General features: G+C 41.4%; 1 protein-coding gene across 2 annotated transcripts; it reads right to left on the bottom strand.

Moving 5' to 3' along the window:
- Nucleotides 1-24120: 24120 nt before the first annotated feature.
- LOC131243659 (large ribosomal subunit protein bL9c) lies at nt 24121-70262 on the bottom strand. 2 transcript variants are annotated; one of them, XR_009170162.1, is made up of 8 exons: nt 70153-70177; nt 66027-66217; nt 54947-55074; nt 36769-36814; nt 28394-28491; nt 28263-28310; nt 25103-25287; nt 24121-24370 (listed from the first exon to the last, which is right to left on the bottom strand). XR_009170162.1 is itself a non-coding variant. In XM_058243162.1 (7 exons), the coding sequence occupies exons 2-7, from the start codon at nt 66192-66194 to the stop codon at nt 25167-25169; spliced, it is 609 nt and encodes a 202-aa protein (XP_058099145.1). In that variant the 5' UTR covers nt 66195-66217; nt 70153-70262; the 3' UTR covers nt 25102-25166. The 2 variants fall into 2 exon arrangements, 1 of the variants encoding a protein (XP_058099145.1); XM_058243162.1 differs by lacking the exon at nt 24121-24370 and having other exon boundaries at nt 25102-25287; nt 70153-70262.
- Nucleotides 70263-72089: the final 1827 nt, after the last annotated feature.

Genomic DNA, 72089 nt, shown 5'->3' with positions numbered 1-72089 from the left:
TCGTATATTACATTACATCCTCGGCATATGATATTTGGCTCTTTATGACTCCTCATTTGAATAGTTGATCTGTATTGCGTACTCTGATATTGTTTGACTCATGGACTTGTCAGTATTTTCGCTTGCTCTGATATCATATGATTCATGATCTTACCAGTATTTTCGATATTATATGATTATGACATTATATTGAATACTTAGCACTTACCTTATGCACACATTTACACTACCCTCTAATTCTATAAGTTTATGCATGATAGATGCATGCAGGTGACGTTAGGTTGCAGCAGCGTGGAGCTTGGAGCATGTAGCTGAGTTCTGGAGTTTTGATTTTGACATATGTATTTTCTTTTCAGCATTGTATTCAAATGTTTATATTATTGGATATATGATAATGATGTTGCCTTTGTGATTTGGGTAAACTTGTGGTTATACTTCTTACGAGATAAATGTACATTGGAAAATCCTCCTTGTAGGATCCCAGGATCGGAACTTGGCATATGGGCGCTGGGAGCCGAGAATGGGGCACTATGGAGGCTGTCGGCACCAAATTCGGCAATCGGGATTCTTATGAATTCGATTTCTGGGTTTGGGGCGTGACAGAAGATGGTATCAGAGTATAACTTGAGAATACTTAAAGATAACATCACATATCTTCTGATAGCTATCCTGCACTCTATGATTGTTGAGAACCTAGAATGGTTAGATCCCCAAGCTTGAATAACTTAGAGATTTTCTGACATAGCTCCTTAATGTTGAGATTATGAGGCTACATAGTATTTCAGTTTCGATCATTTTTTATCCTGGATCCGAAGCTCCGTAGGATCATCGTAGTGTTGATGAGGTGTCCTGAGAGTGGGAGGCTGTGATTCGCGAGCGTTATTCTCATCTCTTCGATGTTTGATTATGCCTAGTATTGTATTTCGGATGCCATGTTTCCTCATTTTTTTTGAGTTCTGCATATAGTACAAATTTTGAGGATAAAATTTTTATTAGGTGGGGAGAGTTGTAAGGCCCGTATCCTAGACCGTACCGTTCCGTAGGCTTCCGCGGTCCTCCCAGTCAAATTCTGGCAACCCTCAACCTGCATTCGACATTCGCGCGTAATCCTAAGCTGTGTCCTGCATATCGAAGTCGACTTGACTTGAAACTTGTACCCTAGCGACCGCGCCATAGCCGCCGTTCTAACGCTGCGACTTGCACATCGATCCAATACCCAGGCCAGGAGATGTGGGCCCGTGTTCATTCTGAAGAAACGCCGTGCGTTGCAATTTCTAAGAGAATCTATCAAATCAATCATATTAATCAAGTCAAGTATAATAGGTACAACACCTATGCCTCTCTTACCAACAAGGCATGACACCCCTCTCTCTCCCATCCCCAAAGTCAACATTCCTTACACACCCATCCCTCTCTCCTTACATCACCCCTCTCTCTCATTTCTCTCTCATTTTCAAGCAACTCCCATGGGAGCAATCATCCAAGCTTCTCATGAGAGAGCCAAGAGTGTGGCCCACCTTCCTATCCGAAGATCTCTCATCCCCACCATCAAAACTTCATCATCCTCCATCAATATCAAAGCCTAGGAGCCTGGGAGTCTAGGGAGCTAAAAAAGAAGGCCAATAGGTGGGTAATCCACCGTTGATTTTATGATTTGAGGACCCACATTCAATAGGATCCATTTAATGTAGGCATTATAAGAAAGAGAGGGACTCATAGTGGCGGGGTTCCTCCGCTACTCCGTTCTCTCTCTCTTGCTCTCTATCTTTCCCTCTCTCTCTCATTTTTTTTTTTCCTATTGCGGTCCACCTTGAAGGATGGATTAAATCCATACCATGGACAGTGGAAACCCCACCATGATGTATTATCCACACCGTCCATCCATTTTTTTTGCCAGATCACGGCCTCACCTTGTGCTCGGTCATCTAGACTGTCCAGCCTTGGACGTCTGCTGGACCATATAAAAAGGAGAAACAATATCATCTTGATGTTCTGGTGGGTCCCACATGTGTGGACCCACCTCATGTGTGCGTTGAACCCGAGCCATCCATCAGTTAGACGTTCGTCTAGATGTTTGGACGGTGGAGCACTATGATGTATTCAGAAGTCCACCCGTGCATGTGGACCCCACCTATAGGAAGCCGATTGGCTAATGACTGACGTTAGCAAGTTGGGGGGGGACCTCCGTGATGTATTTTTTTTAGCCGCATGTCTTGCTTGGATGGTGGAAGCCACCGTTGATGTATGTATTAAATCCAATCCGTCCATCACGTGGGACCCACCATGCAGATTGACATCAGCAAGTTCTAGGGTCCCACATGATGTACGTTTTAGCAGCACATCCACACTGTCCGAGGCTTGGATGTGGAGCCCAGGTGATAATATGTGTCGTGTTGTTGGAGGGAAATTACAATGCCTGATTGATTTTAAATCTGGTGGGCCACCACATGGACTCCCTTGATGTTTGTGTTATGATCACTGTCCATCTAAGGGACCCACCAAATGTATGAATTTAATCCATGCCGCCTAGTGATTCTGTGGACCCCACTTTGATTTATGCATTTTATCTGGACCATTTACACATCTAGCGATTTAGACTGTTCAGACCGTCCTAATGGTGCTGACCCATCTGGTGCATGCATTTTATCTGCACCGTCTATTCATGGGTCCACCATGGCATGCGTTTCATCCTCCACCGTCTAGATGTTTGGGACAGTAGGCCTGCTGTGACGCATGTGCCGTCCACACCGTCCAAGTGGCTGGACGGTGGGACTCACCTTTGATGAATATGTTATATATCCACACTGTCTACCAGGTGGGACCCACCTTGTTGCTTGTATTATGTATCCACAACCGTCCACTTGTGGACAGTGCTATATGGGCCGCACCATGATGTATGGGTATATCCCCACCGTCTGTCCATTTTGATGGACGTATAGCCCACCTTGATGCATGTATTTTAGCCACACCGTCCATCTGTTTCATCTTGCTGTACCTAGCCTCGTGGGACACCATGATATATGTGTTGTACATCCCCGTTGTTCATTTGGTGGGCCCATTTGGAAGGTGCAAGCCCACCTGCTAGCCGTGCAGGGCCCACCCCATATGATATAATTAGGCTCATGAGATGTGGCCCACTTGATGTAATGAGGGCCCGTTGATATATATATTTGAGGGTCATGTGCAGGGCCATTTGTTGTGTATTGTAGGCCCACGTGATGTGGCCCATTGTGATGTATTTGCGACCCATTCGTTAAGGCCCAATATGATGTATTTGGGACCCATGGGTTGAGGCCCATTGTGATATATTTAAGGCCCATGTGATGTGGCCCATTGTGATTTATGAGACCCTTCTGTAAAGCCCATTATGATTGTATGAGGCCCATCGTGATGTATATTAGGCCTTTGTGTGAGGCCATGGGCCCACATTATGTATGGCTCTATGTGAGTCATTTCTTGGGTGCAATGTTGGTTGAATGTCTACATTAATGGGCAATGATGGTTGGAGTCCACATTGTGACCTTCCCTTAGGCCTTGTTAGGCCCATTCTCACCGATTTTGATTGTTGAGGCCGATTCCGATTCCGATTGTCGAGGCCCAATGTAATGTATATGCGGCCCGTATTTGAGGCCCATTGTGATATGTATTCGGCCCATGTTTGAGGCCCAATGTGATGTATATGCGGTCCGTATTTGAGGCCCGTTATGATGTGTATTTAGCCCGTGTTTAAGGCCCAATGTGATGTATATGAGATGAGGCCCATTGTGATGCATTTGAGGGCCAGGTGATGGAGCCCATTGTGATGTATGTTAGGCCCCATGTGAAGGCCCATCATGATGTGTATTAAACTCTTGAATGAGGCTCATGGTGTTGTATATTTAGCCCTTGTGTAAGGTTATGGATCCATTATATGTTAGGCTCTATGTGGGACATTCCTTGGGGGTAATGTTGGTTAAATGTCCACATTGTCGAGGTCGATTGTTAATGCCGGTTATTGATATCGATTATGAGTATGTGACTGCATGGCATTATGATACATGCTCATACGCATCATCTGCATGTTTGTTATGAGATGTGGTTGATCATTGCATATGTCATTAGGCAGGTTGTTATGAGACTCCCTGATAGGTGGAGGTTATCTCACATGAGTGCAAGGTATGCATAGGATTGATGCATGGCTAGATTGTATAACTCATGCATCTTGCATTGTGTATTGTGATTACTGTACGTCCTAGCGATATCAGGGCCGTAGCCTCCACAGGCATGTTGTGGATGGCCAAATGGGACACCGGAATCTGTTATTAGCATCGGGCTACTATATTGGCCATGGGTGAAAATTCATAAACCTCCGAGGCCAGGAGACGCCCCAACGTCCAAACCGAGTGGATACATGAGCGTCCGAGTGCCGAATACCAGGAGGCCGCGTCTCTCACTATGTCATGGTCAGTTGGGAGGGGGTGTGGCCTTACCTATCCGAGCGGAGGGGGCATAGCTAGGTTGAGTTTGACCAGCTCATGAATGGGTTCGCTATTGACGTGCTAGGTAGATATTGGCTGACTACTGGTCAGGCGGATAGTGAGGTCTCTTCCACTTATATGGTCGCGCATCAGTGGCAAGTAATTTGCATATACAGTGTACTGGACCCCGGTGATGATTCCAAAGATGAACAGTACTAATATGTGGACTTACTGAGCAGGAGTTGCATACTCATTCATTTATTCATTCACAATCCATTCGGGCTAGTGGTACGTAGCTATTTATTACGTGTACCTTCGCAATGACTAGGATTTCGGTTGGGACACGCGACTAACCTGAGATCAGGAGTTTACAACATGGAGTCTGACTATCCAAATTAGGTATGAGACTGGTTTGGATAGAAGTCCCTTTTGATGAACCTCATAGCCTGCGATATTACGTACTATCATCCTGACTTCACACTCCAGCATGATCATTCCATTCGCATTGCATATTGCATTATATCAGCGGCATATGACATCTTGGGTTACTGTGTTTCTGCATTTATATGGTCGAGATATGGCTAACGGTATTCGTATATTGCATTGCATCATCAGCATCTGATATTTGACTCTTTATGACTCCTCATTTACATAGCTGATCTGTATTGCGTACTCTGATATTGTTTGACTAATGGACTTGTCAGTATTTTCGTTTTCTCTGATATCGTATGATTAATGATCTTACTAGTATTTCCGATATTATATGATTATGGCATTATACTGAATACTTGGTACTTACCTTATGCACACACTTACACCACCCTCTAAGCTTTCTATAAGCTTATGCACAATAGATGCGTGCAGGTGATGTTAGGTTGCAGCAGCGTGGAGCTTGGAGCATGTAGCTGAGTTCTGGAGTTTTGATTTTGATATATGTATTTCCCTTTCAGCATTGTATTCAAATGTTTATATTAGTGGATATATGATGATGATGATGTTGCCTTTGTGATTTGGGTAAACATGTGGTTATGCTTCTTATGAGATAAATATACATTGAAAAGTCCTCCTTGTAAGATCCCAGGATCAGAACCTAGCATATAGGCATTGGGAGCTGAGAATGGGACACAACGGAGGCTGTCGGCACCAGATTCGGCAATTGGAATTCCTGTAAATTCGATTTTCAGGTTTGGAGCGTGACATAAACTCCCTAAACTAGCACTTCCTCACCAAAGAACATGCAATGCGGTGCATGATCGTGTTAGCTAAGTTATTTATTAAGCTTATTCATATAGTAGATTTAGAAAATTTCACCCAGGGATATCTATAGCACCCCATATAGAATAGATTTCTAGTGTTCCATCTGGTCATCCACGATATACCTGTGGAGGCTACGACCTTGATGTCGCTAGAGCGTATGGTAGTCATATCACACAAATGCGAGATGCATGAGTCACACAGTCCAATCATGCATCAATCCTGCGCATACCGTGCGCTCATGTGGGGCAACTCTGCCTATCAGGGAGCCCCATAAATAACCTGCCCTATGGCATATGCAATGGCCAATCACATCTCATAACAAACATGCAGATGATGCGTATAGGCATGTATCATGATGTTATGTTGATATATACTCATAATCGGTATCGGATGATATACTCGTAATCGGTATCAATAACCGGCACCGATAATCGGCCTCGACAATCGGCCCTAACAATCGTCCTCGATAATCGGCCTCGATGTTCAGCCTTGACATTCGGCCTCGGCAATCGGAATCGGCCTCGATAATCGGACTCGACAATTGGAATCGGCCTCGGCAATCGGAATTGGCCTCAATAATTGGCCTAGGCAATCAGAATCAGCCTCGATGAGAATGGGCCGAACAAGGCTTAAGGAAAGATCACAATGTGGACATTCAACCATCATTGCCCATCAATGTGGCCATTTAACCAACATTGCTCCCAAGGAGTGGCTCTCATGGGGCCAAACATATAGTGGGCCCATGGCCTCAAACAATGGCCCAATGTACATCACCATGGGCCTCTCTCAAGGGCCTAATATACATCATGATGGGCCTCACTTATGGACTACATATGCATCACATTGGGCCTCTCTCATGGACCCCAAATACATCTCAATGGGCCTCAACCCATGGGCCCCAAATACATCTCAATGGGCCTTAACCCATAGGCCTCCTATACATCTCAATGGGCCTCAACCCATGGGCCCCAAATACAACAAGTGGGTTGCACTACTAAGGCCTTACCAAACAGGCCGAAAATACATCGCAATGGACCTTACCAAATGAGGTGCAGGCAGACCTAGCACATGCAGCAAGTGGACCCTATGCCATCAAAATGGGTAGACATCGCGAATATGAAATACATACATTGGGGTGAGCCCCACCATCCAGTGAGCTAGATGGTGCGGATATACAATACATTCATGATGGTAGGGCCACGTCAATCATGTGATGACGGTGTGAATATTTAATACGTCTTCAAAGTGGGTCCCACCCAACAAATGGACAGTAGGCATGGATGAAATGCATACATCATGGATTGGCTCATGTAGCACTGTCCAGATGCACGGTGCGCATATACAACACATATATCGAGTGCCCCACCCAGCAAAATGTTTAAATGGACGGCTAGGTGGAATACAAACATCAGATGACCCATGGAACTTGAGAACGTCACTACAGGTGGGACCCACCGTCTGGATGGTATGGATGAAATACATATATTAAAGGTGGGTCCACATGTGTGGGACCCACCGTTCTCTCCATCAAACAGTTGCTGCTGGACGTCCTAAGATTGGACGGTCTGGATCTAACACCTGCCCACAGTGGGGCCCATAGAACTTGGTGACGTCATAGAATTGCTAGGTACGGTGGTCCCCAACAGATGAACAGTTTGGATATCTCATGATCAGACCTACAGTACTTGCTAACGTCAGTATAACAGTTATAGAGTTGTGTAAAGACACCAGCCAATCCACCAGCAAGGTGGGTCCCACGTGGAGCCCACCATATAATATAATGAATTATTATTACTATTATTAAATTGCAGGAGTCCAGCGTCCAGCGTCCTAAACGGACGTCCTAGATGCAAGGTGGGTCACACCACATACAATGTGATGGGCCATAGATCTTGCTAACATTAATACATCAGCTAATCCACTTCCAGGTGGGTCCACAAGTGCGGGGCCCACCAGGATAAAGCTGATATTTGGGATTTCTCTTCGTCCAGGCGAACAGCCAGTGGCCTGTCCGTTGGATGCCAGCGAGGTGGGCCCCAAGGATGAGACAGCGTGGATCATACATCACAGTGGGGTCCACAACGTATGAGAAAGAGAGAGAAAGAGGGAGAGAGAGAGAGAGAGAGAGAGAGATATGAGAAGAAGAGGGACCCTGCCACTATGGGCCCTCCCTATACGATGCATACATCAAGATGGGTCCCACCATATGTGGGCCCTCAAATCACAATAAAAACAACGATGGAAGTCATGAAACCACCCACCTCAAATTCCTTCCTTCCTCCTTCCGCTTATAGGCTTTAGAGCTCCAAGGGGGTTGATCTAATGGTTGAGATCGTCTTTGAAGGGTTGGATTGGGTGGTAGGGAGTGGGCCACACAAAGCTTCTCCCATGGAGCTAGCTTGGACATTGGGAGATCTCATGGGGTTGCTTGGGAGTAATGAGAGAGAGAGATGAGAGAGAGAGAGAGAGGTGTAAGAGAGAGAGGGATGGGGCTCACAAAATTCCCGATCGCCGAATCCGGCGCCGACAGCCTCCGTAGAACCCCATTCTCGGCTCCCAGCGCCCATTCGCCAGGTTCCGATCCTGGGATGCTACAAGGAGGATTTTCAACATCAGTTTGATTCGTAATAAGCATAACCAAAGGCATAACCCACAAACAATAACCAAAAACTCCATCACATTTTCACTATGATAAAAAACTTTACAAGTACAATAAGCATAAAGGGAAATACAATGAAGATGAACAAAAACTCCAAAATGATCTGCCACGCGTCCAAGCCTCAGCGCTGCTGCGATCCAACGTCACCTGCACGCAACGGTCGTGCATAAGCTTATAGAAAGCTTAGAGGGTAGTGAAAGTATATGCTCAAGGTGGTAATGTAGTTATGCAGTATCAGAGTAATGCGGAACATGCTGATGAATGCCAAGAATCCCATTAGCCGTACCAAGGCCATGCGGTGCAAAGAATGATGTCGGCCATACCAAGGCCATGCAATGCGAAATGTAACTCAAGCATACAAATCCTCATCTAAGTCCACATATCAATACAACTCAAAATCTGAAATATCACCGGGGTCTAGTACACTCCAAGCCAGATTGCCGCCCCATCGCGCGCAATAAGGTGAGTGGAAAAGACCTCACTATCTGCCTGCCAATATCGGGCTCGGCTCGTCAATAGCGGACCCATTCCTCGAGCTGGTCAGACTCAGCCTAGCATTGCCCCCTACTCTCGGGCGGGTAAGGCCGCACCCCCTTCCAACCGACCACGACATAGTGGAAAGCGCAACCGTCTGGTAATCGGCACTCGGCGCTCATGCACCCACTCGGTCTAGACGTTGGAGCAACCTCTTGGTACCATAAGGGTTTAGGGACTTTCACCCAGGGATATCTATCGCACCCCATGTAGAACAGTATTTTCGGTATCCAATCCTGCCAACCACGATACGTCTGTGGAGGCTACGACCCTGATGTCGCTAGGGCGTACAGTAACCATATCACACAATGCGAATGCATGAATCACACTATCCAATCATACAGCAATCCTGCAGGTATCGTGCGCTCATGTAGGGCAACACCCCCTATACGGGAGCCCCTAAACAATCTGCCCAAAGGCATATGCTATGATCAGTCATTTCTCATATCAAGCATACGTATGATGCATATGATCATGAATCATGGAACTAAACATGTTATATGGGATGGATGATGTTCATAACGAAGATGGGCCTAGACGGCCTACACATAACACGTACGAGCCTAACAATGGGCCCTAGGGAAAGTCATAATGCGGACATTTAACCACACTATACTTGCAATGTGGACGTCAAACCACCATTGCTCCCAAGGCATAGCCCGACGTAAACATCATTACATAACCCATGTTGGGATTGTACATTGCAATGGACCTTAGGTACATCCCATTGGGCCTTAAATACATCAAATGGCCATATCATATGGGCCTTATATTCATCAAGTAGGCCACATCAATGGGCCGCACCAATGGGCCTTATGTGCATTGCAATGGACCATGACCCGTGGGCCTTAGAATGCATCAAATGGGCCTAATCTTATGGGCCTTATGTGTAACAAATGGGCCACCCCAATGGGACCCCAAATGTACATCAAATGGGCCTCAACCCATAGGCCCCAAAACATTTTTAATGGGCCATAACCCATGGGCCCCTAATACATCAATGGGCCTCGACCCATGGGCCTTACATGCATATCAAAGTGGGCCTCAATCATGGGCCACAAGTAACTGAGGTGGGCCTTACATATATATCAAAGTGGGCCTCAACTATGGGCCACAAGTAAACTGAGGTGGGCCTCCCACCACCATTAAAATATATATAATATAATATATAATTTATATATATACTATATACAATATTATATATAATATAATATATAATATTATATATATATATATATATATATATATACACACACACACACACGTACACACCCACACACGCACGCACCTAAACACACAAACAACACAGTGGGCTCCACCGCTCAAATGTCAGAGTGGGCTCCACCGTCCGCTGGATGGTGGAGGCAAATCACATATCTCATTGTGGGCTCCATGTGGGGCCCACCATAACATTCATTTTCCATCCAGACCGTTGATAAGGTCGCTTGGACCTAGGTGAAGGGCAAAAACAAATTTCATGCTGATCCTAAACTTCTGTGGGCCCAAAAAGGGATTTCAATGATAGAGGTTCAATCCCACTATTTCCTACGGTGTTAGATAAAGGTGATTTTTGGAGTGGGCCCTTGTCAGGGGGTGGCCCACCCGATGAACGGGTCAGATGAGAGATAAACATCAAGGTGGGGCCCACGGCTACAGCCGTGGGTGACTGCCCGACCGCCAGTCCGTCCCCTGGACGCTGTGCGCAGGCGCTGCCTGCTGCCGTCTGACACAGCAGCCGCTGCTGCTGTGTTGGTTTTAATTTTTTTTTTTTTTTCAGGTTTTGTGTGGTTTTCACCGGTGGGGTCCATATTTTGACAATCTACTCCGTCCAATGGCCAACCATGGCTCAACAGGAGCAAAACAAGTCCAATATTGGACATATTTTGACGTATAATAATTTTAGGGAAGGCTTCAATGGTAAAAACCATCATTTGATATGGTGTGGCCCACTAGAACCTCGGATTGACTCTATATTTCGGTTCAACACCTGAAATGAGTTAGTATATAGGATGGACGGCGTGGATTGAAGACATACATCAAGGTGGGGCCTACATGAGTGGGCCACCCCAAAGCTTGGGAAGAAGCTGATATTTACATTTTTCCTTTTGTCCAGCGTCCAGAGACGTTGGACGGTTTGGGTCTGGCACCAACAGTGAGGTGGGCCCTGCTCAGGTGGGCCACCACATGCTTGAGTGGTGTGGGTACCATACATAAAAGGTGGGCTCCACTTGAACATGGTTTGGATGGAATACATACCTTGTGGTGGGGTCCATTCAAGTGGGCCACACAACTTCATTATCATCACACATAAAAAAAGAAAAATAGAGGGAGAGAGAGGGATAGAGAGTGGGACCCACGTGATGGAGGGACTCCGGCACTATGGGCCCTCCCTAGCACTAAATCATACATCAAGTGGGTCCCATTACATGTGGGCCCATTAAAATTAAATCCAACGGTGGAGATCCCTTCTCCACTAAAATAGACGGTCTAGATGACCCTAAGCATGCAAGGAAATAAACATCATGATGGGGTCCATGGAGAATGGCCCCATCATGGAATGATCATGATGATCCAAGTGGGCCATCGGCCACATCTTAGGGTCCAAAGTGAGATCCAAACCATTGATCGGTTGGCCTCACTTGGCCCATCTTAAAAACATCAAAAACTACCCTATCAAAGCACCCACCGCTTGATCTTCTTGCTCCCTTGGCTTCCTTAGCTCCTTGTGCTTCTCTTTGATGGAGGAAGATGAGAAATGGATGGTTGAGATGAGAGATGAAGGGGTAGGAAAGGTGGGCCTCACAAATGCATTTTTCTCTCCATGGGAGGGCTCATACGTATGGATTTTTTGCTTATGGGAGAGTTTGAAATTGAGAGAGGCTTGTAAGGGAGAGAGAGAGAGAGAGAGAGAGAGAGAGAGAGAGAGTGATGGGTGATGGAGTGATGGATGGGAGAGAGAGGGATGGGTGGTGTAAGAACTTTTCGACTTTTTTGGCAAAAGTTGTAAGAGAGGGTATGGGTGGTGTAAGAACTTTTTGACTTTGGGGTTTGCTTGGGAAAGGATGAAAGGTGATGTGTACTTGACATGATGGGATTAATGGGATTGATTGATTGATGTGACACCTTGTAGAGATTCTCTCTGGATTTCACGCGCGGCTTTTCCTCGCACCGAACGCTGGCCACATCTAACCACGGTATCGCCTCAACGCGCGAGTCACGGCATTGGAACCGCGGCGACAACACGGTCGCTAAGGTATAAGTCTGGGTTGAGTCAACTTGGGTTGGATTGAGTGGTAGGGAGTGGGCCACACAAAGCTTCTCTCATGGAGCTAGCTTGGACATTGAGAGTTCTCATGAAGTTGCTTAGGAGTAATGAGAGAGAGAGAGAGGTCGTAAGACAGAGAGAGAGAGATGGGTGAGTGATGGGGTGATGGGTGAGTGAGTGATGAGTGTACTTTGAATAGGGATGGATTGCTTTGACTTTGGGGTTGCTTGGGGATGAGGCATGTACTTGACATGTAAGGTGATGTGTACTTGATTGAGGTGATTGATGTGATGTTCTCTTAGGTTTGCAACGCGCAACATTTTTCTCCAACTGAATACAGGTCCACATTTCCTTGCCCGGGTATCGCCTTGGCGCGCGAGATGCGGCAACGACGCTGTCACTAAGGTACAAGTCTCGGGTCGAGCCGACTCTGGAATGCGGGATATAACTCAGGATTACGCGCAAATGTCGGTAATAGTTTGCGAGTCGTCGAAATTCATCCAGGAGGCCGCAGAAGCCAACAGAATGATACGAGCTAGGATACGGGTCTTACATGTTAGCTTTGGCTTCGTCCATCTTGGCGGGAGCCGATTTGAGCTCATGGAATGTTATCCCATTGTCTGCCACTATATCCTCCTCAGTGAGACACCCGGTTATGTGAATATGGAAGCCATCTTGATTGTCTGTAGTAGCAAGATATTCCTCGAGCCTGTGTGGATTATGGTTGTGATTTTAGCCCTTCTTTTTTATTTGTTATTGTGCTTTGTTAAGGAACCTCTTTGAAAAAATATTAAAGTTATTGTCGATGTGGAGTAATTGCATTCGACACCTTAGAGATTTCAAGGGATTCCTCGAATGCTACAATGGTTGGTTATGTTACATCCCTCTAATATAATTATGATTGGAGAATGGAGCCACTTTTAAATTGGTGTCAGAATCAGTCTGAGTAAAATATCCTTCAGTGTGGTAGTCATGTTGCTTACGTGGTTGTCTAATTCAGCTTCGGTTTTGGACGATTTAGCCTTTGTAGCCAAAGAATCCCATTAAAGGGTGAGACTAGTTGTGATGTGAGCATTTAATTTCTCTGTGGGTTTTATAATGGTCATCATTCCTACTGGTTAACCTTCTTATCTTGCCCGATGAGGCATAATGGGCTGACCCTTTTGTTATAAAACTTTACTTCAGCTAAATTTGAATCAACATTAAATGGCCGTTTATCACCCAAATAATTTTCGCTTTTGGCCCTCCCCACGGGATTAGGAATTGATGAAACAATGATGGGACACATTGATTGGAATGAGCCTAGTCCCTTCTAAGGAGGGCATTATAGTTAGTGGATGGCTTTATAATGAAGAATGTTGCCATGAATTTGTTAGCTCAAACCTATATCTCAATACTGAGTATCGCTTTGGTGTTTATGATGGCCCTTGCAATTTTTGACACTGTGATTTCAGTTGGTAACAAGTCATTATTTATTTTATTAAGTTTCATGACCATGGCCATTGACATGATATTCACAGTGGTGCCACTATCTATCATAACCCGAGATATAGGATATCCATCTATATGTGTGGAAACGTATAGAGGCTTGAGTTGTTTTGATAGTCTATCTAGGGTCTAGTAAAAACCACTCTTTCCACGACGTCAACTTCCTTAATGTAGATAGAGCCTTGGGCCATATGGTTTTAGCTCATCATTGAAATCTCGGATCTCGTAGGGGTGACATCTGATCCCTTTTCATTCTCCTCATCCGCAATGGAGGATTAGTCACTGCATTCTCTAGCTCGGGTGAGTGCATAGGCTTCCACATCGAATATTGCCAATGCTTCACGTGTTTCTTTTAATCTCTCTTAATATGATCTGGTTGTCTTGCCCATGCTTGGAATTCCATGGGGAGAATAAACACCACATTGCACTTAAAGGTGTTAGGGGGTGTGGTCTTGAATGTTACTATTGTTCTAAGATCGTTCTGTTTCAGAGTAGTGGTGACCCCTGGATCAACTTCTTGTAAGAAATTCTCGAGTTTTGGGGAGCCTTGGAACAACTGCGACTGTTTTATGTCTTCTTTGTTGCGTGGTCTTTATTTGTGAGAATATATTGTGGGACTTTTTATGGACTTGGTTGCGGCCCGAGTCTTTATCTGACTGGCTGCAAATTTTTGTGTTTTAGTTAGGTGGCAATGGTGAATGCTTTGACAACCGCCCTTCACCTCTGTAATCGCTTTCTTTGGGTGTGGGATAGGACTTGTGGTATCTGAGGGATTTTTTAGAGATAGCAATGGTCCATTGGTTGATAAATGCCTTGGTTGGTTGGATCATCCCTGTTTTGCTGGGCTCGTGGTAGCTCAGTTGTATCTTTACCCACATTGATGGTGCATCCTGTGGATATCCTGAGATCCTGGTATCGTAGTTGGTGTATAGGCGATCATGTCTTATCCTTTGCGAGTTGCTTCAAAATTTATTGGTTTAAACCGGCTGCTTGACTCCTTGGGTTCGTTGCCCGCATTATGCCTTGGATTGGTTTTAGCGTTTATTTGGCCAGAAACTCATGGCACCCTTCTGTCCCTAGACCTTGGGCTTCATCACTGTCCAGGCCTCCCTGACTACACCGTGAGTGGTTGACGGGGGGTGGCCTGATTGCTTGGCACCAAGTGTTGCGTATCCTTTCTATCTTTTTGTAGAGAGACATGACCGGTTGGTTTGACTGATGGTGCTTTTGTGGCCAGTGAAATATTCCCGGGCTTGTCATGGGTCGAAACTTTCCATAGTTTGTGTGAAGTTGAAAGCATTCTTGTCTTGGTTGCAATAGAGTTGACCGTGTTAGTGTTGATCAGAGTTGTCGATGGGAATGGATCTCGATTGATGCCCATTGCTTCCTTTTCAGGGAACTACAACAAACCCTTATTGATGTTCTCCTGGGCTAAGTTCCTGAACATGATGCAATTCTTAATAGAATATGTTTTAGTCCCGTGCCACTTAGAATATATTCCCTTTTTTTGCTCTTCGACTAAAGGAATCTTTTGGTGTTTAGGAATTTTGATAGAGTTACATTTGAGTAACGTATCAAATATATCTCAGCATTTGAGATATCGAAGGTATATTAGGTTGATGACTCGATTATGCCTCTCATTATGCTCATTGTGGTCGAGGCTCTATACTTAGCCTTTTTTAAGGTTGGACATTCGCATGGTCGTGTTCCGACTATATTGACCATGACCACCTCCAAAGAGGTGTTGTAGTCCTCGCCTAACCGTGCATGTATAATGTTTGTCATGGTCAATTCATAATTTGGGTGACGATAAAACATGTCTTTAGACACGCTCATCCGTTGTTGCTCCTCTTGGAGAATTCATTCGTACCTAATAGCTTTGGTCGATAACGGAACAGGTCACCAAAGTACACGTCTTTGAACGTCTTGCGAAGCTTGAAACCCATGCCTTTTATAGCCAATCTAGGAAATTCAGCCTTGGGAAGGATCACCGCACTAGATAACGGCTTCTTTTGCCTTTGAATCGGGCAATGAATTGTATGGCCGACTCCTTTGGGAGTTGCCTCAACCTAGAGAGGTCGGCCATAGATACTTCCGGCTCAAGGTGGTGTAACTATATATGGAACTTTTCTTCCAATTCGGCCCAAGTCTAGACCGAATCGAGCAATAGGTTGATGTACCAGGTAAAAGTAGTTCTTGTCAACGAATTCCCAAAAAGCTTGAGATTGAGGAATTGTTATGGGATGCTTCACTGCATTACATGGTGAAATGGCCAATGCCTCCGTAGTACCCCATTCTCGGCTCCTAACGTCCATACGCCAGATTCCGATCTTGGGATCCTACAAGGAGGATTTTTTTTTTTTCATTTAACTCATAATAAGCATAACCACAAGATTACCCAATTCACAAAGGCAACATCATCATCACATATCCACTAATATAATCATTTGAGTACAATCTTGATAAGGGAAATACATATATCGAAATCAAAGCTCCGTAAGACAACCACGCTCCAGCTCAACGCTTCAGCACTTAATAACACGTCACGCATCTCGATGCATAAGCTTTGCTAAAGCTTTACGAGGGTGGCGAAAGTGTGTGCACAAGGTAAGTGTCAGTATACGATACAATGGAATCAATAAAAATACGACCCTTATCGATATCGAGTAGCGAATTGGATCTTGGTACTGCCCATGAGTCATACGATATCAGAGTACGAGATCAGACATATAAATGAGGAGTCAAAGAGAGCCAAATATCAGGATACCAAGGGTACAATGCAAGACGTAAATCCTGCTAAGTCTTCAGGCCATATAAATGCAGAAATATAGTAATCCAAAATGCTAAGTTCTGCAATGTAATATACGGCTGCGAATGTAATGACCAGCCTTGGAGTGTGAAGTCGGTGATGATAGTACATAGGGTCGCAGGCTATGGGGTCACCACAAAGGACTCTTATCCAAACTAGTCCCATACCTAAATTTGGATAGTCGGCTCAAGTGTGGTAAACTCCTGAATCTCAGGGTTAGTGCCGCAACCGAAATCCCATGCGAAGCGTACACGTAACAAGTAGTCCTACGCACCACCCGAGTGGATAGGGAATGAATGAATGAATGAATATGCAATTCGCTCAATAAGTTCACATTCACCGGTTATCTCTGGGATCATCAGGTCTATTACACTCAAAGCATTGTCAGCCCGATGCGCGCAATAAGGTGAGTGGAAGAGACCTCACTATCCGCCCAATATCGGGCTCGAGCTCGTCGATAGCGGATCCATTCCTCGAGTTCGATCGACATAGCATTGCCCTAACCTCGCGGGTAAGGCGCATCCCCTTCAACCGACCACGACACGGGGGGAGACGCGACCTACTAGTATACCATTCATGCGATCACATCTTATGTGGCGAAATAACCTCAGCCACCTATGTTACATCGTAGTCCCAAACACATCCAATTATAATAGGTATTCGTATGAAATAGTCAAAGCAGTAACAAACACATAATTCCAATCTTACAACCATTTGAGCATATTATGATATAAAACATACACAGGAATTCACACATGCGCATTTCATAAGTAAAAAAGGCAGTATAATATAAGTTGCATGGAGAAAATCATACACATAGTCAATGTAGTTGAGAATCTTATCTCAACACTCATATAAAGTACCTGATGCCAAGTACTTACTCATTCAGACATTTCTACAAACACTTAGATTACATATTCCAACATACATGACGTATGTTAGTGATAGCACGAATTAGGGCAAATCCTTTCACCAAGGAGTTGTTACACATACAACTAGTATAAACACACGACAATTAATCATGGCAAACATGCTTTCAAATTCCATATGTATACGATCTTTTCTACAAATACATGGTATATACTAAACTCCATATAGTTCATATACATCTGAAACATGAAACAAACACCGCATTTAGCATGTGAAATAGCACCCACATTAGTAATAAACCATTAACTAACATTGAAAGCCTTGAAAACCATAACCTAAATATTTATAGTACGCACCTCTCGCCGGTGGACTCGTAACGAATTCAATTTTAAAAGTTAAGTCTTGTCTACGGCACCACAATAACCTATATCAGGGAATAAGCCAGCTATTTCATCTATTACAATAGTTGAAAATCCTAAAACAGGTTAGGGTTAGGATTCCTTACCTAAGTATGGAGTCGAAATCGCCTGTATAGCGATACATGAATGACAGTTGAGTGCGTGGAGTAGTGGGATCGAATCCCAGTAAGAATCTCCAACTCTCACTCTCACTTTCTCTCTTTTCCCTTCTCTTTTCTCTCCTCTCTCTCTCCTAGGGTTTCTCAAATTCGTATGGGGTGAGAGAGAGAGGGTTTAAGGTCCTTGTATAGGCCCAGGTTTAATGGAAATGGCCCCAGGGCCAAGGTATAATTAGGTTATATCCAAAGGGCATCTGTTTTAGCCCAATAGAGCATTTCTGGTGGCCCCTTTTCTGCGTGCAGTCAGACTTAAGCTCCCTGATCATGGATCTAGGTTAGGCTGAGTTTTCGTTCCGATCGGGTTTGCAGATCGACCGTGGCGGACCAGTTTCAGTTCAATAGTCACGGACACTCGATCAGGGCCACAAGTACATCGACATATGTGGGACATTTCTCCTGATCTGAGGGTGTATTTGGGTCGAATTCTGATGGTCTGAATCCTTATATTTGACCCACAAGCGACACGACTCAGATTACTTAAATTCAGATTTTATTTCTAAATATTTTCACGTTTCTCACACACTTCGGTCCGGGCTCAAGTTGTGCATTTTTAGACACAATTAAGACTTGATTTCTGAAGGGGTTGTCAAGACCAGTAATGCAGTCATAACTGTCTAGTTTTGCGGTTATCGAATTTTCGATGTATGGTTCAGGTCCGATATGAAGTTTCGGTGTGCTCCCGAGAGCAACCAGGTTTAGGGATGGATTCTAGATTTTATGGTAATGTAGCGTCAATGATTCTGCATGTTTTGAATCTTGCAGATCATATTTAAAGTGATTAGTGCTAATTTCACAAGTACTCTAGTTTAACACCTGCTAATATTAACCTAATTTCTAAATGTTTTGGTCCTGGGTGATTTCTGCCTGAGGTGGTACTCGGGTCCTTGTGCGAATTTTTCCGAGACGTTACAGGATGCTTCACCGCATTACATGGTGAAATGGTCAATATGTTCTATAGTTGAGGTCTCATGGTCCCCAAAAAATAAGGTGAACTTTGTGAACTTGAAACCTCTAGGGAATTTATAATTCTGGTTGATTCACTTACGGTTTTCTATATGCCGGCCGTACAATATGTTGACCGTTCGACTGTATACCATACTCCTGAATGAGATCAATAATATCATCTCGACCGAGTGGCCTTTGGGGGCCTAGTGGATCTTCTTGGCTGGGACGTTTGTGTGGACGTTCCATATTCATATTTATAGCCGCATTTGCGATGATTGTTGGATAAAATGAGGTCGGGAGTTGCCCCCTGGGCATCTCTACCCTTTGGTAACAGTTATGGGTGAGAGGCACAGTCGAAGGTTACCCCTCGAATGCTTTTGTCTTGGGTTATCCTTGGTATGGCAGCGTCATTATCAAAGGTTGCCCTTGAGTGGCTCGGCCCTTTAATAGCTGTTAAGATAGGGATGCGTTATCAAAGGTTGCCCTCTAGGTGCATTCATCATTTGATATGAGGTCGATGCCGTTTGGAGTTGCCCCTTCTAGTAATCGACCATTTGGGTTGTATAGTAATTGGATGGATCTCTTTGAAGTTGGAACCTAAATGGCTCGGCCGCGTTACCATATGATGACAACTAGGTAGCCGGTTTCCCCCTTGAGTTACTTGGGCCAACCAGGTATTGACTCCTGGAAGGATAATAACTTTGGTGGTCAAAGTAATCCAGTTGACAAAATAAGCAACCATCTCGGTCGTTCCTAATCACCACTCGAGGCGGTGATGACCTTGCTGTTCAATCTGATTGGCTCTGATTGGAAGCACGATCGGTTGCTCTTCCTCATGTCCAACGGGATGGAGTAGAGGAGAACGTCTATCCATGGCTTCAAGTCTCGCAATGAGACTCTAGGCCAATCTCTCACTTATCTCAAGCTATGATCTACACATATTGGTAACCTATTGTATACATCCTACGAATTGCTCGAAGAATGTAGTGAAGTCACTAGAAATCTGTTGGGGGGATGACCCTGCTTCAACTTCGATTATGGGCTCATGTGGCTTCACATCAAGTTTTTCTTCTACAACATTGACTATATAACTAGCCTTTTTCGATTCGAGATGCATCTTATTATTATTGAAAAATGTAATGAACTTTGTTAGGTCCCATCGGGTGTGCTAAACATAGTATTGCACTCAATTCAATCAAACTGGACCACTCATGTGACCGAGGGTTTAGATTTTGTCTACGTGTGTGTGAGTAGGATGCATGGGCGTGTAAGAGTCTACTTAACTCAAGGATTGATTGAATTATTGGTGTCCCCTTCTCTGAGATAGACAGATTGGATACTGAGATCAAAGATCCATGGTCCTCTTGGCCACTAATATTATGCTCCATTCAAGCGATTAGTGAAAGGAAATGAGGCTAATCCTTCCGAATGAGTTCTTTTTGCCTTATGACAATAGAGGTAAGTCTACGAACTTAAGGACTTGTTCTTTCACCAAAACTTTAAGTTCAAAACACTTCTCAAATGAAGAAAGATACACATTCAAATTAAATAAGGTAAAATGTTATCAATTTCATTAAATATTATGAAATTATGTTTATTGCAGTCGACAACTTGCGTACGACCAAATGAATAAACAAAATGAAAAGGGATGAATACCTGATGCGTCTATCAAAATAGACAAATCAATATAGGTGTGATCAACCAAATTGGAACTTAGATGACTAGGATCCACAATTTAAGGCTGTAGAAGGACCATCTTTACTCCTAAGATACTATGGCGGGAGCCATTAAGTAGTAGCCATAAACTAACCTAAGTTATGCTAGGAAAAAATAAAGGAAAAATAAATAAAAGATAAATTGATGTGCTTGGCATAAGGCCTTGAGCTTTTCTTCAATTGCTCCTTTTATAGATCGTTAAGGCGGTAAAACTCTTGTTAGGGTTTCTTTGTTGCTTTTGGATCCTTCAGGCTCACGTCGAGGGCTTGGATATGGAAATCCTTGTCTGAACAGAAACTGTCAGCTTGTATTGGAAATGAGGACTTTGATTAGATTCATACTCATTGGCTTCTCAAATCTTCATCCATTGCAGGGTCTCCATGGTCTATTAGGGACCGGGCCAAGATATGATGAAATCCCTCTAATTAAAATTACTCGATCTGGGGCCGGATCCAAATCAATCTTGACTGCTATGCATCTTTGATAACATTCTATTGAATGGATTTGACCAGAGGTCACCAAAGGGTGTTGGATAGTCTAGATCAGGCCTCTTCTAGAATTTTCACAATTCATTGCAGGTTGGTTTTAGATGCTGGAAACGATGGATGGAAAGGATCCATCCTATCCTGACCACCCGGGTTCTTGATCGAGATGTGACTTTAGGGGGCATATGGGTACTTTCTATCTCTTTTTATCTCCAAATTGTCAGGGGACTGAATCTTGCCTTCTCATCCAGCTCTCTCATTGCCTTTGTCCGAATCACTTGACGACTTGGGATTATCCAATGAGAATCTATCCTAGAACTTAGGTTCGGACCCAAACTGGGTTGGTTTGGACAAGAGTTTGATGTTCCGATGTTTGGAAACTAATCAACCGTTACTGCTTCTCCAAACGTCTTTGGGAAGACTCATTTTGGAAGGATGGTGAGAAACGGCCTTGCCGAGAGAATCATTGCTAGATTCGTGATAGATTCGTTCTTTGGTGGGTCTTTTATAAGCGTCCCCAATACGTTTCCTCATAAATGGGCACATTGATCATGGCCGCATGGCATATGAAATTCACTCTTTCAAAGGCATAAGGGTTTACGCCATCGCATTAATAGCAGAATATGTAACGCTGAAGGGAAATCAACCGACAATTTCTTCGGTTGTAAGTATGCTTCCAATGTGCGCTAAACACGTAATGGCATCATGTGACAATTTCATACTGGGCCAAGTCAGGGCGCTGAAAATGGGTGTGAACAGATGGTGACACGTGAGACATTAACATATGTGGGGCACGAGAAGATGATGGTGACTCATTTGACACATTGGGGCATGGCACGGTGATGCTGGTGGGGCTTGACAAAAGATTGATAATGATTCATTTGGCACATATGACACATGTGAGATGATTGAAGATGTATAGTATCACATTTGAATTTAACCATTGAAAAACCCATTTTCCTTTTTAATACATGCGAAATGCATTTCTTGAAGGTTGAGGTGGGAAAACGAATTTATTTACTTTCGAACAAAAGAGTGCGGGAGTTATATTTCCCACAAAAGGAGCTTATAAACAAGAAAAAGTTAATTTCGTGGGAAACGTTTCCTTTCCATGAATCAAAACACTCCCTTGGCATGAGCATGGCTAGAGTGAGACAGTTATGGCATCCGTACGCACACGTAGGTAATGGGCCTTATTACTACATTACACGTGGCAGGGTTATGTTTCAATTAGGATTGTCCATTTAGTGGGACCCACAATAGATTGAAATTGATTCAATATATGCATAGGTCAGATGGTCCTAGCCATCTAAACAGTAGCTCTCAAATCAGAGGTGAGAAAGAAACACAGTTGATGGTCAACATCAAGTGCTAGAAAGCAAAAATAAGTGCTGGCTATGGTCTTCTCATAAGTATTTTTGAAATATCATCCATCGATCATGAGGCCCACTAGTTGGTTAGTTAAGATTGATTGATACCTGGACATTGTCTAAAATAGATGACTCTACCATATCATGGTTCTTCGGTCTCTCCCGAATCATGTCCCATGATAGATAATAAGTTTTATATAGTGTGTTAGAGAGGGGTAGAGCAGAAGAATTGGAAGATTGGAATCATTCCAGAGGAAACGTGGTTGGTTGATTATCAATTAGGGATGTTTTTCTTGTTGGGATTAGCGGATGATAAATGATCTTGAACATTCATGGACTGGTCCTATGATCTATCTGAGTTATAAAACCCACCGAACCCCAACTTCGGTTCATGTTGGTCTGAGGTTTGGGTGGCCTTGGCTTGGGTTGAAAATTGTCCACACAATCTCCTCCTCGACCCAACCAGGTTGGGTTGGGTTTGGGTTTGGGTTTGGGTTTGAGTTTGGGTCCTGACCTTATATACAGTAACACATTATGACTAACATACATGACCTAGATAGAAAAATAAGATTCATGCAGCTCAACATTGTAATACCATGCAGTCAAGGTCAATATAGAAAACGAGGTTCATTCAAGTTTGACCTGCATGATCAACGGGCCACTATTATTTTGATCCATAGCTTCTTCACATTGGGCACTAATTTATGAATTTTGGTCCATGGCATGTTCACATCGGGCAATAATTGATGAATTTTGGACCATAGCATGTCCACATTGGGCACTACTTGATGAATTTTGGTCGATAGCATGTCCACATTGGGCAGACCATAGCACGTCCACATTGGGGCACTTCTTGATGAATTTTGGTCCATAGCATGTCCACATTGGGGCATTACTTGATGAATTTGGACCATACCCTGTCCACATTGGGCACTACTTGATGAATTTTGGTCCATAGCATGTCCACATTGGCCACCACTTGATGAATGGCATGGATCTCTGACCCGCATGTCATCTGTCAGGAAACCTCATATGTATTCCACATCCTCACATGAAGGGTTCTTCGTCTACATGAGTTGTAGTTGGTGTTTCTATTAGAAGAGTTCTTTTTGTCTCTATCACAACCCAGGATCCAAGATGTGTGGCGGCCCACTAGGGCCCACATTCTGAGTGCTGTGTGCTCCGATGATTAAAGTTAGACCCCTCCATGTTGTGTGGACTTTTATGCTATATGGGCTACTGTAAGAAAGAACAATGAATGGACGATTGTAACCATCGCTATCAGCAGATGAATTTAGAATGATTAAGAGAAAATTTTGATGGCTCTGCATTCAATCTAAAAATTGAAGGTTAAAGACTATAGGCTTTACTTCGATAGTTAAAGACTGGTACCCCACTGTAGACAGTTCGTGCGGAAAAATCTCACTCATTAGAGGTACCATCATCCATAAGACTTAAAATACAAAGCAGTTCTGAACTCTCAATAGCATGAACTGTGATGATTTCTAATCAATGAGATTCTTTTCATGTTGAATGGTCTGGAATATCACTACAAGGTGGGGCAGAAAGGAAGTTAAGCACATTGCCCAAGAACCTCGATGACAAATCCTTTCAATGGAAGCAATATGCTGGTGCTGCAATTTTTTATATACACCCCATCAAGTCCCATATGTAAAATAACATCGACAAACAAACACTCTAGTGCAAATTGAATTTTCTGATACTGTAATAAAGAAAAATTGCTTAAAATAGGAAACAAAAACAGCACATGATTAGAACCATGAAAACAACAATGAATAAACATAGCCGATGAGAATTCTTTGTTATTCGACATGCCATCACCAAGAAAAAAAAAAAAGAAGAAAAAAAAAAAAAGTCTCCTCATCCTTCTGCAGGTATGTCCCCATGCATGATTCATACTGACCATCAGCTTTTCTCCTAGCATACATAATAATCCGGTCAGAAACAGTTCCCCTCAAATTAGGACACATTATACACTCACGAGAGAACTGTGTATGTCTACTATTCAGAGTAGCATCTCACAGCTTTGTGAGATCTGCACCATCCACCAGGTGGGTCTCCCCACAAACATGACACGGATAAAAAATCAGGCTGATCTGATCAACAGGCGATGGGACGTGTACAATAAAATGGACAGAAAAAGCTGACCAACAGCCTCATTTCATGAAGTGTATAAATGGAAGGCTGAGGTGATGCACGCTCAGATCTCACATATGCATACCATATTAACATGTGGAGTGAGAATCCTAGTGTCTCACAAATAGCCTTGGCAGGGCTCCCACCCATTAATGTGGTCATAAAATATCATGAGTAGAGGCAAGCTGGTGCATCCAAACTGCAGTTACCAAGAATTTGTGGTCTCATGGGAAAAGATGATGTGCACCAGTATGTAAGTGTTCACTAAGAGTCAATGCACTCAATATCTTCCACCATTCATAAACGGAGGGTGGGAATCTTAATACACATTTCAAAATTGACTTTTAAAATTTTGAACATGATGCTAGAGATTCCTGCCAACTATTTTTAGACAGTGAAATAATGGGTGCATTGAAGTCATGCCCTTAACTCATTTGTTTTATTTACATCTTTTCATGAGACAATTATCCTCAAATAAGTAAAGGGAGATTGCAAAGTAGCATCTGTACATACCTGCACAAGCAGCATGGCTGATTTTCCATCACTAAGTGGGCGGCTTTCCAAGCAATGGGTTGTCCTAGTTAGCATACACAGTTACCCTCACCCGGGCAGTAACTTCAGGGTGAAGCTTCAGCTCTGCAATGTATTCCCCGGTTTCACGGATTTCGGGAAGAGAAACAATCCGCTTGTCCACATCCCTAATACAAAATAAATAACATTTATGCACCAACGACCCCAAGCAGTGATATGAACATCCTGTTCCCTCCCTCCCATGCACTTGTGCGTGTGGAAAGATCACATGCATCCCATTTATGTGGAAGTTCACATGCAAGAAATGTGAACCATGCAAAAGGTGGGGCACACCACGAAGGTCACCTGGTATGGAAACGACGTGGGTTCCACTTCCACTCACAGGCCCGAATGACAAAATATTGGCCACTGATGATTGGATTCAGTGTACAGGTGTTGCCCACCTAATGAGTATATTGGCCTGATTTTTATGCTATGCAGCCTTCCTGGTGTGGGCTACCTTTTGCACAGCTCAGATGCGCAACACATGACACAGTAGCCATGAACATGGATTGCATGCAGAATTTTTGCATACATGGACCTGTGTGTGTGTTTGTGAGTGTTCGCGTGCGCAAGTGTGTGAGAAGAATGGTCACCAGGAGTTGGAATCCACCAGGGTTGTGGCAGAGTCGAGAAAAAGTGGGGCCCACATGGTGCATGTATACCATCCATCTGTCAATCAGGTGAGGCCCCAAAAGATGTGGGGGAAGTCTAGCTGCACAGGGTACTTAGTGCTCCAAGATGCAGGGTGTGCTTGTGACTGAATTAGCCATTTCCATGCGTTCTGTTTTACAAGTTTTCTAATGGCTTATTTCCGAATGAAAAAGCAGGAGTATCTTGGGAGTAGTGATCTTTCAAAATCTGGACAGCCCTGATGTCGTGTTGGGCAAAGGATTCTTTCCGTTGTAATCCTTTGCTATAAGATGAAGTAACAACTGTAGTACCAAAAAGTAGATCTCAAAGGATATCCTTTAAGGGCTCATTACTTGCTCATGAGCGAGTGGAGTTGCGCTCCACTCTCTACTCGATGCCTACGCCGTACATCACCACTGGGTTGATATTCCCTTTAACTGATCCCTATGAAATGACTTAAGCTCAACATCTATCTGAAATAGAAGGTTGAGTTCATTTGAAGGGTCAACTGGGACACTTGGGCAGTCTAGTGGATCAATTCAGACTGTCCATCAGGTATTCAGGTTCAACATACACTTCATGGGCTATGGCATGAAAATCACACTGATTGAATGATCAAATCCATCCATAAGCCAGCTTCACTTTTATAGCCACTCATTTTCCAAGCCATGGATGGGATGGTTAGGATTATCTGAAAAATGTGATTTTTTGGAATCATAAACAATTCATGATTACTCCAAAAGAATAGATGCTCAAATTGTTGGTTAGGGCTATTTTTTCCATAAATGATCTTAGTTGTCCATTGTATAGGCTGTTGATCAGATGGTTAATCATTTGATTGGTGTAACTTATACATGCTAGCCCATGAAATGTGTGCCGGACCTATTGACTGCCCAGATTGGTTGATTAGACAGTCCAAGTGTCCTGATGCAACTAGAAGCATCACAACTTACTGTGCTGTGAAGCACCGGATCATTTCTAATGTGTATGTGTGGGTGGGGTAGTGAACCGATGGTGTCATTCCCACCACAATTGTTGTGGGAATGAGTTCCTTGGGACACTCGGACAATCAGTTCCAGCATATATTTCGTGGGCTACCACGAAAAAATAATAATGATGGATATGCCTGGTTTAAAATTTTTTCCAGTACAACTCAGTTTCATTTGACTCATACCATTTTAGGTCCACAATGAAATTAATCACCAGAGTGAATGGACCACAAATGGATAGAGATTGACTGATATCTAGCTGACCAGACAATTGAAACTTCATTCTTTTCTATTTCCAAGCCGTGGATGGGATGGTTAGAATGACCTAACAAAAGTGATAATTTTAGAACCATAAGTGATACATCATGGGGCCCATCAGGTGAGGGTTCGATTCCTCTTGATAGACGTGGTTGTGGGTGATTGCGTGTATCCGCAGGGATTAGTCTCACTTCAAAAAAGAGGTGGGGACACCCTGTGTCTTCAAAAAAAATTAAAAAATCATGGGGCCCATTGATGTGAGTTTTCCATGGTAGCCCATGAAATATTTGATGGACCTAATGGATAGTCTCGATCTTGTAACTGGAGTGTCCAAGTGTCCTGATGGACTCGTTCCCACCAAAACTGTAGGGGTGAGGATCATTTTCATGTCTGTGTGTGATCATTTCCATGACTCTGTGTGGGCATGTGTATGTATGTATCTATTTATCCACACACACACATACGCGTGCAAGCACACACACACACACGCGGGGGGGGGGGGGGGGGGGGACGAATACGAGCATGCGCAGATATAGCTGGCAATGGCTGGACCTTGGCCAACCAACTCAAAATTTTGAACAAAGCCTGCCCAAAGGCCCTACCCAATCAGCTCAAATGCAGGCTGGAGATGATGCAAGGCCCAGCCTGTTGACAGAACTACCCGTTGTTTTCTGTGTGCATGCATGGTGTGTGCACACGGAAATGCTAATGTCACCTTCATGGGGACATTAGCAACATTCATGAAGCTCTTAAATGAGATGTCGGACACCCCAGTCATCAATCCCAACTGCCAATTCATTATGTACCACCATTAGCAGGCCATGATAATAATAATGATTAAAAAAAATCATACAGATCGGATAATCCTAACCCTTTGAATGTTGGCCATTTAGATAAAACCACCTGTATTTTAACAAGCCATAGTTCAGATGGTTAGCATGATCAGAAAAAAGTGCTTCTTTGGAATCAATAGCAACCTTCTCTGGGCAATTCAGAATAGTTGTTTCAAGATGATTATTTGGATGCTTAGGATCATCCGATCAGTGTGATTTCTGCATCATGGCTTGCCAACAGTGGAATGGAATGAATGGACGGTCCAAATGGTTAACTGGCCGGTCCACAAATCATTTAAAAGCTTAAGGGACATTGCTAATGTATCCCATAAAGGTTGGGATGCAAACGGTCCCCAGATGCATGTATATGAATGGATTCAGATAACATACCTCTGAAGTTGTGCCTTAATAATGTCAACAAGATCTTGTGCTGTGACACTGAAAAGAGAAGCTAACATGTCTCAGGGTAGCATTTAAATTCTTTATGAAGCAAGAGTTCTATTTGTGTTCATTCCACTCACGATCCAAAAATTTGTTTTCCTTTTCCGCCTTTGCGCTTCATCTTGAAGGCTCCAACAGTTTCAAAAATCAAAGCTAGTTGTTGTGCCTCTTCTTTTACCTGTAGGAGACCAAGAGATTATAATAAATAAATAAATGCATAACTATACATTTGAGACTGATAAAGTGGACTGAATTATAGCTGTACTCAGTCTGAGTCAATGTTGATGAAATATCAAAAGTACCAGCAAAAAGGTCACGCTAGAATAATAGCATCAAACTAGTACAGCTTAACATTGATAAGGGGGCACAGTGTGCACCTTTTAGTTCAATTGAACTGAAGTTCAATCCATTCAATTCAGTACAGTAGGCAGTCTTTTTCTTTTTCTTTTTAACTAAATGCCAATGAGAGAGATTTATTTGCACCAAACAAAAAGGACTTACAAGAAAGAGGTGGAAGAGGGATGATGACACATCCTGCTGCATCAATCAAGGAGGAAAGCAACCCCTGAAAGCACAAAATATCTTCCTATTTGCAACCCCCTATGAAAGAAATTTTTAAAAATAAGAAGGGGGAGTTCTAACATCGTTACACCGTTCATACTTGTTTCAGATCTTCCAAAAATCTTAATGATGTATAACTATTGGAGATACATACTCGAATAAACTTCTTCCTTAAAAAAATTTTAAAAAAAATTAAAAAATTAAAAAAAAAAATCTTTTTTAAAAAAAAAAAAAAAATTTGTGAAAAGTGTGGGTATTCTCCAAAGCCCAAAAGAACTCCCTTTTGTCCTCGGGAAGCTACTTCTGCACCCTCCAATCATCATCATCATCATCATCTAAGCTTTATCCCAATTAATTGGAGCCAGCTACATGAATTGTGTTCCACCATTCCACTATCAACGGCCATACCTTTAGTTAGGCCATAGGTCATCAAGTCTTTCCTTCCTACCTCCATCCACATCTTTTGGGCCTTCCCCTTGCCCCTTTAGAGGCTTAAACTTGAATCAACTGACTCTAAAGTGGCATAGTCCTTGGTCTCCGTTGCACATGACCAAACAATCAAAGTCTATTTTCCTACATCTTATTACCTATTGGTGCTGCTCCTAAGTTCCCTTGAATGCGTTCATTTCTAATTCTATCCTTCCTTGTTTGCCACTCATCCATCTCAACATCCTCATTTCAGTGACACACTCATCCTATGAACATGTTGTTCCTTAACTACCCAACATTTTGTCCAATAAAGCATGGCTGGTCTTATAGCTATCCTATAAAGTTTCTCTTGCAGTTTGAGGTACATGGCGCTCACATAAAACTTCGCATGCACATCTCCATTTTGTCCAACCAACTTGAAGGCAACATCCTTCTCAATCTCTCCATTCTCACGAATTATTGACACGATATCGAAAGTTTAGAAAACTTCTGCAGCAGCAATCTTATCTAATTCCTAGTTTTCACTCCTATTGTTACTAAAATTGCACTCCATATACTGTTTTAGTCTGCCTAATTTTTAATTCTTCGGATTCTAAAGCATCCCTCCATAAATCTAGCTTTGTGTCTCCGCCCTCCCTCATCTTGTCAATCAAAACTATGTAATCTGCGGACATACACCATGGGATCGCTTCTGTAAATGCCTCGTTAACTCATCCATAACCAATGAGAAAAGAAACGGGCTCAATGCCAACCTTTGATGCAAGCCTATAGTAATTGGGAACTCACTTGTTTCTCCACCAGCGGTCCTCACATTTATTCCCGCCTCCTCATACATGTCCTTATTCATGTCAATGAATCCTCTCTCTGCTTTTTTTAAATTCCACTACCTTGTTTTTGGGCAAACAAACACTCCTACAACCTTGCAATCCATACAATCCTTATATATTGATCCTTTGCCTTCGTAAGTAAAACGGAATCTATTTGGCATGTATATGATCTTTTGAAAGTTATTAAACATTCATCTCTCTTTTCGAAGCATACATTTGCTAGAACTAGATTGCATGTCATACGAAATCAAGGATAGCATCCCCCATCTCATTACTTCTTCCAAAACCATATCCTCCATGTATGCTCACATATCCTCTATTTTCTTTTCCGACATGACCATTAATTCACCTCCTACAAATACCGTTTCTCCGTTCAGAGTTCCTTGCATTCTGCACTCTCCGACCTATTACTAAAATTTCAATTGTTATGTTGTCTCAAGAATGACCATAGATCAAACGGCAGGAATGGATGCCATAAGATTTTCTTTCCTAGAATCCCCTATTTCCATGATTGAATGACTGCTTCAATTGATCCTAGCATCACCACTACATTTCAACACGCACGCACGCACACGCATTTCCCGGAAAGTAACTTGGTTTTGTGATTTACAATAAACAATCTCCAATGTCTACTAACTAATAAATTCTTTTGAGTATTCTATATAGAACTAAATATTCGAATGAAATTTTATATAATTGTTACATATAATGAAAGAACCACCATTTAGACCTGCCCTAATTGATAAATACATCCACTTTTTCTTCGTTTAGTAATATACTAGCTGAAATTTGTACTATTGTCTTACGATCTTTGGAATACTTCTTTGGTCATCAATCTTAACTAATTCCTCATTTGCACTCCATATACTTTGTATTAGTCCAACTAAATTTAGATCCTATAGATTCTAAATCATCCCACCATGAATCTACTTTATATTTACACCCTCCCTCGTCTTGTCAATCAAAACTATTTCATTTGCAAACAACATGCACCATGGGATCTCTTCCTATAAATGCCTCACTAACTTGTTTGTAACCAATGCAAAAAGGTACAAGCCCAATGTCGACCCCTAGTGCAAGCCTACAATAATTGGGAACTCACTTGTCTCTCTACTAGTGGTCCTAACATTTGTTACCACTCCTTGTACATACCCTTAATAATGTCAATGTATCCTCTTGAATTCCTTTCTTTCTCAACACCAAGGTGTGTTGTACTGGTAACGGTGGGCGTAAAGGTCCCCACCATTACCATTACCAAAAAAAAAATCCACAAGAAACCCAAAAAAATCATAAGATTTAGAGGATTCCGAATATGTATTCTTTAGTGATTTTGAACATGTTTATGATAGTGTTATGGTCCGCTCTTTGGTAAGAATTCTGTCTCAGCCTGTCTGATGATTTTATTAACCTAACAGCCTTATATTGATCTCAAATTGGTCCATAACGCATACAAGTTATAGCACTCATCCTACTAATGCACATCAAGCACTTGACACCATTTCCCCTAAGAAATTTTAACAAAAAATTAACATTAAATTTGGATTAACAATCTCACCAATTTAGAAGGCCACTCAAATGCTCCCAAATAGTCTCGAAATTCATGTAATGTATGGCATTCATCCCACTAATGCATATCCCCAAGCATTTGACATCACTCCCCCCAAGTAATTATAAGAAAAATTGAAATTAAATGTGGATGAATAGCGTTGCCAATTTGGGTGGCTGCTCAAATTGGTCACAAATTCATGCAAGCTATGGCAACATCCCACTAATGCACATCCCTAATTATTTGACATCATTTTTCTATAATAAATTTTATGAAAATTTTGAAATTAAATTCAAATGAGTAGTCTCCCCAATTTGGGGCCAATTTGGGGGACCACTCGATGCCCCAAATTAGCCTCAAATTCATGCAATCTATTGGCACTCATCCCACTAATATAATTGGCTACACCGATTTCATCATCCGACTATCGGATCGGTGGGCATTTATTGGACAGTGAAAACTGAAAAATATCCACTGGTTCTATTTAAAAAAACAAGTGTCCGCAAAACAACAGTTAGATACATGGGCCATTGGCTCACACGATATTAAATTAATTTATTGTGGGGGAGGGCTTTAGCGGTAGACCTCGCATAAAACCAACCACTTTCTAATACATTCTTCTCATGCCTTAAACTTTACTCAATCACTCTCTTCCAAAATTTCATAGTATGGCTAATAAGTTTAATCTCAGGACAGTGGAGTGTGTGTGTGTGTGGTGTTAATTGGGTACCCATAGGGTACCTAATACCCATCTTGATAGGACCTGATTTCTTAAAGGGTATAACGTAGTGGACCCAAACCCAACCCGGTTTTTAAAACAGGTCTCAAAATCAAACCAAGGATTTTTTACACCAGGTCAAGCTCCTTGGTACCTATTGAAAGCCCTAGAACAAACATATGAGTAGAAAGTTTTGCCCTTTGGATGCTGATCATTTAGGTCATATTTGGATACATGCATTCCAAGGGAAAGGAAAAGAAAAGGTAAATGATTAGGCAATAATTATTAACATGAACACTACTGAAACATGGATTCCATCGTGAAAATCTCATATTTGTGAGACAACAATCACCTAATTTCTTGTGTAGAGAATCCAAACTATGGAAATGTGCAATTACTTCTTTGTGCAATCCTCCCTTTGTTATCCAAGCATCTCAAATTGTCACATCACTAGAAAACCTTTTCCATTTCTAATGATTTCCATGAAATTAGTGATATCCAAACATGCCCTTAAGCTTATGTAATATTGAAGATCTAGACCTTTTTTCCCCTAGATTTAGACCATCGCGACTTCCATTTGTGCTTGATTTTGACCTTCAAACAATATTTCCACTCCAATACTTCGACCATGATTTTTGAGACCTAAACCTTTTGGTTGCATTTGAGTGTGTTCCCAAATTCATTAGTCGCAACAACAATAAGGCCGTTTACTTGTCACTATGCAAGTGCTCCTTCCCTGTAAACTAACAAACCATCCACAAGGACAATTCACACATGAAATGCCACATTTGTTGATATTAAGGATGTTAGTAGTAAGAGAATATTAGTTTACCTAACCTCACATATTATTCTTTCGTTTCATATTTCTATGTGCTCATTCTTACTTTCTTTTTCTTTTTCATAATATAGGTATAAAAACATCCCATTCTGTCCAATATCTTGTTTTCTTATTTATGTTTACTGGTAAGCTAGGGTTCAATTGTATCTAACATCGCCTAAGGTAAGACATTTTGGTCACTTAGTTTTTGGGCCGCTAAGGGAAAAATGATGTCCAAATGGCATCAAATTGGTACCATTGGATAGCTTACAAATTATCTTTCCAATGGGTCTAGGATTATAAAATTTAGACAAGTACTTAAGAAATTAGGACTGATGGGTACCAATAGGGAATAACAAAAATTAGAGTTTTGCTAATGCATCATAAGCCATATTGGCCAGTCCATGATTTAGAAAAGGGTTCTTCCATGGGCCCTAGAGTTTGAAATTAACCATGATTTGGATAAGTTGTTGGTTTGGTCCAAGTTTGGTTCTAAATTAACTTAGTTAGTCAGTTACCTTAATTAGAGTCCTTATTAATTTTAGAGCTTTTTTTCGTACGGCTACTTATATTTTTGGCTATTGTAAAAAAATCCGCCTCCTTTTAAACTCCTTCCATGGACCCGCTCAACGTTTCCACCATTAGTCATTTAGGCACATAATGTCTGCCCTTGTTAAGCATCATATACTATATTTTCTAAATGTCCAAAATACCCATTTCATCTCACGGCATCTCTCCTCATTCTCTCTCAAAACATCTCACAGCCCCTCTCTCCCCCGCAAAGGAGAACCAAACGGCATCTCACACAAAACCCTCACTCTCTTTCACTCGACCAAAAGCTCCCCAATCCCTCTCTTGGCTGATGGAAGTTGGGTTGCCGGAAACCATCACCCAAAATTTTGATGGATGAAAATAGGGGCGCAGATTGGGTACTACCCCCATCAGGACCTAGCTAGAGATAGACGGTCTTGTCAGGGGCTCCGTGGGGCCCACATTGATTTATATGTTTTTTCCATGCCGTTCATCCATTTTGGAAGATCATTTTAGATTACAAGCCCCAAAAGGAGGCAGATTGAAGGCTCAAGTAGACCACACCACAAGAAGCAATGGATTGAAACCTTACCATTGAAAACTTCTTGGGAGGCATAGAAGTTTTGGATCAAGCTGATATTTATGTTTTCCCTTAATACGGGTCTATGTGACCTTATGAACAGGTTGGATGGAAAATAAACATCTCAGCAAGCCCTGGGAAGTTTTCAACAATATGAATTTAATCCCCACTACTTGGTGTAGTGTGGTCCACTTGAACCTTCAATCTGCCTCCTTTCTGGGATCATGCCTTAAAATGATCCTTCAAAATGGATGAATGGCGTGGATAAAATATATACATCATGGTGGGCCCCACAAATCCCTTGACAGGACCTTCCATCTCCAGCTGTGGGGGTAGTACCCAATCCACGCCGCAAAAAAAGGGGAGCAGATTAGGTGAGAACCCAGACTCACCTAAGACGGTGTGACCCTTACAATGGGGTCCACCTTAATGTATGTATTTTGTATTCACACCATCTATCCATTTTTCCATATCACTTTAGGACATTATCCCAAAAATAAAGCCGATCTAATTATTAGGCGGACCATACCATAGGAAACAATGGTGATTGACCATTAATGGGCCAAAAAGTTTTGGATCAAGCTGATATTTGTTTTTCCATTCATCTACGATTATTTGACCTTATTTGGATGACAAATACACACTACAGAAACATTAAGGTGTGACCCAAGAAATTTTTAATGGTAGGACGTTGAATCACCACTGTTTCTATAGTATAGTCCGCTTGATAATCGGATTTACTTCTTCTTTTTTTTTTTGGAATAATGCCTTAAAATGGTACGAAAAAACAGATGGACAGCGTGGATATAGAATACATACATCAAGGTGGGCCCCACAGTAAGTGTTGTACCGTCTAGGGTGAGGCCGGGGTTTCACCTAATTCTCTCCTAGAAAAAGTATGCTGATTTTGATCCTCTGTCAAGCTGTTGCTATCCTGAGGCGGTTGCAAATTCAATGGGCCCCATCATGATGTATATGTTTTATCTATGTCGTCTGTCCATTTTGGATCATTATTTTAGGGCATGATCCCAAACATGAGGCATATCCAAATCTCAGATGGAACACATTACAGGAAACATTGGTGATTGAATGACATTGTTAAAAACCTAATAGGTTCACCATAGTGATTATTTTCGACCAGATCGTTTTGGATCAAGCCGATGTTTGTGATTTCCCTTCATCTAGGTCTGCATGACATAATCAAGAGGTTGGATGGCAAATAAAAATTACGGTAGGCCAAATGTAGTTTTTAATGGTAGGCATTCAATTGCCACTGTTTTCTGTTGTGGGGTCCACCTGATTTTTAGAAGTTCCTCATTTTTTGGCTTTTGCCCTGAAATTTTTATCCACAAAGGATGGATGGCGTGGATGAAAAAAAGACTTCATTGTGAGGCCCACAGCATGGTCCATGTGTACATTAGATTCCGCACCGCCATCCCACATAATGTGGATTCTGCAACAGTTCATTTCATTCAAAAGAAAGGGTAAAGTCATCTTTTTATAGATTAACGGCATAATTCATAAGTGCTTTGTTAGTCAAAGTCAAGTCAACCAGGAATTCGACCACATTTCTAAGGGTTGATCGGGTCCTTAGAAAAAGTTTAGAAGGAGGCGGGTTTTTGACAATAGCTGAAAATACAAGCGGCCGTATGACAAAAGCTCTTAATTTTATTGTCAACGATTGTCTTTATTTATTTCCAATTTGGATGTGCTTGATTTTAGGAAAGGTTTTAGTTGTGAGCAAGGTTTACACCAATCTAACCATATTTTTGGCAGTAATAGGTTTTAGAAAGTCCCCATATAAACTGAGTTACGAGTACTTTAGACTAGGCTGGTTGCGTTTTGGAGTTGTTAAGGCGGGTTATAAATATGGCCCTAAGAGAGTTTTTGAAGTCTAACATGATTGTTTGATTGGATAAAGCTTTCCTGAGGTTTCCTTTCAGCTCCTAGTTTTAAAAGAGTGGTTCTTCTTTGTTATCTTTTCTAGAAGCAATACCAGAAGGCTGTCAGAATTCATCCACAGTCCATACCCATTATATTTGGAGATTCTCATCATCTTGTGTGGCTCATTGGTGATCAAGTTCCAAATCTGGTACTTACAATCTAGAGTTGTTTTTTCTTCAAAATGACATAAATTCCCACTTTAGATTGCGCCATCATCATTGTACAGAATCTACAAAGGCTTGGCACAATAGTGTCTAATATCATTATTCATTAGTTTTGTACATGCCATCAAAATATGTAAGATATATGAGATATGGGTATAAAAGAATCATTGTATCCAATGCATGTTTATTAATTTTTTAGTTGGTAAGTTGGGTTTGAATTGTATTCAATATTGGCATCATATGAAGTCTGCAGAGATTGTTTGTCTAATATTATCTAATATCTAATGTTTCAAGCATGAAAACTGCATCAACTACAATTCTCAAACTAGTTTGCATACCCGCTTCTTTTCGGCCTCAATTCTCTCCTCTTCTAATCGCATTTCCCTATAAACAAAATTAGAATACTATCAACATGGCATATCCAGTACCAACTGCATGATACTAAGAACATTTGTATACAAGAGACTCACATGCATTTTTCATAATTCATCTGAAAATTTCATCAACCATAGCACTCGTTCAGTTTTATGGGCGTAGATTTAGTTACTTTGATCTAATCTCTTTCAGATGAATTATGAAAAATGCATGTGGATCTCTTCTAGTCGCATTTCCCTAGAAACAAAATTAGAATATACTTAACATGGCATATCTAGTCCCAACTGCATGATACTAAGAACATTTGTATACAAGAGACCCACATGCACATTTTTCATAATTTATCTGAAAATTTCATAAGCCATAGCACTCATTCGGTTCTATGGTTGTAGATTTAGGTACTTTGATCTTACTATCTAATGATATTAAAAATGAGGAATTGTGAGATTTTCAACCTGAGGCTTTGCAGAGGATACTCAGATTTTCGATTCCAACAAGTGTGGGGCCCATGGTTCAGTACGCAAGAGCATTGGTCTGTTTGTGTACCCACCGTGGATGGACTATAACCCAGAATCTCCTTGGCAAAATTCTTCAATTTATGGGCTACAAATAGTCGGTTAATAGAGAAATACAGCAACAGTCCACAGTCAACTAGGTCCAAGGGGCATAGGATCTTCCGGTCTGAGATAGTTTGGGGATGTGGTTCATCCACAGTGTTATGCAACAGATACATAGGCTTTGCAAGCTTGCACATTCATCCAAAATGTTATCCTCGACGAAAGGCTTTGCAAACTCCCTCACACCGGGAGATCCAAAATGTTATCCAGGCCTGAGGTTGGTTTAGGCAAGGATTTTGAACTGGCTGAGCCAGTCCTGTTCCAAATTTTTATTTTTCTTGGCCTGTTGCTGGCCGGTTGGTAAACCTAGCTGCCTGCCAGTGAATTTGCTTCTTAATGATTTGTGAGATTTAGCACAGAGAAAACTGGAAGGGATATCTTAATATTTACTTTGGTTTTGGAGAAAATAAAAACTGTTATCAGTGTTCTCGTATTATGTCACATTTGGGGAGATATTTCCAATCTATTCATTCTCTTATTTGAGTTCACCCTCAGCTTAGTAGATGACCAGTGACACTAGTCTATTCCTTTCCCTTCTCCTTTTTCCTAATCTTTTTTGTTCCTTGAATTAGATTGAGAAGGAGAAAGAGAGAGGGCATGAGAAGAAGCAAGAGAAAAGAGAATAAGGCTTAAAGGGTGGTTACACCCAGTGTTTTAAATATCGACAATATCGGCCGATATATCCCACAATATATCTTGTATCCCACCCGTGCAATACGAAACACACAAGTAGTGTGATATATCCCGCATGTTCGATCCAATGAGCATTTTTTTTTTTTTTTTGGTAAATCATGTTAAATCAGTGTCAAATTGTTACAAATCCATGGGGAGCTTCGATTTCGAGATTTGGAGAAGGACCGAGTTGCGGAAAATTGAAAAAAAAAATCAAAATCAAACAATTATATAATCTAATCTAGTGATTCTTCAATTGCTTTTGAATGTATTGCTTGTGTTTCCTCATGTCTTCTTACATTTATAAAGTATATGAATAGACTTTGAATATACTTGCATTAATTCAGTTAGACAATGCGTAGATTAGGACCCCATACAAAGAAAACCTATTATGTGCACCTATTTTTTTAGTAAATTTTTTTATTTGTAAGTGTGTATTAATGTCTTTTTTAACAATCACTGAAATTTCATTGAAAAATTCGACCAATTTCCACTGTTTCCCCATGTTTCCAATAACAGCGATACATTATGTGATACAACCGATATATCCCATGCAATAACCGATACGTATTCGTATCCCAAGGGTGTGATACTGATATTTCGAACACTGGTTACACCCCTAGCCTCTCCTCTTATTATCGTTAGGGCTTTCATAATATATATGAAAGTACAAAAATACCCCTATTCTTGAGTTATTCTATTACCAAAGCCCATATGCTAAACTCTACACTATCGCATGATGCAGGATGTGTGATTTAACTACTTGGATGTGGGAGATTGTTAATATATTAATCACAATAAATCAAATATAATAACATGTTGTTCACCAATGATCTAAAGAGTACCAAAAAGGCAATAAAATTCAGATTTATGATAAAATCACAATCCCACACAAGTATGAATCATATAAACATGAAAACCCAAGGCCCAATGAGGGGTTGGAACCCCCACGTTAGCATAGGCAAGGTTCTAAATCAATGGGCAGATTTGGCGCACTTCTGGGGTAGGAAATTTGGAGATATAAGAATTCGGGTTGGGAAATTTGGAGATTTGGGAATTAGGATCAGGAAATCAGGGGATTTGGGAATTAGGGTTTGTAGGGAAATAGGGTTTTGAGGGTTATAGTTTAGCGTAAGGTTTTAAGCTTAGGGTTAGGGTTTTAAAGGGGAAAAGAAATATGAATCAAGAGGGAAAGAGAGAAAGGAGGGGAGGGCTGTACGGATGTACGGTCTTGGGTTGATCCATACGATTGTACGGCTTGAATGGGGTTGGGCTTAGGTGGGTTTAAGATGTGATGGGAATGGGTTTTGGGTGAAAGCAAAAAGGGAAAAAGAAGAGATGAAGAGAAATAAAGAGGGGTTGAGAGATATAGAGAAAGAGAAAGTGAAGAAGATACCTTGGTTGTAGAGAATGAAGGAGGAGAAGAAGACAATGGGCTTTACACCCTTGGATTCACACCAAAATCGTCTCTTTTCACAAGAGATTTCCACACATTGCACATGGGAAGAGCTTTTTCTTGTTTTCCTTCTTTTTTTCAAAACTTCATGCATAGAAAAAAATAAATAATAAAAATAAATCCCCATAAGGGCTGGATGTCCAAGTCTAAATAGGCTTTGGACTACCAAATTACAAAAATGCCCTTTCATTTTATTTTTTTCCCATCATGTCCCAAACCTCATAAACATCAAATAAATGTTCCAAATATGAAATAAATTGGAAAAACACCTAATCTAAGCTTTAAAAAAAATACTAAAGTAAATAAAGTTTGATGATGTTTGGTGGCGACAATAGTCCATAATCAATGGTTCGATTAAAGTGTCTATGCGATCCAATGGTCTGTTCATCATATCGTCGCGATCTAACGGTCCAAATCTCCCAATGAAGCAAGCCACATGCATCTTCTTAGTGTAGGTCTTTGAAGATGCGATCATGCATGTGGGGCTTCAAGGTCTCAATGTGGCCCACCCGAGCCCATGTACAAGTCATCAAGCCAAAGTGAAGGCTGGTTCAACCTCCTCTTCCTCTAGTACACTCTATATAGTCGGATGTCCTCATCAACTCTTCCCGAGTGAGTACATTTCGCCTTTGGCGAAATAAAGCTGTGATGCCCCTCTAGAAGATCCGGGTCAAGTCGTTGAAGATTTGCATCTGTGATCCACGTGCAATTTGAAATTGGTCGATGTTTTTACTTGACTTTCTGAAAGCCCCCATGTCAAGTGGAAATCACATGCTCGTCCAAAATATCCTTTCTCTCCTCTCTGCTCAAAGTATGGATGGTAAAGGTGGTAGAGGCTGAGAAGAGGGGTTACATATGGTCCATGGGTGATGGGACAAGTCAGGTGTGTCATCATTTGGGTCAGGAGAGGGGTTTTGGAAAGGCACAAAATCCTTCACATTGAATGTAGCACTAATACCCATACTAGGTGGAAGATCAAATCTTATATGGTCCAGCACTGCGGGCTAGTAATTTTTTTAAAGTTCCTTGTGGAAGTCATTCATGCCTTATCCTTATCATCACTTTATCGCCTACCTGATATTCTTTAAACCTACGGTGAGAGTCAACAAGGTTCTTATATTTTTCATTACTTATGTTAATCCATTTTCTAATCTATGTATGGAAGTCATGAATGTGGCGTGCAAATGCTTCTTCAAACTCTAATGGCATGTGGGAGATTGACATGGGAATAAGGTCTATAGGTTTTTTAGGCTCATAACTAGACACATCTTCAAAGGGACACATGCCTATTGACCTATTGACCGAACTGTTATATGCAAACTTAGCTACGGGTAATGCTATGTCCCAAGTCCTGGTATGGTCACCCACAAGACATTGTAATAGGTTCCCTAAACTCTTATTAACGACTTTTGTCTGACTGTCAGTCTGAATATGGTATGTCAATGAAAATTGTAATCTCGTGCCCATCATGAGTTGAAGTGTCTTCCAAAAATAACTCATAAACCTAACATCCCTATTAGACACGATGGTTTTCAGCAAACCATGTAAACAAATCGCCTCCACAAAGAATAGCTTCGCGATGTTGGAAGCATCGGACGCCTTAGAGCATGGTAGAAAATGGACCATTTTAGAAAAATAGTCCACTACCACAAAAATGGAATCGTACTTCTTGATTGTCTAGGGAAGCCCAAGCACGAAGTCCATACTAAGGTCTTGCCACGGAGCATGTGGCATTGGCAACGGTGTATATACCTGTGTTCTACTTCTTTTGCTTTGTCAGCTGACATGTTCGATATTGCCCTATAATTTTGGCTACATCTCGCTTGATACTTGCCCAATAAAACATGCCATCTACAAAGGCAATAATCTTGTCACAACCAAAATGATCGGCTACTCCACCGGCATGAAGCTCCCAAACAAGGAAATCCCGCAGGGCTGTGCAGGGAACGCAGAGTCTGTCTCCTTTGAATAGAAAGCTATCAATCAGGACAAACCCACTATCATTCCTCTGACCATCCAAAAGTGACGTATATACTTTCCCGAAGTCTGGACACGTAGGATATTCGACCTTCAAACTCTCGACTCTAGTGACTTCAATGCTCATAGATTGAAGTAACGTCACTCTACGACTAAAAGGGCATCAGCAAGTTTATTCTTGACCACGGCTTTGTGTTTCAGAATAAATGACTACTTTTGAAGAAACTCAACCCGCTTGGCATGCCTTGGGTTTAATTTCTTTGGGGATTTAAGATAACGTAAGACCTCATGGTCTAAGAACAAGATGCACTCTTGTGGTAGTAAATAATGTCGCCAATGACGCAAGGACTAGACTAGCGCATAGAATTCCTTGTAATAAGTAGAGTATCGTTGCTTTGCTTCATTCAACTTCTCACTAAAGAAAGCAACAGGGTGTCCCTCCTGGCTAAGTACTCCGCCTATACTTAGCTAGAGGTGTCATGAGCAATCTCAAAGACTTTAGAGAAGTCAGGAAGCAACATAACAGGAATCTCAAAGACTTTAGAGAAGTCAGGAAAGAACATGACAGGAATCTCAACCATCTTGCCATTTATCTTCTTAAACGCTTTTGACGCAACGTTAGTCCATTTGAACTCCCATTTCTTTATGCAATTTATGATGGGGGTCGTAACGGAACTAAAGCTTTTGATGAACCACCTATAAAAGGTAGCTAAGCCGTGAAAGCTACATACCTCATGAATGCTCCGCAGTTTAGGCCAACTCACAATGGCCTTCATTTTCTTAAGATCTGCAAACATGCCATCTGATGAAACTATGAAACCTAAGAAGATAACTCTATCTAACATGAACAAACACTTCTTAAAGTTTGCATATAACTTCTCTTCCCTAAGGATCCCGCAAACTTGCCTAGGATGGTGGTGTAGTTCTCTGGACTGGAGGTACTATAGATGAGGATATCGTTAAAGTACACTGCCAAGAACTTCCCTATAAAGGGCCTTAACACTTGGGTCATCACACGCATGAATGTACTCGGAGCATTAGTCAAACCAAAAGGCATGACTAACCACTCGTAGAGCCCATCATTCGTTTTGAAGGTCGTTTTCCATTCATCCCTTAGGCGAATATATATCTGGCGATACCCAATCTTAAGGTCTATCTTTGAGAAAATCGTGGCACTTGCCATCATGTCTAATATATTATCAAATCATGGTATGGAAAACTGATACTTAACGGTGATTTTGTTGATGGCCCGACTATCCACACACATGCGCCAAGTGTCATCTTTCTAGGCGTGAGAAGCGCTGGCACGACACAGAGACTCAAACTCTCCTGAATGAAACCCTTCCTAAAGAGCTCATCTACATACTTCTTCAACTCCGCATGCTCCGGAGGGTTCATTCGATAATGAGGAAGGTATGGTAGGGATGACCCAAGGACAAGATCAATGGTATGCTGAATGACCCTCATGGGCAGAAGCTCATCCGGTAAATCCTCAGAAAAAACATCACTAAACTCATCTAGTACCGGCCTTACCTCAAGTGACAACTCTAACCTCGAGGGTAGCCTCTCTAGCCACAGGGGCATACACCATCGAATCTGCCTTAATGTCCCACTCAAACTATTTGGCATTTAATATGTGGAAAGACTTGGGCTGCGATTTCCTCACATACCTCCTTGGGCATACATCCTTCTATCCACCCTTTTTAAGGTCCTCTTTCCTAACTTCTAGGGTATTCTTGGGGATTTAACTTTATTTTCTTGCCCTCATGCATGAAGGAACAAACATTCGAATGACCGAAATTGTTACATCACGATCAAAGAGCCAAGGCCTGCCCAAGATGATGTGGCCTACATCCATAGGCAAAACATCACGCCACAATGAGTCTTTATAAGATGCGAACTGGATGGGAATCAAACAAAGCTGGGAGATTAGCCTAAAGGACTCATCAACCCATGAAACTCTATAAGGCTGAAGGTGAGGACTAAGCTTCAGGCTCAAACAAGAAAATGGTGCTTTTGGAGACCATATTTGTACAACTGCTACTATCAATGATCAGTTTGCAGTTTTTCTCACCACATTTGGTGTAAATATAGAAAATAGTATTCCTGCGCCAATTATCAATTCCCTTAGCCTGAGCTAAGGGGTACTTGACAACTGCAAGTGGTACAGTCTCATCTTCTTCTTCATCACCAGCATCAATTACATGATGATATTCTTCTTCTTCACAGTCACCATGGTCATCTTCATCTTCCTCATGCTCTCCAATCACGAGGGCCTTAGGTCATTCTTTTGTGGGACACTCATAAGTGAAATGGCCATATCCTTGGCAATTATAGCACCGCCTAGGTTCGTCTCCTCGCGAACTGGTACCAGTGACTCCTTTACCCTTGAAATCCTTTGGGTTACTTTGAGTGCCAACAAAGGGTTTGGGTTGACTTCCAAAGTTGGACTTAGCTCCCTGAGAGTAGTCTTAACATTGGACTCACGAGAGTCAAACCGTCTCCCAAATTATACTTTTAAGTATTATTTAACTTCTTACACCAACTAATAAGCATGCTCAAGGGTGCCAATATCGTGAGAGAGCAGCTCGTGTTGAATATCGGATCGGAGGCCCATCTTAAAACAAGAAAGAGTCACTAGTAGGTCCTCCTCGACGTTACATTGCATCATGTATTCTTCAAATTGGTGATGTAATCCGTTAGGGGCATTGTTCCCTAGCTAAGGGATTGTCATTGATCCAATAATTTCTGACAATATGAGAGGAAGGTATTTTCCTTCAGCGCTTCTTTCATCTCGACCCAATTTACAATTGGGTCTTGTTCAGACCTTTAAAACTTACGCTCAAGATTGGTCCAAAATAATTTAGCCTGGCCCACCAACTTCATCTTGGCGAACCTCACACGACGACGATCATACGTCTCATACCACTCAAAGTAATGGTCCATGCCTGCAAGTCAGTCGAGGAAAGCCTTTAGGTCTAGACGAACATCAGAGTTAGGGGCCTCGATCTTGAGGTTTTTCATAATGCTCTCATTTGGATCGTAATGATCATGATACTTCCCAAGGGATGGGTGGGTATACACCCCATTATGGCCAACACCTCTACCACGGCCTCTTCCACATCCTCCAACGTGACCTCCTACATGAGCTTCCTCTACACCTCCCACTTGAGACTGGCCATCTTCCCCATTATCGGGATTTTCCTAAAGAGAAGTCTCCGACTAAGCTATATGATTGTTAGTCATTGTCAGTTGGTTGTTGGTGGTTCTGCTTTGAGCCTCAAGGGCCTCCTGTTATCTAGCTATGACATTAAGAGTTTCGAGAATTTGATCTTGGCTCATGGTGGTAGGGTTAAGACCATAACCTCGCCTAGAATGCATGGACATAAAAAAGGGGCAAACTAAGGGGCCTAAGACTTAAGACTCTTAAGTACTATGTTATGACAAAGGAAAAGTGGCTAACCTAGATGCCGCGATATGTAAACCTAGACTCTATATGGAATGAATGCACTAACAAGGCCCTAGATATGATGAATGTGCTAGCCCTATATATACCTATGCTAAAGTCTTAAGCTCTAATACCAAAATTTGATGCAGGACGTGTGATTTAACTACTTGAATGTGGGAGATTATTAACAAATTGATCATAGTAAATCCAATATAATAACATGTTGTCCAACCATTATCTAAAAGTACCAAAAAGGCAATAAATTTCAGATTTATGATAAAATCACAATCCCACACTAGTATGAATCATATAAACATGAAAATCTAAGGCCCAATGAGGGATTGGAGCTCCCACATTAGCATAGGCAAGGTTCTAAATCAATGGGCAGATTTGGCACACTGATAAGGTAAGAAATTTGGGGGTTTAGGAATTATGAGGATTTGGGAATTAGGGTTTGAAATTAGGGTTATGAAATTTGGGAATTTGGGTTTGTTATACTTTGGCTTAAGGTTTTAAGCTTAGGGTAGGGGTTTTAAAGGGAAAAAGGAATAAGAATTAAGAGGGAAAGAGGGAAAGAGAGAAAGGAGGGGATGGCATACGGCACACCGTACAGACGTACGGTTTTGGGTTGATCCATATGGTTGTACAGCTTGAATGAGGTTGGGCTTAGGTGGGTTTAAGATGTAATGGGAATGGGTTTTGGGTGAAAGGAAAAAGGGAAAAGAAGAGAGAGAGAAATAAAGAGGGGTTGAGAGAGACGGAGAAAAAGAAAGTGAAGAAGATACCTTAGTTGTAGAGAATGAGGGAGAAGAAGAAGACAATGGGCTTCACGCATCGCACATGGGAAGACAGAATTCTTGTTTTTCTTCTTTTTTCAAAACTTCATGCATTAAAAATAAAAATAAAAAACCTTAAGGGCTAGAAGTCCAAGCCTAAATAGGCTTTGGATTGCCAAATTACAAAAAATGCCCTTTCAGTTCTTTTTTATTCCCACCATGTCCCAAACCTCACAAAAATCAAATAAATGTTCTAAATATGAAATAAATTGGAAAAACACCTAATTTAAGCTAAAATAAAATAAAATCCTAAAGAAAATAAAATTAAATGAGGTCTAGTGACAACGATGGTCCACGATCAACGGTCTGATCAAACTGTAAATTGGATCCAATGTGCAACCATCATATCACCCCGATCTAACGGTCCAAATTTCCCAACAAAGCAACCCACGTGCATCTTCTTAGTGTAGGGGCTTTGAAGATGTACGATCATGCATGTGGGGTCTTCAATGTCTCAGTCCGGCCCACCCAGGCCCATATACAAGTCATCAAGCCAAAGTGAAGGTTGGGCCGACCTCCTCAGGTACACTCTAAATAGTCAGATGTCTTCATCATCACATCACCTCAAGGACTAAACAAAAGGGAATAATAAAATAAAATAATAGAAACGTGGGCCATAAGTGTGATCACCATAATCCATAACGGTCTATTAACAGTCCCCCTCAAGCTAGAGCATATATATCATGAATACCTAACTTGACGAAAAGACAATCCAAATGGGTGTGAACAAGAGCCTTAGTGAACATATTTGCCAATTGATCCTGAGACTTAATGAATGACACACAAATTTCCTTACTCGTAGCTTTTTCTCTAAGAAAGTGGTAATCAACTTCAATGTACCTGGTTCTCTTGTGACAAACCGGATTATTGGTAATATGAGAAGCGGCTTAACTATCACAATATGAGAAGCAGATTATTGGTAATATGAGAAGCGGCTTAACATCACTTATAGGAAAGATGATATCGGGTCAAGTGATTGCTAAGTAAATCAATCTTCCAACAAGTTGATGATATCTTTCGGGATCATCAATCAATTCTCTCAGGTCAACACTAAGCTTCTGATTTGGGTCCGTAGTAGTTTCACTTGGTTTGGCTCCCAAAAGACCAACCACTACCAGTAAATCCATCACATATTTTTGTTGCAACAAATTAATGCCCACCTTAAATCTTGCAACTTCAATACCTAAGGAGTATCAAAGATGGCCCAAGTCCTTCGTACAAATGTATTGCTGCAAAAATGTCTACAACTTGTCAATACCCACACTATCATTGTAAGACCCGTATCCTAGTCCGTACTGTTCCGTCGACTCCCGCGATCATTCCCTTTGAATTCCGGCAACCTGCGACCTATGATCGACGTTTGTGTACGACCCTAAGTCGTATCCTGTAGATTTGAGTCGGCTTAATCCGAGACTTGTACCATTGTGACCGCACCGTCGCTGCGATTCCAACGCCGCGTCTTGTATACCGATCCGATACCCTAGCAGGAAGATGTGGGCCAGCGTTCAGTTCGAAGAAAACGCCGCGCGTTTGCAATCCCAAGAGAATCTCTACAACATGTCCCATCAATCAATCAATCAATCAATCACCTCATGTCAAGTACATACACCCATGCTTTCTTTCTCAACAAGTCAAGCAACCACCAAGTCAACTCTCTCACCCTCTCTCTTACACACCCATACATGTCAAGTACCACCTCACCTCACATCCATCACTCCATCACCCATCACCTCCCTTACAACCCTCTCTCTCCCTTATTTCTCAACACAAATTTCAAGCTAGCAAGAAAAGTGCACATCCATGCATTCCAAGAGAGAAAAGTGATTTTGGTGGCCCACCTTCCCATCCCAAAAACCTTCATCCTAGCCATTCATTTCTCATCTTCTACCATCAAAGTGAGACACAAGGAGATCGGCTTTCCAACGGACCAAGAAAATCGAACGATGGGTGCTTATTAGGCAAGATTTTTCATGTTTTGATGATGGGCCAAGTGAGGCCTACCGATTGATGGTATAGATCTCGCTTTGAACCCTAGGTGTGGCCGATGGCCCACCTTGATCCTCATGATCATTCCATGATGGGGCCATTCTCCATGGACCCCATCATGATGTTTATTTTCCTTGCATAAAAAGAGATCATCTAGACCGTCCATTTTGGGTGGAGAAGGAACTTCCACCGTTGATCTTTGATTTTGTTGGCCCACATGTATTGGGACCCACTTGATGCATGATTGAATGCAAGGGAGGGTTCATAGTAGCGGAGCCCTCCATCACACGTGTCCCGTCTCTCTTTCTCTCTCTCTCTCTCTCTCTCTCTCTCTCTCTCTCTCTCTCTCTCTCTCTCCCTTTTTTTTTGTGATGATGTAGTTGTGTGGCCCACTTGGATGGACCCCACTTTGATGTATGTATTACCCATGCCATCCAACCCTTTCTTTTGGTGGCCCACGTCCATAGGTGAGGCCCACCTCAAATGTATGTATCATGCCCAAACCGTCTGGCGTCCAGGGACGCTGGACGTGAACTGGGAAAACACAAATATTAGCTTAATTCATAAGCTTTTGGATGGGCCAGTTGTGTAGGCCCCACATTGATGTACGGATACAATCCAAGCCGTCCATCCTTTTCCCCAACTCATTTTAGGCGTTAAGCCGAAAAATGAAGCTGATCCGACCTTCTAGCAGCGGGCCACAACACAAGCAAATGGGATTTTTTACCGTTGAAAAACCACCTAATGTTTCTATGCTCCAAAACACCTCGAATATTGGGCTTGTTTGGCTTGTCTTGAGCTATGGGAAGCAGTGGACGGGGTAGATGCTTCCGATGTAGGCCCCACATACGAAAAACCGAGGAAAATCGCATTTTCAAAAAAAAAAATATATATATATATATATAGATAGATAGATAGATAGAGATAAGCAGGCAGCGCCTGCTGCTGCTGACGCAGCAGCAGAACGCTGCTGCGTTTTGGCAAACAGACAGCAGGGACCCACGGTCCCAGCCGTGGGCCCCACCATGATGGGTGTAGAACATCTACGTCGTGCATTTTGTAGGCCCTTTCCTGAAGGGGGCCCCCTCCAAAAATCAGCCACATACGGGACTCAGGTGGCCCACATCACAGGAAACAGTGGGATTGAACGTCTGCCATTGCAACCCTTTGGGTGTCCCAGAAGTTTTGAATCCTCATGAAATTTGTTTTCCCTCTTCATCACGGTCTGTGTAACCTTATCAACGGTTTGGATGAAGAATAAATCGTTATGGTGGGCCCCACGTGGGACCCAAGGATGTATGTGTTATATACCACACCGTCCACGGGCGGTGGAACCCACCATGGTGTATGTGTTGTATACATGCCGTCCACCCATTCTCTGTAGGGACGGTGGGTCCCACTGCTGTTGACTTCAGCAAGGTCTGTGGGTCCCACTGCTGTTGACTTCAGCAAGGTCTGTAGGACCCACGTATGATGTATGTATACCACACCGTCCATATCACTGGACGGTGGGACCCACCATGATGCATGTGCTGCATTCAAACCGTCCAACCATTTTGCCAAATAAATTTAAAGCTTGAGTAAAAAAATGAGACAAATCCTGTATCAAGTGGACCACACAGCAAAAGCAGTGGGGATTGAGTGTTTGCCATTGAAACCTTTGTTGTCACCAAAAGTTGTGAATCATTAGGAAATTTATTTTCCTCTTAATCCAGGGCGGTGTAACCTTATAATCAGATTGGATAGAAAATGAAGGTTATAGTGGGCCTTGAGGATTTAATGGTGAAAATCATTCTCACCACTGTTATTTGGAGTGCAGGCCAGTTGATCTTTTGATATGATTCATTTATACACACACACACACACACACACACATGGATGTACTTGTGGCTGTTGTTGAGGCCCACTTTGATATGAATGTAAGGCCCATGTTATGAGGCCTATTGTGATGTATTCGAGGCTCATGGGTTATGGCCCATTGCAATGTACATAAGGCCCATTGGTGCGGTCCACTTGATCAATATAAGGCCCATGTGATGTATCTAAGGCCCATGGGTCGAGGCCCAACGAGATGTCCTTGGGGTCTATTGCAATGTGTGATTCTCCCATGGTTTGTGTAATGATGTTTTATAGCGGGTCATGCCTTGGGAGCAATGTTGGTTTGACGTCCACATTGTAAGGTTAATGTTGATTAAATGTCCGCATTATAACTCTCCCTAGGGCCCGCTGATAGGCCCATACTTGTTACGTGTAAGCCGTCTAGACCCATCTGCGTTGTAAGGATAGTTCATTACTTTATAACATGCTTAGTATAACTTCATGACTCATGCCATACGCATCATATTTATGCTTGATATGAGGAATGTTTGATCATAGCATAAGCCGTTGGGCTAAGACATTTACGAGACTCCTTATGAGACGGAGTGCCCCACATGAGCGCGTGGTACGCGCAGGATTGCTACATGACTGATGGTGTGACTCATGCATTTCGCATTGTGTGTCGTGATCACTGCATGCCCTAGTGACATTAGGGTTGTGGCCTCCATAGGCACATCGTGGATGGTCGTACCGGATACCGAAAATATTGGCTCTAGCATTGTGGGCACTTAGGATGTCCTTGGGTGAAAATTCCAAAACTTTTTTGGTACCAGGAGATGCTCCAATGTCTAGACCGAGTGGATACACGAGCGCCCGAGTGCCGAATACCAGTAGGCCGCGTCTCCCACTGTGTCGTGGTCGGTTGGAAGGGGGTGTGACCTTATCCGCCTGAGTGAGGGGGCTATAAGCTAGGCTGAGTTTGACCAGCTCGCAAATGAGTCCGCTATCGACGAGCCGGGTAGGTATTGGCAGACTACTGGTCAGGCGGATAGTGTAGTCTCTTCCACTTGCTTGGCTGTGCAGCTAAGGAGGAGGCAGTCAGTGTGAAGTGTATTAGACCCCTGTGATATCTAGAGAGGAACTGTACTGATGTGTACTTGATGAGTACTAGCATGCTTGCTTTGCATCTCGCATATGACATTTGGCTACATAGGCCTCGTATCGCATGGCCTTGGTATAACCGATAGCATTTAAGCCTTTCATCACATAGCTTCGGTACAGCTGATAGCATTCATGGATTTACCCGCATATTTTCGCACTACTCTGATATTATACACTTGGCGCTTGCCTTGCGCACACACTTACACCACCCTCTAAGCTTTCTATAAGCTTATGCACGATAGATGCGTGCAAGTGATATTAGGTTGCAGCAGCGTGGAGCTTGGAGCATGTAGCTATCTTCCGGAGCTTTGATCTTATTCTGACTTATGTATTTCCCTTTCAGCATTGTATTTAAATGTTTATATTAGTGGATATGTGATGATGATGTTGCCTTTATGTTTTAGGTATACTTGTGGTTATGCTTCTTATGAGACAAATGTACGTTGGAAAATCCTCCTTGTAGGATCCCAGGATCGGAACCTGGCGTATGAACGCTAGGAGCCGAGAATGAGGTACTACGGAGGCTGTCGGCACCGAATTCGGGAATCGAGAATTTTGTGAGCCCGATTTCCGGGTTTGGGGCGTGACAATCACTACCAGTGATAATGATATCATCCACATTCACTACCAACACTATGATTCCTACTTCACTTAGCCTCACAGAGACAGAGTGGTCAGCCTAACTCCTTTTCATTCCACATCCAAACACCATTTTACTGAATTTGTCGAGCCAAGATCTTGGAGATTGTTTTAGGCTATAATGGACTTCTTAAGATTGAAATATTTTTCAACTCCCCCTAAGCAATAAAATCAGGCAGTTGCTCCATATAGACTTACTTCAATAAAATCACCATGAAGAAGCACATTCTTCACATCAAACTAGTGTAAAGGCCAATCTAAATTTGTGGCAACTAAAATGATTATCCACACAGAATTAAGCTTTGCAAGTAGAGAAAATGTCTCAAATTAGTCAACTCCTAGGGTTTGAGTGTACCCTTTAACGACCAATTGAGCCTTTAAGTTCTACTTAGCAAAAAAGAATGGATTAAACGTATACACCCATCAACATCCAATTGCATGTTTTCCGGTAGGTAAGTCAAAGTCCAAGTATGATTATGAATTTATAATGGAGAGAAGCCATCTCATCTTCCATAGCTCATTTTCATCCATCATAACTAAGAGCTTCCTTTAAAGAATTAGGACAAAGCATATTTGAAAAAAGGAGATAAACCAACAAAGGAAATAAAATGAGAAATATGATGTTGAGAAATAAAATGACAAAGAAAATCCAGTCATGAGTCTCCAACCATATATTATTTTTACCATTTACTTATTTTTATTTATTTTTAATATTCCAAAGATTCTCAAGAACATATCTTGAGAGAAACCCCCAAAATTTAAAAGTAGCTCAAGAAATTAGTATGCTTTTCTCTCTCTAAGAAACTACTGAAAATACTTGTCGCTTTCCTCTTTCCCAAACTCTGGCTGTTGATGTTTGATAGAGTTTCAAGGAGTACTAAGAAAGAAATATTTTTTTCACCAGCATGCACTCATATCTTCTACCTCTTTCTAGGTTCTCCATTTCAACCGCAATATTGCCCTTTTTTCTTTTGCTTGATAACTTCAGGTAGCCAATTTTTCTCAAAGGAGCATATCAAAGGTATGAACAAAACTAATTGTTAGAGTTCAACCAAATCTGTAGTAATGCGATATGCTCCACCTTTTCTTTTACCATTCACCTATTTTATGTAGGTGTTAAATCAGAGGCTATACTTGCACAATTTGCATATTTCTTGGAGTAATTTCCTCTTATGCTGATGGGTTATTCAGCTACTCAAAATCAAAAGGTTGCTTATTCTTTTTCTTTAAATAAGAAGCATTCTCATAATAAAAACAGTGGGTAAAATCCAATCAAAGATTCTTCTCTCAGCTAAAATAGTTAACAGGAACTTTTCAATGTCCATAAATTATACATCATGAAATGATTGTGGTTCATTCTTTTATTGTAGACAATTTAGGAGATTAAATGATGGAGAACCAATACAAATGGTCTGCCATACACTACAAAAGCCAAAGGCAACAGTAAGCAAAGGAACTTTGATTAGGGTTATAGGACCTGAAAGGAGGAAAAGGGAAAGACCTAAAGGTGGTGAGAACCAATATGAAGTCTTGTTTACTTATCAAAGTCAAAGCCTCGTAACTGGTCACACAGGATTTGTAAACCAAATCCAGATAGTTGGGAGTGGGACGAGTCTGTGATAACGTGATGACAACGACTATGACAATAGTGATGATGTTTTAATTAAAAATAATGAGCAATTCACACCATTCACCATGCCATGGAGGCCTAAGATAAACTTCTTTGGCAAGAGGTCTACCAAACTCATTGTGATGCAGGACATGAAATTCAAGTATGATATGCAAGAATTCAAGCTTAGATCATACCAATTCCGAAACAATTACACAAATTCCACATCCCACATGATAGTCCAAACATTCAATGAAAGAGGAATCTATGCGGGTCCAGGCCGACACAGGCTAGGGCTAGACCAATAAAAATGATAAGCCAAACGATGTCAAAGGGAAATAGAAATCAACCACGCATGCATAGGAATTAGTCTCTAATCCAAGGGATTCCCCAATTTCAATTCAAGGAACCCTAGGGTGAAAAAAAAGGGGTAAATAAATTACGGCTAATGCAAACTAAGGCTAGGGTTTAGGAAATAGGAATGAAAAGAGAAAAACCTGACCCGGAGAAAGCTCCTGCATGCAGATGGTGACCCGGAGTTGACGCACGTGCGCGGGTGGGCTGGCCGCACGTGTGATGGAAGCCCGCCTCCCCAAAGTGACACCTAGGCATTGGTCGGCCAGGGGAGGCATCCAATCCCTCCAAGTTTGACGACGGTCCAACGTAAAGTTGAGGCGTAGTGCTCCGCCGAAGTTTCAGCCCTCCAACAGGTCCAGATTATGGAAACTGGCTGTAGGGGGATGAATAGCTACAAAGGCTGGGAATTTCAAAGCAATAATGATGATAAAAGATGCGGTATATGGATGGGAGATGGTAGGGACGGATGGGGATAGATGTGGCTTCACACCACGTAGTTAGCCCTTTGAAAAGGGAGGGCTTCACACCCACTTTTGAATTCTTCCACAACTCACGAAGAGAGCAGAAAAATAAAGCAGGAATTTTTTTATTAAGCTCGAATGAATGAAAAGAACTACAAGGGGTGCCTATTTATAGGAAAAATCCTATACCCCAAAACTCGCACCATGTGTGCAACCTATTACTTGGCGATGAAGTAAACTAAAATAAAAACCAAATAAAGAAATCCAAAGCGTTCACGATGTTCTAAATAATAACAAAAAACAAAACCTAAAATATGACATCAATCCGACGAGTGGGCCACGATCATGAGGTCCCATGATGGGCTTTTCTTGACTATCGGGCCCACCATTTTGAACCAAAACTTCGTCTTCTAACTAGGAGGCCCTTCCTGAATATCGTCATCAAACCAGATCGATGGTGGGGCCCTCCTTCTGCGTACGTATGTGCTTAGGGGGGTCGCATGCATGCGCGTGTAGGCGGCATACGCACGATGTCCTCATCACATTGGCTTCTAAGGGGTGTGTTGGAATGACATGACAATCTAAGACACCAAAACTGAAACAATTCTAATTCATTGAACTGCATGAAATACACAATGTAAGCCAATCCAGTTATATAGGGTGCAAGAGGAGGAAATCTCTTTTCACTGAGGAAGTAACTAGGAAAGGTTGGCCCTTTGTATGTGCCCTTCATTTTCCAAAGTTAAGTATTTTACTGCCTAGAAGATGACGAGTGAGTCAACAATCAAAAGCTCACAATCCTCGAGATTTTATTTTGTTTTTTATTCTATCTTTTGTTTTTTATTTTTGTTTTTTTGTGTATGCAATAGTTTATCCAAATAGTATGCATACCAAATTTATGAACCAAAGTTCACGAAAAAAACTTGGATGAATCCAGTATCAAAGAAAAAATAATCACATATCAAACAAAATCTTGTCCCTTTTGCTACTGATAGAACAAAGATGAAACTAATGAAGTTTTGCAGGATTGGCATCCACTTTTATTTTCAATGCAAAAACTTGTAGTAAATAAATGTGTAAGCTGATTGGGAGAGAGTTACGTACTTGAGTAGAATAGGAGTGACAATTTGGGCCTTGCCCATGGGGAAAAGGTAGTTCCGGTAGAACCCAGCCTTGACGTCAAGCAGCTGCCCTTTCTTTCCAAGCTCTGAAACATCCTCCTTCAAAATAATCTAGAAACGGAAACCCACAAACATAAAATATTAAAAGATCAGACAGAAATGGTTTGAGAACCCTTGAACCGATATCAAAATACAAGATAACAAGAAGGGAGAAAAGTTATCGGTCTGCAACAACAGACAGGAGAAAATGGAGTCCATGGGACGTCTACTCTAAATGAGGTTCATCCTGCCAACCTCAACTGTTCATTTGTTGGCCCTTACATGATGCCAACAAGGCAAAGATCCCACTATTTGGCGAATGGTGGGAGCTGTCGTGGCTTGCAATTGGATGTTGAAGCAAACAAACCAACGGTTGAAGAAAAAGTCCATTAATTGAACAATTATCATTGTCCAATCACTATGACTTCTCACCATGGACCATCTATTGCGGAGCCACCAGATGAATGGTTCCAACTTCCAATCACCGAGTGTGAACCCTGCCCCAGTGGACAGGGGACTCCAAAGGACGACAATTTCAAATAGTTTGACAAACAACTAATTATTAGAAGGAAAAAAGAAAAGAAAAAAAGAAAAAAGGCAAAGAGGTGTAGCCTTTTATGCTAGCACCTCTATTGTGTTTGTAATTTTCTATCTACAATTCTCCATTTTTAGCTTATTTAGGAACTTTGGCATTTTTATAGGATTAATTTAGCAGGGAGCAAAAAAAGACATGGGATGTTAAATTGGTCATGAATGGTATAACTCCAATCAGCTTAATTTAGCTGATTTTTAAATTTAGTATTTTTTATATGATTTTTTTTATTAGCCACGGGATAAGACATTGGATATCAAGTTGGGAAATATCTTGGAATATCAAGTTGTTTAGGAAGGGGATAAACGGTTAGGTTTGGACTGAGATCAGAAGATTTGATTAGGTTATTTCTACATTTAGCATCATTAGTTTCATATTAAAAATACAAGAGTTGGAAAGGATTCAAGCACGAAAAGAAGAAATCATTTTGTTTTACTGCTGGAGATTTTCTCTACATCAAGCAAAAATCTGTTTTTAATATTTTGTTTTACTGAAGATCGAATGGACAAGTGGAAAGGGGCCAAAACTAGAGACCAAGTGGAAAGGGGGCAAATTGGAAAGTGATAGGAATGGGATAGGGATAGTAGTTGGATAAAGATTTAAAGAATAAAGTTGTAGATGTTAAGAGAGAAAGTGATAGGATTTTATTAATAAAACTTGAGTTAGGAGACGAGATGATCAATGTTATTAGTGCATATGCACTATAGGTAGGGTTAGAGGTTAGACTCAAGAGACAATTCTGAGAGTGGATGGACTAATGCAAGAAATTCCGAACATAGAGAAGATATTTGTAAGGGGAAACTTAAATGGTCATCTCGGAAAGAAAATAGAGGATACGATAGGGTACATGGAGGATATGGTTTTGAGAGAAGAAATGAGATGGGGGAAGCGATCCTGTTATGGCATACAATCTAGCTCTAGAAAACACATACTTTAAAAAGAGAGATGAACATTTAATAACTTCTACAAGTGATACCTGAAGAGAGTTTGACCACGCAACATAAGTTAATGGTTATGAAGGTGTACATTAAGAGATGCAAAAAAGGGGATGAAATAAATGTGTCCAAGAACTTAGTTGTGGAATTTAGAAGTAGAAAACAACATTATTCAAAAATAAATTGATGGAATAAGGAAAGTGGATGTTGAGGAAAAAGTAAACATTATGTGGAATTAAATAAAGGTGGATCCAGCCAGCTGCCACCTTAGAATTTAGTGCATTAGAAAAGTGGCAAAATATGTTTTAGGAATATTTAGAGGGAAAAGCCAATCATATAAGGACTTGATTGTGGAATGGCAATGTACAAAACACTATTAACAAGAAACGGTCATGTTTCAAAGCCTGCCAGGGACGAGAAACAATAAAAATCTTGAACAATATAAAAATGCAAAAAAGATTGCTAAGAAAGTAGCAAGGCTAAATTATGAGGCTTATGATGATCTTTACAATAAATTGGATACAAGAGAAGGTGAGAAAGATTATTTCAAACTTACAAAAATGAAAGGAATAGTAGGGATAGGAACCTAGATCATGTTAGATGCATTAAGAGTGGTAACCAGAAGTGCTACGCAAGGACAAGGAAACCAACGAACAATGGAGAAGCTATTTTCAGAACTAATAACAATCACTCTCAGAGCATATGGACAAAAGGAACCATAAACTCAAATGATGTTGGAGTCCATGGATACTTTACCAGGATTAGGATATCGAAAGTGAAAGAATCTTTGAGAAATATGAAAACAGGAATGGCCCTTAGACCAGATGGTATACCAATAGAGGTTTGAAAGTATATGTGATGCAGGACGAGATGATACAACCTAATATGATGCATTGAAACTAAATAGCAGATTAACTAGAGAAATTAAAAGACAAAATAACGCTAAACTACCACAAGTTAAAGAAACTCAAATTTGTAACATGTTAAGGTTCAAAACACCTAACAGTCCCGCAATGTGATTCTTATAAATTATCAAGTAATTAGGATCGTGTAGAAGATAGGACTCCCACTTAGCATAGGTATTAAATCTGAACATTCATGGAATCACTTGAGTTATAAGGGGCATGTTTAGGGTTGTTTTAAGGGTTATGGAATGTAGGGAATAAGTTTAGAGTATTTAGCAAATCAGGAATTTAGGGTTTCGATATAAGGATTTGAGGATTTAGGGCTTTGGGGATAGGGCTTTGAGGGTTTAGGGTTAATAGGTTAGGGAAATTTGGAGAAATTAGGTTTAGGGTTATAGGATTTTGGGGGAATTCGGATTAATGTTTAGATTTGGGGATTAGGGTTTGGAAAGATTGCGGATTTGGGAATCTTAGGGTCAAGGTTTGAAATTTATGTTTAGGGTTTTTGTAAAGGGGATCAAAGGCAAGAGGGAAGTCGAAGAACCGAAACAAGGGGGCCACAAATTGGGGTTGTCCGTACGGACACTGCTCACGCGCTACTATTTACGGCTAGATCTTGGATTCAGTTGGGTGTAGGTGAGGCCTAGGTTGGTTTAGAATCATTTAAGAAGAAGAAAGAGAGATGTGATGAGAAGTACCTTAAGAGAGAAAGAAAACAAGAGGATAACTAGGAGAATCATTCTCCAAATGACTTCACACCATCAATCTCATCGCAGGATGAGTTGCTAAATCACATAGAAAAGGAGAGGAAACTCTTTTCATTTATGGTTCATAATAATCAAACCCTAAAAGGAGTCCAAACCTTTTATAGTCTTAGAAAGAGACTTTTACAAAAAAAATCCTCTCTCAGGAAAGAATTCTCATAAAAAAACCTCAATCTCAAGTAAAACATAAAACAATTCAAAAATAATAAAATAGATGACAAAAACTACTCAAAACAAATAAATCTAAACTAATTGTGGCCAATGGGGTGGTCCACGATCAAGAGGGGCCACGATCAAGAGTGGTCCAAAGGTCCATTGTGTGTGATCCAACGGGCCGATCGATGCGCACATACAATCCAACAGTCCAAACACTCCAAACAAGCAACCCATACGCACCTACTCGGTGTGGGTCTTCAACAATGGCTAGGAATGCAACTTGGGCACTGTGGGCCCCATGTGATGATTGTTTAGCCATAAGTGCTCGAATATCCTCATCAGTATGGGAAATTCTAGGTAATTTTGGTTGCTAAAGTTGTTCAACAATATTGTAAGATCGAAGAAAATGCAAGATTAATGGAGGAAAAGTATTGTGGTACCTACTTATAAGAATAAAGGAGACGCAGAGGGTGGCACTACCTACCACGGATCAAACTTATGATTCATACTATTAGGAAAGAGTGATTGAGCAAAGACCAAAGCTTGAGATGAATTTATCGAAAAATCAATTTGGTTTCATACCAAGGAGGTCTATGACTGAAGTTAATTTCCTCCTTAGACAATCGATGGAGAAATATAAGGAAAGGAGGAAGGATTTCCATATGGTCTTTATTGCCTTAGAGAAAGCTTATGACAGAGTCCCTAGAGAGTTAATCTAGTGGATGTTGGACTATTGGGAAAGAATGGAGTTTAAAGAGGATATATTGACATGATCAACGATATGCATGAAGGAACATTAACTAATGTGAGGATCACTAGTGGAGAGCCACGTGAGTTTCCAGTTACTGTAAGATTGCACCAAGGGTCGACATTGAGCCCATACCTTTTTGCATTGGTTATGGGCAAGTTACGAGGCATTTGCAAAACGAGATCCCACAGTGGATGTTGTTTGTAGATGACATAGTTTTGCTTGACAAGATAAGGGAGGGCATAAACACAAAGCTAGATTTACGAAGCGGTGCTTTAGAACCTAAAGGAATTTAAAATTAGTAGGACTAAAATAGGGTATATGGAGTGCAATTTTAGTAACAATAGGAGTGGGACAAGGAATTAGTTAAGATTCCTAACCAAGAAGTTTCTCAAAATGATTAGTTTCGATATCTTGGGTCAATAAATTCATGAGAGAGGGGAGAGTGAGAAGGATGGTTGATGCAGGACATGAAATTTAAATATGATATGCAAGATTCCAAGCTTAAGATCATACTAATTCAGAAATAATAACATAAAATTTTTACATCCCACACAAAAGTCCAAACCTTCAATTAAGGGGAATCTGTGCGGGTCCAGGCCTACACAGGCTAAGACTAGATTAATAAAATTATGAACCAAACGATGCTCAAAGGGAAATAGAAATCATCCACACATACATAGTAACCAGTCCCTAATCCAAGGGATTCACCAATTCCAATTCAGAGAACCTTATGGTGAGAAATGAATAGAAATTGGAAATTTAGGGCAATCTAGGATTAGAGTTTATGAAAAACAAGTATGAGAGAGTAAAAGAAGAAGGAAACCTAAACCAAAGACAAATTCCATGAGCGGATAGCGACCCGGGGCCTGACGCACGTGCGAGCGGGTCCCGCACCCGAAAACTGTTTCATTGGCCCTGATCGGTCAAGGGTGGGTTCCAAACCCCCAAAGTTTCATGGCGATCCGAGCTACGGGCTGTGCGCAGTGCTCCGCCGAAGTTTCAACCCTCTTGTAGGGCCAGATTTTGGAAACTGACTGTAGGGAGAAGATCCGCTGCAAAACTGATGGATTCGAGACGAGGATGGCTATAGAAGGTGAGATATATGGATGGAAGAGGGTAGGGGCGGATGGGGATAGATATGGCTTCGCATCACGGTAGTTAGCCCTTCAAAAGGGGAGGGCTTCGCACCCACTTGAATTTTTCCACAACTCAAAAACTCAGAGAGTGGAAAAAAACTTGCAGGAATTTTTATTAAACTTCAATGAATCAAAAGAACTACAAGGGGTGCCTATTTATAGGGAAAACCCTATACCCCAAAACTCGGACATATGCACAACATATTACTTGGCGATGAAGTAAACCAAAACAAAAACTAACCAAAAAAATCTAAAGCGTTCATAATATTTTAAATAACATAAATAATCAAAACCTAAAATATAAAATCAATCCGACTAGTGGGCCCCGATCATGAGATCCCATAATGGGCTTTACTTGATTATCGGGCCCACTCTAATGAACCAAAACTCCGTCTTCTAACTAGGAGGCCCTCCCTAGACGTCGTCATCGAACCAGATCGATGGTGGGGCCCTCCCTCTCCTTCCGTAAGAGTGTAGGGGCGGTGTGCATGTGCGTGTGCGCGTGATGTCCCCATCAATTCTCCCCGGCTGTGAAGATTTTGCCACTGGCGAAATAAAACTCCTGAACAACTCCAGGATGTCAGGATTAAGTCTTTGAAGCTCCTCCTCAGTGAGTCACGTGCTGTCTGAAGTTGAGTGTGACTTCCATTTAACCAGGTACTTCTGAAACCCGTCGTCCAGCGTTGAAACTATTTGATGGTCCAAGATATCCTCTATTTCCTCTCTGGGTGTGTGAAGGCTAGGTATGGGAGGTAGAGGCTGGGAAGAAAGGTCGGGAAGAGTAGGTATGGGAGGTAGAGGCTGGGAAAATGGGCCGGGACGGGTAGGTATGGGACGTAGAGGCTGGGAAAATGGGTCAGAGGGGGCCATGGATCAAGGAAAAAGTCTAAGGAATCAAAATGGTTAGGTGAAAGGTTGGACAATGCATCAATGACTCCTTGAAATGCAACTAGATCCTCCACATTGAATGTGAAACTAATCCCATGGAGGGTGGAAGATTTGCCACATACGCATTGAGACCGTTTCGTTTTATAATTTTGAAGAGTCTAGCGCTACGCGCGTGTAACTTACGAACGGCCCCCGGAGGATATCGCTCGGGCCTGATGCGGACTATCATATAGTCCCTTATATTGAATTCATTGAAACATTTATGCTGGTCTGCAGAAAATTTGTAATGTTCATTACTAATAGTGATCTTCTGCCTAATTTCTTGATGCCATGAATGAATGTGATGCACAAAAGACTCTGTAGGCTCTGACGGCGTATGGGACAGTGACATAGGGACAAGATCAATATGTTTCTCAGGTTTATAACCAGTAACGACTTCATAAGGACCGAGACCTGTGGACCTATCGACAGAACTATTAAACGCAAACTCGGCTATAGGTATTACGGTGTCCCATATTCTGATGTGCTCTATATATATCCCTCCTAGGGGGAGACTCATCCGGTTGATCATCAGGACAGACATCACGAAACTCATCCACTATCGGAATGGCCTCAGTGGGTAACTTTATACTAGCATCTGGTACACTCTCTCTAGCCACAAGGCCGCACATGTTGTACTCCTCAAAATAGTGGTCTTGATGTCCCTCATGGGGTGGGTGCATGCCCATAACTGATTCCTTAGCCAACTCCATTTATTGGTCTATCATCCTGGCCACCTGCCTAAGATTGGACATCTACCCCAATGGTGAGGTTTGTCCCGGTGGAGGCCTTTAGTTGGGTAATGCGCACATCAAATTAATCAAAGCGTTGGTTTATATGTTGTTCCCAGCGCTTACCCAAAAACTAGATCTGCTGGAACAGTTTGTTTAGTGACTCTAGCAGTTGCTCCATGTTTATTGTAGGGTGCAAGCCAAAACCATGACCCGTATGTGTGGGCATACACTTGCTAACTCCACCTAAGGACTTTCTAAACAGCTATTTATGATGAAACGGGATGTATGATGGACTTAAACAAACTAACCCTAAACATGTGATGTATTCCCCTATAAGAACCCTAAGCTCTGATACCAAATTTGATGCAGGACATGAAATTTAAATATGATATGCAAGATTCCAGGCTTAAGATCATATTAATTCAGAAACAATAACATAAAAATTTCACATCCCACACAAAAGTCCAAACATTCAATTAAGGGGAATCTGTGCGGGTCCAGGCCTACACAGGCTAGGACTGGATCAGTAAAATTATGAACCAAACGATGCTCAAAGGGAAATAGAAATCATCCACACATGCACAATAACCAGTCCCTAATCCAAGGGATTCACCAATTCCAATTCAGAGAACCCTAGGGTCAGAAAGGAATAGAAATTGGGAATTTAGGGCAATTTAGGGTTAGAGTTTATGAAAAACAAGTATGAGATAGTAAAAGAAGAAGGAAACCTGAACCAGAGGACAAATTCCACGAGCGGACAGCGGCCCGGGGCCTGACGCACGTGCGCACTAGCCTGGCCACACGTGCGAGCGGGTCCCACACCCGAAAACCGTTTCCTTGGCCCTGGTCAGCCAAGGGTGGGTTCCAAACTCCCAAAGTTTCAGGGCGATTCGAGCTACAGGCTGTGCGCGATGCTCTGCCAGAGTTTCAGCCCTCCTGCAGGGCCAGATTATGGAAACTGGCTGTAAAGAGAAGATCCGCTGCAAAACTAATGGATTCAAGGCAAGGATGGCTGTAGAAGGTGAGATATATGGATGGAATAGGGTAGGGGCGGATGGGGATAGATGTGGCTTCGCACCACGGTAGTTAGCCCTTCAAAAAGAGAGGGCTTCGCACCTACTTGAATTTTTTCACAACTCAGAAATTCAGAGAGTAGAAAAAAACTTGCAGAAATTTTTATTAAACTTCAATGAATCAAAAGAACTACAGGGGTGCTTATTTATAGGGAAAACCTTATACCACAAAACTCGCGCCATGTGCGCAACCTATTATTTGGCGATGAAGTAAACCAAAACAAAAACTAACCAAAGAAATCTAAAGCGTTCATAATATTATAAATAACATAAATAATCAAAACCTAAAATATGAAATCAATTCGACTAGTAGGCCCCGATCATGAGATCCCATGATAGGCTTTACTTGATTATCGGGCCCACTCTAATGAACCAAAACTCTGTCTTCTAACTAGGAGGTCATCCCTGGACGTTGTCATTGAGCCAGATCGACAGTGGGGTCCTCCCTCTCCTTTCGTACGAGCGTAGGGGCAGCGTGCATGTGCGTGTGCGCGTGATGTCCCCATCAATGGTGCCCATAGAATTTAAGCAGGGTAGAAGAAATAGTTATGTGCCTCTGGAATTTTATGTGATCGTCGTGTCCCACTCAAGCTGAAAGGGAAATAGTGATGTGCCTCTGGAATATTATGTGATTGACAGTGTTTTATGAGATAGATGTTGGGTAATTAAGGAACGACATGTTCATAAGATGAATGCAAATGAAATGAGGATGTTGAGATGGATGAGTGGCAAGACGAAGAATGACATAAGTAGAAACGTAAGTATTCGAGGGAATTTAAGAGTAACACCTATAAGTAATAAGATGAGGGAAATTAGACTAAGATGGTTTTGGCCATATGCAACAGAGACCTAGAAATGCGCTAGTAGGAGTGAGTTGGTGCAAATTGAAGGCTCTAAAGGGGCAAGGGGAAGGTCCAAAAGGATGTGGGTGGAGCCGTGAAGGCAATAAGGAAAAAGCTTTTGCATTGGTGGCATAACCAATAAAATTCTTGCCTCGATTATTACATAAAGAGAAAGCTTCTGCTCCAAATATTTGCTTCATGCGCCAGGTAGCGAGGTGGATAAGGTTATTTGGAATTTCTTTTTGAGTTGGCCTATTGACCCGTCACTTTGGGAGGTGATTGAAAGGTGATCATCTGATCCATTTCAAGCAAGAGGGATTGTCCTGTGGAAGATGGTAACTTATGCAATTTTGTGGGGGCTATGAAGGGAAATAAAACAAGATTTTTTAACAATAGGTACACGTCAATTTACCATGTAAGAGTAGAATTTTCTACAATAGACACCACCTCAAACGAGTTTTACGAAGCTCAAATTGGGTTCTCTAGAGGCAAGTTTGTACCATCGGGAACCAGGGCATTTTAAGAGATGAGAAAAGTGACGTGTTGATGCCTTTCTCTGGCCCTATGGGTAGAGATGGATTTGAGTTTAGTTAATCTATTGTGCTTTGAGAGCATGATATTCAAAATCGACAAAGTAACAGTAATGGTCATGGTCATAATCGTTACGCATTACAAGGCCGAAACGGCCGTAACGACTATTATAGAAAAAACAGGCCATAACAGTCCCATAATGGCCCTATAATGGATCATGTAACAGTCCTGTAACCAAAAAAAAATAAAAAAATAAAAAATAAAAAGAAGAAGAAGAAGAATTGTAACAGCTAATACAGGGTTCGTAACAGCTGATACAACCCATATAATAATGGTAACGGTGGTGGCCGTTATGGCCACCATTACCGTTATAGATGGGGTTGTACACGAACCGAGTTAGCTCGGTTAGCTCACTCAACTCGACTCGAAAAAGCTTGATTCGAAACTGAGTTTGAACAGAGTCAAGCTGATTTTTTGAGGTTGAAAAATTTTCAAACAGAGTTTGAGCTTGCTCGACTCGACTCGGATCGAACCTCAACTCGAATTGAACTTGGATTGAACTAGTTCGGTGATTCGGTTATTTTAATATTGATGTTGCTCACTAAGTGTTTGATGAAATGGCTCAACAAAGTGTTAGTTGGTGGCGAGGAAGGTATGGTAATGAAACAAATACCCTCGTGTCTTGATTTTGATGTTGCCTACTGAGTGTCTAATGAAATACTTGTAAAACAGTTGTTGTTGTTTTACATACAATGAGAAATTAAAGGTGCGCTCCATGTGTTTTTGAAAATGTTGCACAGGCGAACTTGACTCGATCTTGGCTCAAACTGGCCCGAGCTGCTGACCGAACCGAGCCGAGTTCGAGCTGGGGTCAGCTAGTGGCCGAGCCGAGTCGAGCTGTGCCAAGCTTGACTCGGTTCGACTCGTGTACACCTCTAGTTATAGAACACGTTGTTAGAGAGGGCTTGCATCTAGTAGACTCATCTTTTGAAGGGAAGCTTTGTTTTCCACTAGGTTTTAGGGTATTTTGCGCCTTAGAGGTCCCTAGCTACGTATTCAGAAAATCAACACTCTCATGGCCCTATTGGGTGCTTTTGTTTCTTTGGTGTTGAATGGTCTAATGAGGCTAGTTGATCATGCTTGTGGAGTGACGAAAGGGTCATTTGCTATTGGCCATTCCTTGCCTCTTTTGTAATTTTCATCTCTTCAAACAAAATTTGTCGCCATTTAAAATTTAAATATTACCATGTCTTGTATGATTCACATCAACCCCTAAATAGACACATTGTAATGGTTGAATCATTGACATGCATTTTAAAGGAAAGAAAAAGGGGTGTATCAATAAAAACATTGAGGTTGTAAGCGATAACTCCAACACCCAACCAGCCAGTTTTAGAGAACCCACAAATAAACCATCATAACAAAAAAAAGAAAAGAAAAAAAAAAAAAAAAAGATGATTAAAATTGTTGATTTTTGAAAACCACAAATGGAACAAAAAAGAGAAAAATGAAAAAGGAAGAAAATAATATTAGAGTGTAGTTTTGAGGAATCCATAAACCAAGCATCGAAAGATAAGGAAAATGGGAATATAAATAGCTAGTTTTGGAGTACCCACAACCCAAACATGAGAATGGTGTGTGTGCACGCACGCACGTGTTGCAAAAGTAGATTTGTGACCTTTCGATACTTCTTTGCTTTCTTTTGAGCGAGCACCATCATGGACGATGTCCCCTTGTCTGTCATCTTGCCATTTTCATGCATGTTGTTATTGTTGTTGTTTATATTTGTGATGCTTGAGTTGTGCAACCAGGAGCAAGAACTCCATGACAATGCCGTTGTCGCCATTTTACCTTGTCAACAACTTGTACCTGCAAATGAAAAGAGTGAGAGCTTGAATAGATTAATGTCCTGTAGCTTTCATGAAAGAAAATCACACCAACATGAAAGAACGCCAAGGAAATCTGGCATACATATTACAACCTTCCTAATTTGTAAGAATCGGCAGGCCCTCACTAGAAAGAGAATAAAACAACAAATAAAAATGGTTTGGTTCAATGCCCTGCAACTAAGTACGAATTATCTTGTTGTAAACACCACTACAAATGTGAGTATGAGTTGGGCATCGGCATGGATCAATCACAATGTGACAATCAGGATGCATGATTGAGCGTTCCGAAGTTTAGATCTGTATTATCGTTTGTCATAAATATCTATTTGCAGGACATTGATGGAAGGGACCATCCTATTGTTTTATTTTTTATGCCGCGAACAGAAGTAATGTTTTCAATATCAATAGCAATGAATGTATCACATCCTTGGGATACAGAAACATATTGATATCGCATGGGAAATGATGCATGTATTGGGGAATATATCGCTGTTTGAGAGAAACATCAGGAAATTTATGGAATTTTCAATGGAACCTCAGGAGATGTTAAAAGAGGCATGATTACACTACTAGAACTAAAAACATAAAAAACCAATAATGCATAATAAGCTTTCTTTGTATAGGGTCCTAAACTACGTGATGTTTGACAGGAGTGATGCAACTATATCCAAAAAAAAGTTGATATAATTCATAAATCATAAATACAAGTACCGAAACACAAACAATACATCCAAGAACCAAAAAGAAGAAGAAGCAAAAATACATTTGAACCCACTACATCCCACCAAGATTCCTTAGGAAAAATCCCCAGAGAAAAAAAAATAAAATAAAATAAAAAAAATCGGTTAGCTTGTTAGTACACACCCATGTCAGTACACACTCCATGTTAGCCACCCCCACTAGGGATCGATACCAAGACCTCAAGTGTTGAAACGAGGTATCTCCACTCAGTCTGCCAATTGAGCTATGGATCTGGGTGTTTTTTCACCTCCCACATGTTGCCTCGATATCGTCGATACGTATCACATGTATCAGTGATATCAGGGAGCTTATAAAGGAATCCTAACGATCATCATAATCATCATGATCTAAGCCTCAACCCAACTAGTTGGGGTTGGCTACATAAATCCTTTTCCGACATTCCACTTTATGAAGGGCCATAACTTCAATTAGACCACAGGTCATGAAGTCTTTTCTTACCACCTCCACCCACGTCCTTTTTTGCCTTCCCCTTGCCCTTTTAGAGCCTTCAAATTGTACCAACTCATTCCTAGCCAACGCAATTCTCGGTCTTCATTGCACATGACCAAACCATCTAAATCTACTTTCCCTCATCTTATCATCTATTGGTGCACTCCTAAGTTCCCTCGAATACATTCATTTCTAATTCTATCAGTCTTGTCACTCACCCATCTAAACATCCTCATTTCAGCTACATTATTCCTATTGATATGTTATTCTTTAACTGCCTAACATTTTGTCCCATAAAGCATGTCTTGTCTTATAGCTATCCTAGAAAATTCCCTTTCAATTTGAGTGGTAGATGATGATCACATAAAACTCCAGAGGCACATCTCCACTTTTGTCACGTTGCTTAAAGTCTATGGGCAACATCCTTCTCAATCTCTCCACTCCCATGAATTGTTGACCAAAGATATTGAAAGTGGTCATTATGGGAAACTTCTTGGTCATCAATCTTAACAAATTCTTAGGTCCCGCTCCTATTGTTACTAAAATTGCACTCCAAATACTTTGATTTAGTCCTAATTTGAAATCCTTTATATTCGAAAGGAATCCTAACAACATTTCATGATAATGATATTCGGAAATATTGCATGATATCCCCAACAAAATGCAATATTATCAGCAACAGTAGAGAATTTTATAATTCCACATTCGTACCAAGCACCTCCGATAACATCGGCCAATACTATCAATACTAAAAACACTAATCAAAAGTAGGAACACTTGTTAATCTTCTCCATCACCTACCTACTATGCACAACATTCTCCATGATAAATGACTCCCACATCCCAATTTTATGAAAACCATACGTGAAAATGAAAATGTAATACTCATTCTAATTCTGAGAGAGAGAGAGAGAGAGAGAGAGAGAGAGAGAGAGAGAGAGTTTTTACGAAACATATAGTGTCATATACCATAAAAGTAATGTTGCTATATTTTTTAAATGGCCCTGTACGAATAACAGATGGTATTCTGATGAAGAATGGTCTTTATTGAGACAATAAGGGCTGCTGTTTAGAAAATAACATAAGTGATTTAAAAGGCATTTTTTGTTACATAACATGTCGAATGACTGTTCCCATTACAACAGGCGCCATGAAGCTTTTCATTAAACCTTTAAACTATGTTGTTAATCAACTCCCAAGCTTTGACAAGAAATGTCAGACTTTGGATGCACCTAAAATGGCATGAATTGTCTAATATGACCTCTAACTGTCATTTCAAAATGAAGATAAAGAAACAAGAAAAAAAATTGATACTCTGCCAAAGTGTGATGGAGATAAGAATGCACTTAGAAATTGCATTTGTGGACTATAAGAAATTTAATTAAATTGTACACTTCAAAAAATCAAATGAAATTGTCCAAGTTATGGGTCCCAGTTTAAAATTGAAAAATATCCAAGGGTCCTATTCCAACAAGTGCCTTAGCGACAGTGGCTTCCATAATTTAGTCAGTTTAATTTGGGTTAATGTATGCCATGTATACAGTTTATGCGGGCCTGTGTATCAGGCAGCATAATCTGCCAGAGTATCAACTAACACCCCAAGAGAAAAATAGATAGCATGGGGTTTTATTAACCTTCACCATGTTGATGAAGTGTGCTCAAGTTCAACAATCTATGCCATCCATTAGAATAGCAACCTCTTGGATAGCTCGTTCACCGACATCCAGAATGATTGGACGGTCCATACCATTCAAAAAAGTAGCCTGCGATAACCATCAATCGTACTTTCAATACAATTTCAGTCTTGGATATTGACCGTCCCATTGTTGGGGCATAGTAAGGAACCAAGAACTGGTCATCCAAATCTGGAATTTGACAAATGGCCTATCCAAGAATTGGTTGTTCTAACCGCCAGCCCAGATCAACAAGCGCATCCACCGAAGGCAGGCGAAAGCTGGTGAAGGTTGGCAAAACGCAGTCGTTATATCACATAACTATTAAAAAAATAATAATAATAAATAAAAATAAAGTAAAATAATAATAATAATAATAATAATAATAATAATAATAATAATAATAATTTAAAAAAAAAAAAAAAAAACCCACTCTTATCTTGATCATGGTTAAAGACTACTTAGAAATCGTTCGGTCCTGAGTCGAGTCGGGACTCGCTCCAGTCAGGGCTGAAATGGCCCGACTCATCCGAGTCTGACTCGTGGTATCAAACCGGACCAGGCCTTGCCGAGTCGACCCGGACGAGTCGACTGAGACTCGTCCGAGACTTAAAACCATGAATTCTTGATAAAAGGACTAAGGAAAACAGAACTTCATGTCAATCAACCAAAACAGTTATCAATCTTTTTAAGGGTTTTGATATACCGCGGTCGACCGTGCAGCCATACACATGGCATGTACATCAAATCCGAACCGCCCAAACAGTGGGATCCACTGTAGATGGATCTCGTCCCAAAATTGAAGGCGGGAGAGTGGTCCTAACCGTTCGATTGGTAGACATATAACGGACTCTAGAAATCAAAAGTAGTAAACGGTCTAAATTCGACGGCCAAATGTCCGATTATCAATGGCCAAGATTGTCTAACGTATAACCACTACTTGGACGGCTCGCATTTGAGCTACGTGCCACGTGTAAGTACAGCATTCGACTGCGCTTTCTCAAAACCCTAAATCAGAGAGAGAGAGAGAGGGAGAGGGAGAGAGAGGCACCTTTGCTTGAGGAAGAAATTCAGCGAGAGCAGAGAGGCAGATAAGACGGTGGTTTTTCAGAGATAGGGGAGCTGTTTCATACTCTGGTAGAGTATGACGCTTGATACGCACGCACTCATAAATTGTATTCTTGGAATATATGAACTGAAATTAAACTGACTAAGTTGTGGAAATTATTTTATGTTACTTACATTCACGAAATCAGAATTTTTGAACTATCGTAACCTCTCAGTCGTGAACACTTGTTCGTTGAAATAGGACCATTGGATATTTTTCACTCTAACCGTCCATCTATCTGATAGTCAGATAATAAAATAAACTTAATTTTTTGTTCTCGACACCTTTGAATTTGGATCCATAATTTTGACCGGTTTATTTTGATTATTAGTATGAAAAGTATGCACTTTTAAAGTAATTTCTAAGTGCATGTGTATCATTCATCTCTGCCAGAGTATCAAAGCCTTTCTCTTTAAGATAAGGTGAAAATGTAATGACGCGTTGCCCGCGTACTTGCACATCATACACGAGTTTTTAATTCTGAGAAGTGGAGCTCACTTTTTGGTAATCCAGACCAGTGGTCTGTGTTCTTCCACTGTTGATGGTCTATGATCAAAAATGTGCCTGATGGGACAATTTTGACTTTTTGATATCTGGCCCAAAGATAGACGGTTAAGAAGAGAATTACGACAATGTTCAATATTCAATTGAAATGTGTCCTGATGTTGATTGCTGGGATTAACAAACCAATGGTCGGATACGGATTGTGCGGTGAGGCACCAACCACCGTTTACTGTGGTGTGAAGATCATGTGGCATCCACCGTGGTAAGTATATGTTTTATCCATTCCGTCCATCACCTTTTTCAGCTTATTTTAGATATGGGCTGAAAGTCTGAGCATATCCAAAGCTCAAGTGGACCACACCATAGAAAACAATGATATCTAAAGTTGAAACTTTCTTACGGCTCATAGTAATATTTGCTTTGTCATCCAAGCTTTTTAAGGTCACATAGACCTACCTGGATGTGGGAATACACATATATCAGCTTGGTCAAAACTTCTGTGGCCCGAAGAAGTTTTCAATGGTAAGTACTCAACGTCCATTGTTTCCCGTGGTGTGGTCCAGTTTAACTTTGGATATACTTCAAATTTGGTCTGATGCTCAGAAATGAGCTGGAAAAAAAGGGATGGACAATGTAGATAAAACACAGACATCAGGGTGGGGTCCATGGAGTCTTTATGCCACAGTAAAGGCCGGTGAGGGCTTCCCCACACAATCTGCGACCCAACTGTCTGAGTTAACCACATGGGGAGAGGATTAGGTGAGGCCATGACCATGGGGCCACTTTAATGTATGTGGTGTATGTCCGTGCCAACCATCAGTTTTTCTAGCTCATTCTAGGCATGGTCTCAAAAAATAAGCAAACCAAATGTCAAGTAGACCACTCAGTAGGAAACAGTGGCCAGTGAAAGCCCACTGTTAAAAAAAAATCCCAAGGCTTGTTACAATGTTTATTTGCCATCCAACCCTTTGGTAAGGTCACAAAGACAACCCATTGATAAGGTCACATGGACATGAATAAGGTAAAATACAAATGTTAGAGGTCGTTTGGCACCATGGATTTGGGAGGATTTTAGCAGGTTTCAAATACAGGGGTTTGAAACCGTTTCTAAACGCTTCGGTTACATTTAAAATCTTTCTAAGAGTTGCATGTGTAACATGTGTATCGATGGATTATTAATCTATTGGACATATGGGCCACTAATGATATCCTAAAATAATTAGATTATCGATTACATCATTATAATTACTTTAATATGATTATCAACGCCGTCCAAACATTGTCCATGTAAATCAACGGTTAAAATCCATTGGTTAGTCACTCGGACGTGATATTGTGCTTGTGGCCCATCCAAGACTTGGAATTTCATCACTTTC

Source organism: Magnolia sinica, chromosome 1 (genome assembly GCF_029962835.1).
Source record: "Magnolia sinica isolate HGM2019 chromosome 1, MsV1, whole genome shotgun sequence".
Lineage (NCBI taxonomy): Eukaryota > Viridiplantae > Streptophyta > Magnoliopsida > Magnoliales > Magnoliaceae > Magnolia > Magnolia sinica.
This window is presented reverse-complemented; position numbering and strand designations above follow the sequence as displayed.

Excerpts from the sequence above, each read along its gene's own strand:
- LOC131243659 (XM_058243162.1), bottom strand. The coding sequence starts at position 66,194 with ATGGCGACAACGGCATTGTCATGGAGTTCTTGCTCCTGGTTGCACAAC. Across the intron at positions 28,492-36,768 it reads TTGAGGCCGAAAAGAAGCGG|GTAAAAGAAGAGGCACAACA; the intron begins GTATGCAAACTA and ends GGTCTCCTACAG. Across the intron at positions 25,288-28,262 it reads ATTAAGGCACAACTTCAGAG|GGATGTGGACAAGCGGATTG; the intron begins GTATGTTATCTG and ends ATTTTGTATTAG.